Raw genomic sequence first — 72,089 nt, 5'->3', positions numbered from 1 at the left:
AGAGAAGAAAAATAAAAGACAAAATAAATTAAAATAAGACAACATTAGTTAACATAGAAAGGAGTAAGGTCCGATGGCCAGGGTGGACAGAAAAAAAAAAAAACTCCAGAAGGCTGAAGAAAAAAATAAAATCTGTAGGGGTTCCAGGCCACGAGACCGCCCAGTCCCCTCTGGGCATTCTACCTAACATAAATGAAATAGTCCTCTTTGTAGTTCGGGTTTTTCATGGAGTCACTTGATGCTGATGGTCATACAGACTTCTGGCTTTTAATCCATCCATCATTGTTGGGACATCATGGTGCTTTGGGTAGATGGTGGTGGCGCACGCCACCACCAACAGGACACCGGAAAAGGAAACAGAAGAGAGAGTAGGGGTTAGTACAGTTTTTGAATGAATAGTTATTATAATGAATTGGATATACAGAGTATCAGGATTAAATTACAGTGAAGTTATGAGAAGGCCATGTTAAAATAATGTGTTTTCAGTAGTTTTTTAAAGTGCTCCACTGTATTAGCCTGGCGAATTCCTACTGGCAGGCTATTCCAGATTTTAGGTGCATAACAGCAGAAGGCCGCCTCACCACTTCTTTTAAGTTTTGCTCTTGGAATTCTAAGGAGACACTCAGTTGAGGATCTGAGGTTACGATTTGGAATATAAGGTGTCAGACATTCCGATATATAAGCGGGGGCGAGATTATTTAAAGCTTTATAAACCATAAGCAGAATTTTAAAGTCAATTCTGAATGACACAGGTAACCAGTGTAGTGACATCAAAACTGGAGAAATGTGTTCGGATTTTCTTTTCCTGGTAAGGATTCTAGCAGCTGCATTCTGCACTAGTTGCAAACGATTGATGTCTTTTTTGGGTAGTCCTGAGAGGAGTGCGTTACAGTAATCTAGCCGACTGAAAACAAACGCATGAACTAATTTCTCTGCATCTTTCGATGATATAAGAGGTCTAACTTTTGCTATGTTTCTTAGGTGAAAAAATGCTGTCCTAGTGATCTGATTAATATGCGATTTAAAATTCAGATTACAATCAACGGTTACCCCTAAGCTTTTTACCTCCGATTTGACTTTTAATCCTAATGCATCCAGTTTATTTCTAATAGCCTCATTGTATCCATTATTGCCAATCACTAAGATTTCGGTTTTTTCTTTATTTAATTTGAGAAAGTTACTATTCATCCATTCTGAGATACAGCTTAGACATTGTGTTAGCGAATCAAGAGATTTAGGGTCATCAGGTGCTATTGATACATACAGCTGTGTGTCATCAGCATAGCTGTGGTAGCTCACGTTGTGCCCTGAGATAATCTGACCTAATGGAAGCATGTAGATTGAGAAAAGCAGTGGACCCAGGATAGAGCCTTGTGGAACACCATATAGAATATCATGTGTCTTTGAGTTATAATTACCACAACTAACAAAGAATTTTCTCCCTGCCAGGTAGGATTCAAACCAATTTAAGACACTGCCAGAGAGGCCCACCCATTGACTAAGGCGATTCTTAAGAATATTATGATCAATGGTGTCAAATGCGGCACTCAGATCTAAGAGGATGAGAACAGATAAATGGCCTCTGTCTGCATTTACCCGCAAGTCATTTACTACTTTAACGAGTGCAGTTTCTGTGCTGTGATTTGTTCTAAAACCTGACTGAAATTTATCAAGAATAGCATGTTTATTGAGGTGCTCATTTAACTGTATAATGACTGCCTTCTCTAGAATTTTACTTAAGAAAGGCAGGTTAGAGATGGGTTTATAATTTTCAAGAGCAGAGGGATCGAGATTATTTTTCTTAAGTAGGGGTTTAACTACCGCAGTCTTAAGACAGTCTGGGAAGACCCCCGTATCTAATGACGAATTTACTATGTCAAGAACATTATCACTAAGCACGCCCGATACTTCTTTGAAAAAATTTGTTGGTATTGGGTCAAGGGCACAGGTGGAGGGTTTCATTTGAGAAATTATTTTATGTAAATCAGGTAAATCTATCCTAGTGAAAGACTTTAATTTGTTTATTATGGGGTACTGGGGTTTAGGAGGATCCTTAGTGTTGGGGAGATATACTAAGTTATTTCGAATATCATTAATTTTTTGATTGAAAAATACAGCGATAGCCTCACAGGTTTTACTGGAAGTACTTAGGAGGCATTCCTTTGAGTTACCTGGGTTTAACAGACGATCAATTGTCGAAAATAAGACTCTGGGATTACTAGCATTGTTATTTATAATCTTAGAGAAATAGCAGCGCCTCTCAAGACGGACTGTGTTATTGTATTCTGTTATTTTAACTTTTAATATTTCATAGTCAATAGTTAGTTTAGTTTTCCTCCATTTACGCTCAGCTCTACGGCATGTTCTCTTTAAATCAGACACTCTTTGGGTCTTCCATGGTATAACAATGCTAGAAGATTTTTTAACTGTCTTTTCAGGTGCAACTAAGTCAACAGCAGCCCTCACTTTAGTATTAAATCTTTCCACCTTACTATTTACATTCTCCTCGCTATTATAGTTGGCACTATAAACGGACTGATTGGTTAGAATGTTTGAAAGTTTTAAAGCTGCTGATGAGTCAAAGAAGCGTTTTTTAACAATATGCTTCTCATGAGTGTTTTCTATCATTATTTCTATATTAAAGAGTAGAAGAAAATGGTCTGATAGACCAATATCAATGACCTGTTTTATATCAACTTTTAGTCCTTTAGTAATTACTAAGTCTAACGTATGACCTGCTTTATGTGTAGGCTGATTAACGAGCTGTCTCAAATCAAAAGAGTCCAGGAGGTTCATAAATTCTTTTACTTTTTGGTCACATTGATTATCTATATGAAAATTAAAGTCGCCGACTATTAAGAGTGTGTCATAGTTCGTAATTAAGATTGACATCAAGTCAGAGAATTCCTCAAAGAAAGACGCGTTGAATTTTGGAGGTCTATACACGGATAATACTAGAACGTGAGAATCTCCCTGAATAATAATGGCGAGATACTCAAAAGACTTGAATTTACCAAAACTGATATTTTTACATTTTAACCTGCTTGAGTAAATGTTTGCTAGTCCTCCACCTCTCTTTCCTTGGCGATCAGCATAAGTAAAACTGTAATCCGGAGGCGCAGATTCGATTAAAACAGCTGCGCCATCTGAGCTAAGCCACATTTCACTATTTTTATCTATTTATTTTATATTTATCTATTTTTTTTATCACTAATAAGATCGTTGATAAAAAACGTCTTGTTAGTTAAAGCTCTAATATTTAATAGTGCCATATTCAATGTTTCGGAGGAGCAGAGATGAATACTATGTGCGTTATTGATATATGGAACAGGAATTAAGTTATTTTTATTAGCGCCGCTCTGCGTGTATTTTTTGTTTAACCTATGATCTGTTTTTATAGTTTTAATACATTGTTCATCTAAAGTAGTAACTTTAATAAAATTATTGGTGTTTATGCCGTATTGCCTAGATTTTCTATGTGCATTAAGATTGGTTATTACAGTATTTATGTTGTGCACTTTTATGGAAGATTTTATTAAACAATTATCATGACCAAGCACAGGAGTGGCATTTCGGAAGGGGTTAAAAGCAGAGATAGATAGTCAAGATAAACGAATTACCTTGGATCACATCTCCACACAGTTTTCCTGCAGGTCGATGCTCTTCTTCTTCTATCATTACACTAACTCCTTCATGCAAATGGGAGAAGAAGTTTTTTAGCGGCTCCCAAATTGAAGTCTGTACTGGTTCCTTAATCTTACCATCTGAGATGAACCTGCAACCACACAGGGCCTCTTTAAGCCTCTTTAGTCACACGATGCTAGATCAGGGCTATAAGGGGAATGTGGAAGACATTGAAACCCAGCTGTTCCATTGCCTCCACCATTGCAGCAACTGCATGGAGATGTGCTTTGTCATGGAGCAGCAAGACTGTTTGTGACAGCATTCCTCTTCTTTTGCTATGAAATGCAGGTTTCAGTTTATCTCTCAGCCTGGCACAGTACATTGTACTGGTCACTGATTGCCCAAGTTCCTAAAACTGTGTGCCAAAATTGGACCCTTCATGTTCCAAAAAGAAAATCATCATGATCTTCTTGGCAAAGGGCTGTCGTTTGAAATTCTTCTTTACTGGAGAAGACGGGTGTTTCCACTGCATGCTTTGTCTCTTGCCTTACAGCTCACAGAGATGGACCCATGTGTCATCTCTGTCCACTCCAAGACACTCAGATCTTCTTCATAATGTTTCAGGAATTCCACACGCTATTTGTTTGTGGGGATTTGTAAGCTGTTTAGGTCGCCTTCTTGCACAAATTTTAGAGTACCAAAAGTCATCATTCACTATGGCACCTGCAGAGATCCATAGCTGATATCCAAATGTGCAACAACAGCAGATAGCATAATCCGTCAGTCTTCTCTGATGAAGACGTTCGTCATATCAATGTGGGCTTGTGTGTGCGATATTGATGCTCGACCATATCGAGCTTCATTGGTTACACTTGTTCTTCAAACTTTAAACCTTTCTACTCATTCATAAACTTTTCATTGAGTCCTGCTGTCTTCATTTCCATACTAAGATATCATCCTTCAGTCAATTTCAACTGATTTCACTTCTACTGCCCAAAGAAATCTCACCAGGGTGCGTTGTTCAACAGTGGTGCTCATTTGAGCTTGGCTTCAACTGTGGCTGTGCGTGTTCAAACTACCCATAAGCCATCGCAAATATGTGAATAGAAGCTGATGCAACAGAACACAATTGGCCATTTCTTTTTGAACACATGCTTTTACATTTGGTAATTAAGTACTTTTGAAAGCAGGTACTTTTTTTTTTACTGTTACTCAATTATTTTTTAACTTAAATACTTCTTATTTCAATGAAGGTAAAAATCTGTTGAAGTACTTTTGGGACGTTTATTCTGGTAACACTGCGTTGGGCTGGCGCCCTGCCCAGGGTTTGTTCCCTGCCTTGCACCCTGTGTTGGCTAGGATTGGCTCCAGCAGACCCCCGTGACCCTGTAGTTAGGATATAGTGGGTTGGATAATGGATGGATGGATGGATTCTGGTAACATTACTGAGTTCTTTTTATAACTCTGATCATGAGTATCTTCTGGTTTAGATACTGCAGTGCAGTCCTGTTCTTGTGTTATAGATAAGAAGTGAGGATTTGGCCACTACAAGATAACGCAGTGTGTTGGCAAGCCGCACTGCAGCTCCAACAGGACCAATGTGTATGCTTTGATGTCTGATAAATGGTTCGATGTGGTGAAGCAAATCATCAAATCTAAATGCTGAGACACTAGGGTGTTGTACCGTGTTAGCCATTATGAATGTAGTGAGAAGTCAAGCAAAATGACACCTTTTATTGGCTAACTAAAAAGATTACAATATGCAAGCTTTCGAGGCAACTCAGGCCCTTTCTTATATCTTGCCTGAGTTGCCTCGAAAGCTTGCATATTGTGATCTTTTTAGTTAGCCAATAAAAGGTGTTATTTTGCTTGACTTCTCACTACATGCTGAGATACGAAAGTGTTCATGGTGCTTTTCTTCATCCATTTCTCGCATAAGCAATACAAGCGTTGCATATTCCCCATCGTAATGATGCAATACATTTAAAGGTCTCCTATACCATATTCTGTACCGTTGTTGCCATCTTTTCTGGAAACTTTACAACAGCATCTCACACTGCCGCCTGGTGGAATCCTCCAGACTTACATAAACTACGCGTGTAAGTATAGTCAGTACACTGCTTGAAAAGCAGGGGTGTCCACAAACGTACACGTTGCATAGCATCAAATGTATGCCAACCCTAATACAACTAACACACAAGGGAAAAATACACAATAAATGACCAATTGGATTTTCACCATTAAGCATCATCACCCAACACTGCCGTGTGCCATCAGACCCATACTAGAAAGCCAATCTAAAATGAGAGGAGACATGCAAACCTCGTTTACAAGGTGACCCAGTTTAAATGTGAGCCTGACCCCAGCATGCTAATGGCTATGATGTGTTTTGACAATTACATAATCAAGATATATTCTTGTGAAAAAAAAACAACTTTTCAAGCTTGTCCAAAAATACCCTGATTATCATGCAGAACGGAGGGGAAATTTCCATCTTCCTGCTGTACTGTCTGTGGCCTCTCAACTAGTTGTAATAATAGACATAAAATCACACATGAGCTCCAGCAGCTTTGCTGACACCCACAACACAGAAATGACTCATCCAGCCACACATGCTGCCAGCAGGTGACCATCTGGTGATGTGGCAGTCAAAGCACCCCAAAACCTAATTCTGGGGACTAATCATGAGTTACTAAGACATTTTATTCACCCTGCATCATCTGATTAATATGAGGACACAACAATGAACATCAATAAAACCGTCATAAGACAAGGCAGCTTGAAACAAGAGATGCCTCTTAGACCAATCGTGATTAATGAATTCATCGATCTTTTTTTCTGAACTTACTGGGACACTGGACCTTTGATAACCAGGCAGAAGGCAAGAACCAACCCTGGACATGACCCCAATCTATTTCAAGGTACTTGCTCACATCCACGCCTGGACACTTCAGACTTGCCAATAAACTAAACCCAAATGTCATTGGGAAGTTGACGTGAAATGGAGCATCAGGACAAAAGCATCGCAGACCTGGTTAGAATGTGACAGGGCCATTAATCAAGCCTGTGTCCCTGAGGTGATGCACTATTTGTTAACTGTTGTGCCACTTTCAGGTACTTAAGCTCTATTGAATCCCAGCCTTCTTTATCCTGATTGCATAGGTACAGTAATAATAATAATAATACATTTTATTTATATAGCACCTTTCCCGTGCTCAAGGCACTTACAGAATATAAGAAAGAACGGCAGGGTATACAGTATACAGCATTGTACAAACCAGATAAATAAATTAAGAAGATTACGACAGTGAATTCAGAGAAAAAAAAAAAATTCTGGAATTCTGGTACAATTTCTGGAAATCATATGGATTTTATTTGTTTGATTTTTGTAGCACTTTTCTAAAATTTCTTATTTATATTAGCATATGAATTGTGTTACGGAGTTCAGATTCACATTTCATGTTGTCTTTGTTCGTTTTTGGTTCTTTTCTATGTTGTTACATGCGTGTGCAAAAGGGGCAGCATAAGGGCTCTGATGATTGTAATTCCCTGCCACTCCAGGGGTTGGCGCTGTGTTCTAATGACTTTTGTCTTCCTCCCTCACCAAAACCGGAAGATTGACAGCTTAAACATCACTGATGTCACTTCTGGTGTCCATCAATCTGGACCGTCTCTTTCTACCGGAAGGACATGTGATTGAAAGATTCAATAGAGTCTAGCTGTGGACCTCCAGAGCTCCACTCCATCAAAAAGGCTGACACATTATATTTTATCTAAGTGATAACACCTGGTTACACTATTTTTAGCAATTATCTGACTCAAGTCAAGTAAACCAAGTGACAAGAACCTGCAAACCAACCTGCTGTCCAGCAGAGCTACTGGATCATGGAGCTGCAGAGTTCTGCCGTTGGACCCATTTTGGAAGATTGGTCACCTTAAGGCATTTCAATTAAGAACTCGTACCTGGGGCACGGTGGCGCAGTGGGTAGCGCTGCTGCCTCGCAGTTGGGAGACCTGGGGACCTGGGTTCGCTTCCCGGGCCCTCCCTGCGTGGAGTTTGCATGTTCTCCCCGTGTCTGCATGGGTTTCCTCCGGGCACTCCGGTTTCCTCCCACAGTCCAAAGACATGCTGGTTAGGTGGATTGGCGATTCCAAATTGGCCCTAGTGTGTGCTTGGTGTGTGGGTGTGTTTGTGTGTGTCCTGTGGTGGGTTGGCACCCTGCCCGGGATTGGTTCCTGCCTTGTGCCCTGTGTTGGCTGGGATTGGCTCCAGCAGACCCCCGTGACCCTGTGTTCGGATTCAGCGGGTTGGAAAATGGATGGATGGATGGACTCGTACCTGGACAGACATCAATGCAAGTATGGCAGGTTTTCCTCATTTTTTTTTTTAAACTTTAATTATACAGGGTCACCACGGTGGTGCCCCAACTCTTTATTATGGTCTGTCTGATATCTTACAGTGTTTACTTGCCATTGCTTGTGTTTAAATGTTCACATGTTCCATGTGTTTTGTGGATGGTCCTCCAGGGAGCGAGGCCACCTGCCAGTCACTACAAGGAACTGCCCCCCGCCTCATAAACTGGAGGGTCTTTAATAGTTCTTGGTGGTTCGTTTCAAGCACACTAGGGAGTTTGTTTTTTTTTTTGTAGAGTTTTCCTTTGCTTATGCTCTAAGGAGCTTAACTGTGTGACAGATTATTTTTGTGAAGAATAAAACCTTTTTATTTTTACTTTTTCATATACGTAGCAGAAAAAATTTGACCTCGAGATTTTGATGAACCTCCACGTTTCATGTGCGCCTGAACACCTTTTGAGCATTTTTGCAATTATGTCTGTGTGTGTGTACAGAAACATGATAACCTGAGAATGCTTTGAGCTAGATAAATGAAATTTGGCATATAGGTGTTATATCAAAATGTTATATCAAAATGTTAGTTTTCTGTCAAATTTTGGGCAACATACATCAACCAGAAGTGGAACTTTACCTGAACACATTTCAAAATTTACTGGTACATAGATTAAATAAACAGTACATTGAAATTTTGTATAGTAGTTTTTCATGTGAAATTGCATTATAAGAAGAGAAAACTAATTGAATTTTCATATTGTTGTTAGTTAGGGTAAGAAACGCATAGATAGAGAATTTCACCTTAATCACATAACCAGAAATGATATTTTAACAGGTATCAGCACTATTACGTATGCATTCCTACCATTACATAAATAGAGATAAATAATTTCAATTTTGTATGATCATTGCTTACTGTTAGATATAAAATTTTACCTTGATCAGCTGACTGGAAGTGGCATATTACTGACCACAAAAAACAATCAGATTTGAAATTTCCGTTTGGTCGGATTACCAGAAGTAGTTCATTGCCATATATACCTGCATTATAAACAAAGAAAAGTGATTGAAATTTTGTAAGAAACACACAGATATGAAGTTTCATTATAATCAGACAACCAGAAGTGGTATCTACTTTACCTGAACAGGTATAAGGAAAGTTGAGTGGAGAACAATCCAGATTTTTTATGCTTTATGTGTGGAGCTTTACCAAAGATTGGCAAACCTTAACAAAATAACTAACTAGAGGTAGTATACCGGAGTATATTTCTCACCTTTGGTGTGGATCATTGTGACACATCTGGTATAATAAAAGCTTATTGCCTCGTAGGAATGGAGTTTTGATGGGCATCAAATTTGTGTCTCCCTTTTTACCCAGAACTGGGGATTTTCTAGAATTGACCCACCCCCCACTTTGACTGACTGACAACATCTCAATAAGCTTTCTTAACAGTTGATTCGGTGATATTGTTGAAGCAGGTTTATCTGTTAAACACATTATCACACAGTATTTCGACATTTAGGCACTTGTTACTGTCTTTCTTAAGGTTAGGGTTAGGGTTATATTATGTTCCACAATTGTTTTGAGTTTTGGTTTTTTGAAATTTACTTTTTGCTTTTTTTGGTTTTGTACTTAAAATACTGTACTTTTAGTGATTTAATAGTGTTTGTGAAATGTTCTTCATGTTCTGAATTTCCACATAATGTTATTAATTCACTGGTGAAATTACACAACTTAGTGTTAGTAAGTATTTGTGTTCAATACTTACCAAGTATGACTGGCTACATATGAACACTAACGGTTGGTGAGTTTGTTTTTCATTGTTACACGTAGATTTTTTCAATGAAAGAAATTTGTTTTATCGATAATTACGGTGGTTGTTTGAACTAATTTAATAAATTATATTATGATCAAGGAATTCATTGTTTTATAATTTTTCCAGTAAGATATCATTTTTAATTAAAGTATCCATCCATTTTCCAACCCGCTGAATCCAAACACAGGGTCACGGGGGTCTGCTGGAGCCAATCCCAGCCAACACAGGGCACAAGGCAGGAAACAATCCTGGGCAGGGTGCCAACCCACCGCAGGACACACACAAACACACCCACACACCAAGCACACACTAGGGCCAATTTAGAATCGCCAATCCACCTAACCGGCATGTCTTTGGACTGTGGGAGGAAACCGGAGCGCCCGGAGGAAACCCACGCAGACATGGGGAGAACATGCAAACTCCACGCAGGGAGGACCCGGGAAGCGAACCCAGGTCCCCAGGTCTCCCAACTGCGAGGCAGCAGCGCTACCCACTGCGCCACTGTGCCGCCCTAATTAAAGTATAGATATTTAAAATTTAAAATTTTTAAATTTACACACCATACCTTTCTGATTTGCACTGCGCATTTACTGCTTTGTCCTTACATTTAATTCCACAAATTGCATTTCATATACTGTATGTTTTGATTTTTCATCAGTTTTGTACTGTTTGTGAATTAATTGACATTTCTTCTCATTTTCCATATTTTTTGGATTGCCTGAACTTTTTTTATTACCTACATTCAATTTTTTATTTGAAAATGAGAGTTAAAAAGCAAACAGCATCACAAAGGCAGAAGAAAATGAATCAGTTGCATACATATCTCTGCTCTTATTTTTCATATAAACAGAATGAAAGAGTTAAAGACAGGCCTGGAATAATAAATAATTTTGGGAATATCTAATTATTTATCTTATTTAAGTTTACTAACTATGTTGCACATATTATTATTTTTTACCATTATTTATCTTAACAACAATGCAAAGAAATTACCTTGTACAAACACAAAATAACACCATAATTGGAAATTTATCTAATCAGGTAAAAGAACTATCAAGTAAACTTGAAATCTGAACGGGTACATGTTTTGATTCACAAGCTGACATATTTATATAATTATTATATACAGTTAAGTCCATAAATATTTGGACATAGACAACTTTTTTCTAATTTTGGTTCTGTACATTACCACAATGAATTTTAAATGAAACAACTCAGATGCAGTTGAAGTGCAGACTTTCAGCTTTAATTCAGTGGGGTGAACAAAACGATTGCATAAAAATGTGAGGCAACTAAAGCATTTTTTTAACACAATCCCTTCATTTCAGGGGCTCAAAAGTAATTGGACAAATTAAATAACTGGAAATAAAATGTTCATTTCTGATACTTGGTTGAAAACCCATTGCTGGCAATGACAGCCTGAAGTCTTGACCTCATGGACATCACCAGATGCTGGGTTTCCTCCTTTAATGCTCTGCCAGGCCTTTACTGCAGCGGATTTCAGTTGCTGTTTGTTTTTGGGCCTTTCTGTCTGAAGTTTAGTCTTCAACAAGTGCAATGCCTGCTCAATTGGGTTAAGATCAGGTGACTGACTTGGCCATTCAAGAATTTTCCACTTCTTTCCTTTAATAAACTCCTGGGTTGCTTTGGCTGTATGTTTTGGGTCATTGTCCATCTATATCATGAAACGCCGCCCAATCAATTTGACTGCATTTAGCTGGATTTGAGCAGACAGTATGTCTCTGAACACCTCAGAATTCATTCGGCTGCTTCGGTCCTGTGTCACATCATCAATAAACACTAGTGTCCCAGTGCCACTGGCAGCCATGCACGCCCAAGCCATCATACTGCCTCCACCGTGTTTTACAGATGATGTGCTATGCTTTGGATAATGAGCTGTTCCACGCCTTCTCCATACTTTTTTCTTGCCGTCATTCTGGTAGAGGTTGATCTTGGTTTCATCTGTCCAAAGAATGTTTTTCCAGAACTGTGCTGGCTTTTTTAAGATGTTCTTTAGCAAAGTCCAATCTAGCCTTTCTATTCTTGAGGCTTATGAGTGGCTTGCACCTTGCAGTGCACCCTCTGTATTTACTTTCGTGCAGTCTTCTCTTTATGGTAGACTTGGATATCGATACGCCTACCCCCTGGAGAGTGTTGTTCACTTGGTTGGCTGTTGTGAAGGGGTTTCTCTTCACCATGGAAATGATTCTGCGATCATCCACCACTGTTGTCTTCCGTGGATGTCCAGGTCTTTTTACGTTACTGAGTTCACCAGTGCTTGCTTTCTTTCTCAGGATGTACCAAACTGTAGATTTTGCCACTCGTAATATTGTAGCAATTTCTCGGATGGGTTTTTTCTGTTTTTGCAGCTTAAGGATGGCTTCTTTCACCTGCATGGAGAGCTCCTTTGACCGCATGTTGTCTGTTCACAGCAAAATCTTCCACATGCAAGCACCACACCTCAAATCATCTCCAGACCTTTTATCTGCTTAATTGATAATGACATAACGACAGAATTGCCCACACCTGCCCATGAAATAGCCTTTAAGTCAATTGTCCAATTACTTTTGAGCCCCTGAAATGAAGGGATTGTGTTCAAAAAAATGCTTTAGTTGCCTCACATTTTTATGCAATCGTTTTGTTCACCCCATTGAATTAAAGCTGAAAGTCTGCACTTCAACTGCATCTGAGTTGTTTCATTTAAAATTCATTGTGGTAATGTACAGAACCAAAATTAGAAAAAAGTTGTCTCTGTCCAAATATTTATGGACCTAACTGTAATTTCTACTTATACGAGAGTCGAGTGCAGAACATCTAGCCAGGAGTTGGCAGTATATTGCAGTATATTCCCCTCTAGTGGACATTATTGGAAGTGCTTTTACTACTTTTTGGAACTTCCATGTCTTGGGACTCTTAGTTCACAACACAATGACCAGTACTTTAGTCTGCTCACATTGTGGCAATCAAAGCTATAGACATGAATACACTTGACCATTTGTTGCATTTGTTCAATGACTGAACCCAACGTAAGCTCTTAAAAATGAAGGTGCCAGAGTGTTACTTCAGAGTGATGCCATATAGGAACCATTTTTGGTTCCTGAAAGACCCATCTGCATTAAGGGTCCAGAAAGAAACTTTATGTATTTAGATCTACAACAGGCACCAACCAGTAAATAACCATAAATAGATAGTAAAAGATTTGTGAAATACCAATAAGCCATGATTTGACAATGACTCTTGCTTACAGTAACACAGACAAGTCCAGCATTTCTTAATTTGTTAGTGTCCTGCTAGGTAGCCTACCATACATTAAAGATTTCAGTTATTTCCTACATACAATACAAGAAAGTTTTTCAAAGCCCAAGGAATGAACTTCATATCCAGAGAATCTTTCCCAGAAAGAACCCAGTAGTTTGTAGGGGAGTAAAAGACTAACTTGGCAGCAATGGATTCAATGCAGGAACTACACCACTGTATATTAGGACACAATCAATACCCACACCAACACCAACCATAGTGGTCAGTTTAGAGTCCCCAGTTAACCAATAATGCAGGTTTTTGTTAAGAGTCCATCTAACCTTCACATTAGATAGATAGATAGATAGATAGATAGATAGATAGATAGATAGATAGATAGATAGATAGATAGATAGATAGATAGATAGATAGATAGATAGATAGATAGATAGATAGATAGATAGATAGATAGATAGATAGATAGATAGATAGATAGATACTTTATTAATCCCCAAGGGGAAATTCACATACTCCAGCAGCAGCATACTGATAAAAAACAATATTAAATTAAAGAGTGATAAAAATGCAGGTATAACAGATAGTAACTTTGTATAATTTTAACATTTACCCCCCAGGTGGAATTGAAGAGTCACATAGTGTGGGGGAGGAACAATCTCCTCAGTCTGTCAGTGGAGCAGGACGGTGTCAGCAGTCTGTCGCTGAAGCTGCTCCTCTGTCTGGAGATGATACTGTTCAGTGGATGCAGTGGATTCTCCATGATTGGCAGGAGCCTGCTCAGCACCCGTCGCTCTGCCACAGATGTCAGACTGTCCAGCTCCGTGCCTACAATAGAGCCTGCCTTCCTCACCAGTTTGTCCAGGTGTGAGGTGTCCCTCTTCTTTATGCTGCCTCCCCAACACACCACCGCGTATAAGAGGGAACTCGCCACAACCGTCTTGATAGAACATCTGCAGCACCTTGGTATTGTATAGAAAAGTATAGTCGGCTCTGTCCTCTCTTGCACAGAGCATCAGTATTGGCAGTCCAGTCCAATTTATCATCCAGCTGCACTCCCAGGTATTTATAGGTCTGCACCTTCAAGCTGATGGTGGACCCGGAGAGACAGCCGACGTTCCCCCAGCATATTGTAGTTACTATTTTGAGGCCAAATATAGTCCTCACTTCAGAAGCCACCAAACAAATTGTTCTTTTGGGGGTGATGGTCCCATGGGAAGATCATATGGATGACGTTTTTGACAGAAACCTCAATTAGTACAAGGGACCGGTCAGTGAATGCAGACTAGGTGTCTCCATTCCCTGACTTGTGCTTTTCAATGCCCTCTTCATTCAGTTGCTCAGTATGTTCATTTGTCTTCATTGTGTACTGCATGTTAGACCGCCATACTTACTGACGCAAGTTGGCCCTTTGACATTCAGAAGAATTTTTATGACACTCAGTTGAAACCTCAGACAGGTGGACTCCATTGAATATTTCTGTGACTTCTAAACCAAATTAGCACCACCAGTGATGATTTAGGTGTGTCATATTAAAGGGAGTGAATACTTGTGAAAGCAACTATTTTGCATTTTATATTTGTAATTAATTTAGACCAGTTTGCAAAGATTTTTTTCACTTTGTCCATTATGTCTTTTTCTTTATTGAGTCTTCTTTTTTGATCAGCATCAAAATAGCCAATTTAATTCCTCTGTGATTCCATGTTGTACAGTTGTGGCCTAAACTATTGGCACTGCTGCAGTTTTTTCTAATAATGCATCGATTCTTACAGAAAGTGTATGACATTACAAAATGATTTATATTAACATCTGTATTTCATTTATTTGTACTGGAAGAACACAAAACTCTGGGGAAACAAAAGTAAAATCTCATCTTATTTCAAAGAAGACCCCAAAAATACTATTGACAAAATGATTGGTATTTTTTAAAAGTTGTAAGAAATATGTGGGTTTCTGGTAGGTAATCCTGCTGTAATTGTTATTTCAAATCACAAGTGACGGGTGCTGGCAATAATACAGTCAATCAGATTAAACGGTATAACCACCAGTTGGTGCCATGCCATGTCTTCCAGGAAGCAATTCCAGGCCATAGAGAAAGTAGAGAGGTTTTGCCCTCTATCAGTAGGTCAGGACCCGACAGGGCTGCATTTCTGGACTCCATACCCCAAACACCCTGGCAGATGTCCTGACTGGGTTCCCATGCAAGGACCACTGTCACCTGGCGTATGGAGAATGGAACTGCTCTTAATTCTTAGCTATTCCTAGTCTATCCAGTACTTGATACCAGTCAGACACAAAGTTATTTTCTTGTCCCACCAGCCAATCCATTTGTCCTTCTGCTCTGGCCTCCCGTTTGGGTATGAAATCATCCTCCTTCCAGGTTGGGATGCTTACTATCTTCCTATAATAGACAAACGGTGGTTTGATTTGTGTTTTGTGTGCCTGTGTGTGCTATGCTGTATGTTTATGAGACTTACCAGGAAAGTTTATTGGGTTCATCGAATCTCAGCCTTGACAATTAACACACATACACACATACACATAGCGATCCTATCCAGACAAAGGCTCGAGTGGTGCCAATTGCCAGTCTCTCCACAATATTCCACACAGGACACAGTTACACACACATACATATTGTCTGAGAGGCGGAGTTCAGTCAGCAGGAGGACGGACTTAGATGCTGCCTTCCAATGAGCGAAGTACTGTGGGTAGCAGGAAGAAAGAGAAAGCATGGTTGTTTTCACTGTTTGCTTAAGTATTTGCACTTCACAAAGTTAAAGAGTTCTTTAGAAATAGTGTGCGTCAAGCGAAGCAACATCACACACCCACACTATCGTATGTAGTTATATCTGCAAATTTAAGGTTTGGATTTGAAATCTACCTTCCAAGTGTTTTAATTGACACTCTACTGTGAATGCCAACTATTCCTGCACAACCAGAAGAAGTTGTTTAGTTGTTTCTCTATTTCACATATAGTAATCTTAACCATACAAAGTCTTGGGTGGTGGCAGTTGCCAGCCACCCCTCAATATTTGACATAAGATTTTGAATATAGGGATTCACTATCATTAGCTCTAACAAACATGCGGATGTCGTCACAACACACATAAAAGCACAAGTCTTTCGGTTAAATGCTGCTTACTAACCTGACTATGTCTTACTTTTACTGCAGTTGTTCTGTTTATTGAGGAGCAACAACAATAGCCTTGATAAGCCCTTGATAACACTTTAATAACACTTGGCACCCTTTTATTATTTCAACCTCTCTAGATATAAGGCAACATATAGAAAATATAAAAGCAACAAGGTATTTATTAACATATAATAATACCAAAAAGGAGAAAATATAATAAAAAATGAAATAGTCTGGATGTACAGTAAACAGTCTTAGGAAAACGTACTGAAATCAGACATGTCAAGGGGTGACATCCTAGGCGGCTTTTGATTTTTGAAAGGTTTACTTACCTTGGCAGTGACATTCATGTCTCTGGTGACTCTTCCTATGAAGTCAGTAGATGGATTGGGAGAGCATGGAGGGGTCATGAGGTCTCTGGAAAGGGGTGCGTGGCACTCCCGATATCTATGCAAAAGGACAAGTCTTTAGAGTCCTGGTGCTTCCTGTCTTGCTATATGGCTTCGAGACATGGATGCTATCCAGTGACCTGAAATGAAGACTGGACTCCTTCAGTACTGTGTCTCTTCTCTGTCTCTTGGGTATGGCTGGTTTGACTTTGTGTTGCTCATGGAGTCCCGAATGACGTACATTACCTGCATTGTGAGGGAGCGTCAGTTACAGCACTACTGCCATGTGGCGCGATTCCCTGAGGGAGAATCGGCTCGTAGGATCTTTATTGTTGGGGACCCGAGTGGCTGGACAAGGCCATGGGGTCACCCACATAACACCTGGCTGTGGCAGATAGAGGGTCATTTCTGGAGGGTGGGACTGGACCGTGTGTCTGCCTGGGGGGTTGCCAACTGGGATTCCAAGCTGTTTTGTCGTGTGGTGGGTGTGGTAATGAGCTGTACCAGTGCATGCTCCCCAACTTGACTTGACTTTTGAATTAGCGATCTATGTTATTCAAAGGTTACATTTTCTGACATCCGAATCAGATGGTCTCAAGTCTCTTGATCTCTGAATTTGCTTCCTATCTCACTCTTCTGTTGTTGTTTTCTTTTTCTCCATTTTGTTTATTCAGACAAGCCATATTTATGTTAAAATGTACATGTGGGGTTTCAGGACATGTGACATCACACACATTTAATTGGCTATCTTGTCCTGTTGATGAATGACTCTGAACATCTTTTAAGTTCCTCTGCACTCCTTCCTTTATCAAGTTTTAAAGTAATTTTGCATTTCTAAAACCTACAGGACAAAAATAAACTAAAATGGATTATGTGGGATCTGCGCTTATTTCTCATTCCCAGGTCATAAGCTAATTGGAAAAGGAACTGACTGGAACAAATGCATCAATTACTACAATGCAAAAGGATGCTTGCAATGCCGTAATTAAAGTCCTATAAATTCAGTTCATTCTGGTTCATTTGAGCAAATTAAATGAAAAAAATTATTTTAAACAGCAGTTCAAAACTGAAGATTTTCCACACCAGGAAACTCACTCAGTGTAAAAGCCAATCTTAGAAAGTTCATGCTTTAAGTTAAATTTATACTGTATGTTGTTTGCTTGATTCCTATGAACATTAGTTTCGTAATGCTACCTAGAATTATGGTATGGCCTTTTACCCCCTGTAAATTAGCATGAGATAGATTTTTTTACTGTATGTGTAATAGTGTGTTAATTACGTCAGTTTTGGAGTTGGCACAATTCTAGCATTGGACTGAAAGACCCATCTGCAGTTTGTAAATGAGCAAGCGTACAGTTTTCTGACTGTCTAGAAATGGTTCGACTGTATGAGCAAACTTAAAAGAATGAAACAAGATGTATATATACTGTATGTATATGTATATATAAACTTTAAGATGTATATATAATCTTTAAACAGAACTTATCTTAAATAAGAACTTTACTTTACTTTGTAATACCATTTTTCTCTATTTTTGTGTGAACTGTTTTACCTTGAATTTTCACTAGAGCTTTTAAAAACAAAGATATTTTGTCTGTGGAATCACATCAATACGTCAAGCTAATGCCAGAATCCCATGAAGCTTATCTAAAGCTGCAGATAAACACAGCTACACTCAGCATGAAGAAAATGTCTGAAGATGTAACAAGCAAAATTGTAGAAAAGCAAAAACAATTGCACAGCTACACGTTTGTCTCTGGAAAACCTTCATGTTTCTCAGTCCACTGTATGAAACATTATCTAGAGCAGGGGTCCCCAACTCCGGTCCTGGAGGGCCGCAGGGGCTGCTGGTTTTCATTCTAACCATTTTCTTAATCAGTGACCTGTTTTTGCTGCTAATTAACTTCTTTTGAATTCAATTTATTTGACTTGCTCTTGAAGACTCAGGCCCCTTAATTGTTTCTTTTCCTTAATTAGCAGCCAAACAATAATGAGATACAAAATGAGGTGAAAAATCTGGTGTCCATCATACAATATCTGAAAATAAAGAAAGGTGAAGATCTCAGGAATGTTGATCTGCTCAGGTCCACAAAACACTTAACAGAGCTCTTAGAAAAGAGAAAATCAACAATTTCGGAAATGTCTGCTATTGCACAATGAGAGCAGCAACAAGTCATGGAATTAAAGAACGGGTTTAATTAACAACAAGAATCAGAGCCTAATGAAGCAACTGGCTGGAGTCTGAGGCCCTGACTTAGTTGGACGTGTGTTCACTTCACTTTTCATTTCTGTTTGGGTGCCATTTAATAAAAGAAATGAAGCGATTCAGAGGAACAATGAAGAAATTCAGTGGAACAAATCTTAAAGAACAAGTCAATTAAAATGAATTCAAAAGCAAAAACAGGTCACTAATTAAGAAAAGGGTTAGAATGAAAACCTGCAGCCACTGGGGCCCTCCAGGACTGGGGTTGTGGACCCCCAATCTAGAAATTTAAGGTCCATGGCACTGTAGCCAGCCTCCCTGGATGTGGACGAATGTGAAACACTAATAAAAGATTGCAAGAATGATGGAGGAGGAACCTCGATCAACTGCCAACCAGATCCAGATTGACCTTCAAACACACGGTACACCATTTTCTATTTGCACTGTCCATTGCTGTCTCCATGAAAGGAGACTCTGTGGTAGGAGAATCCCACTTCTGACACAAGGGCATGAAAAAGCCAGACTGGAGTTTGCCAAAACACATTTGAAGAAGCCAAAACGTACTCTGGACAGGTGAAATAAAATTAGAGATTTAAAGCACATCATCTTTATGTTTACAGAAAAAAATGAAGCCTTCTAATTAATTAATTCTTTGCATATATATAGTGCTTTTCTCACTACTCAAAGCGCTCAGCAATTGCAGGTTAAGGCTCTTGCTCAAGGACCCAACAGAGCAGAGTCCCTATTGGCATTTACGGGATTTGAACTGGCAACCTTCCAATTGCCAGTGCAGATCCCTAGCCTCAGAGCCACCACCAGCCTTCAAAGAAAACAACAGTATCCTTGATGTTTTGGAGCTGCTTTGCTCCCTGAAATTTTGCATGGAATCATGAAATCCAAAGAAAGACATCCCCATATGGGATCTTTGTGAATAAGTGTGGGCATACATGCCAGTGTGTGCACTGGCAGCCTGTCCAGGGTTTGTTCCTGCATTATGCTTAATCCTGCCAAGATTGGCTCAGGCCTCCACTGAAACCCTAAATTAGAACAAGTGCTGTAAGTTAAAAATGCATCAATGTAGTTGCTCAGGTAACTATCATCCATTTTTCCATCATCCATCCTTATAATAAGGAGGAGGAGAGGAGGTTGGGAGCATGCACTGATACAGCACGTTGTTGCATCTACCGCACGACGAACGACATCAGGATCCCAAATTAGGACCGAGTGCAGTTGTGCAATCGGTGGCACCTCAGCACCGCACTAGTTTGGATGAGACATACGTAAAACTGAGGTCCTGACTCTCTGTGTTCATAAATGATCTCTGGACATCTTCTGGAAAGAGTAGGGTGTTCTTGATGCTCTGGCCAAACTGCCTACCATGTTCTGACATTCCCTGTCCCTTACAGTCCCTTACTTGACTATCTCTCTCACTCCTTCACCACCTAATAGCTAATGGCTAGCGAGTGTACTGATACAAGAATAGTTGCTAAGTCCAGGTGGATGCTGCACATTGGAGGTGGGTGAAATGGCTCCCCACTGTCTATGTAATGTGCGTTAAGTAGCTAGAAAAGTGCTATAAATGTAATTAGTTTATTAATACAAGTAGAAAATATTACATATTCCAGTATATGTCCTAGATTGGTGTTTGGTATATTATATATTTATAGTAAGAAAAACATCAATTCACCTCTTTTCAAACCCACTTAATCTAATTTTGGATCTCTTAGGGCTGTCAGCAGTTGGTACAAGGCAGCAACCTGACCCTGGACTGGTCACCAGCCCATAATTTCTGATAAGATGAAAGGAAATTAATAACTTATCTTATCCTCTTAGTAAGGGATAAAGGTGACTCTTTCCACAGTAACACAGTGCGAAATCAAATCAGCAGAAAAAACCGAGCACCTTTTGCATATTTCTAGGATGTGTTTATTTGCTGGTTGACATTAAACTGTTCCAGCAAAAACATTGTGAGTCAAGTCAGCAGTACTTCCTACCCAAACTTCTTAATTATTCATAGAAAACTAACCTTATGAGTCACGGGAGGAAATGGAGGCACAGTCTGTTCAGTTATGCATTACCCTCAAACCAAGGAAGACAAATGAAAACACCAGCAGCAAAATAAGAAAGAAAGAAAGAAAGAAAGAAAGAAAGAAAGAAAGAAAGAAAGAAAGAAAGAAAGAAAGAAAGAAAGAAAGAAAGAGTCTGCTGTAGTGTTTGTGCAGTTTGCCCTCTTGTGGCCTTGACAAATAAGTACAGGTCAGAGATGGTTAATGACAAACATCAGCATGAGTTATCAGGTCTCAGTGATTGCTGTGTTGCCAGCTTTCATTCTGATTAAGTTATTAATCAGATTACATATTTACTGGGTCATTATTGTCAAATTTACAGAATGCAATGAAATTCTTACTTGCGTGTGCTAACCAACGTACATGTTGCTACTCTCTTAGCATGACCATATTTGCAGAGCCTTTTTTCTTTTTCTTTTTTTTTAAATAAATATCTACTTCATAACCCAGCAACAACTAGTTTGATTAACTATTTTTTAAAACTTTACATAATGTTATTTTACATATACATTTTTTAAGTGTCAGAAATCCACAGCCTACGTTGTAACTCTTGACTCTTATTGTAAAAATCTCTGTTAACTACTGAGGTGTTTTACCATGTTAGCCATTATGGATGTCATGAAAAAAATGACAAAATGACACATTTTATTGGCTAACTAAAAAGATTACAATATGCAAGCTTTCAAGCCAACTCAGACCCCTTCTTCAGGCAAGATTTAATCGAATGTCAACTACTAAAAAAGCATAAATGGTGTAAGCAAAGGCACACATTTTTCCAATGTTTTCAAGGAGTTTCTCTAAGGTGCTCTGCTTTACTACCCACAATCCAACGACATGTACGTCAGGTTGGCTGGCAACTCTAAATTTTGTCAGTGTGAGTGTCTTTAATGAACTACTGTCTCATCCACCCATCCACAGTGCAAATCCCATCCTTGTCACCAAATGAACTGCCATGGACTCTCACCACAAAACATCCCATTTCAAAGATTTGCACTGTGGATGGGTGGAGTGTACAGTAGTGGTGACATTATGCAGAAAAGGTTGAGGCCGACAGACAGAGAGATCAGCTGATGTCATCAAGAAGTGCTCCGCTCACAGTGTTCAGAAATGGTCTCTGTTCTGTCAGTACAGTGCCTGATAAACTTTAGATCACAAAAGGAAGATGCAAATAAACAAATAAAAGGGTGGAGAACAAAATGAAACCGAAACTCAAAATGAGAACTTAGAACTGAAGTCAAAGGAAGAAAAGGGTGTGAAAAACAAAGGTAACCTGCGAGAAGAGTTTATTTAAACAAAGTTATTTTCTTTTTTCTTTTATACTGTAGTTTTAGAATCTGCTGTTGTTTTCCAAGGGAATAACTGCCTTGAAAGAGAGAGAATTTTGGGGGCACCAACCCGGTCATCCCCGTATACTTCTTAGTCCAAACAAAACAAACACATGATGACATAAAAGGAAACAAAACTATCACCATGAGAATAAAGTGGCTACAATCAATTAGGCTTTTATGTTTGACTTTGGAGAGTCACAGAGTTCCTTACCTCTGTTCGTTCTGGGGACATGTGAGGCCTCATTCTGGGCGGTCGTATTTTTATAGCCTAAAGGCAGAATCAGTTGCTCTCAATGGGCAGTTTCTTCATACTGTGGAGCAGCGTTTCTCAACCTTTAAGTATCTGCGACCCAAGTTTTCAAAAAAGTTTTAATTGCGCCCTAACGTTTTTTTGAAACCCTAATAAAATTTATTCCTATATTTTTTGCTGCCGATACACCGCTACAAGTTTAAAATTTCCCTACGAATAGTGAAATTACACCACATATGACAACATTTGCGTAAGGGGGGGCGCGCCCCACAGATTGAGAACCGCTGCTGTGGAGGATGAAAAAGATAAAAGTTAGGAGCAGCACCCCCTTTAGGCCTGGGGTGGTATTACATACACGTGAATTACTTGGAGGGTGTTCCTCTGAAAAGCCTGTGTGACACCACAGATTGGACAAGAAAATTAACTCAAAGTTATCCTTTCATCACAGGTCAAGATCTCAGAGGCCATGCACCTAAAACCACGGGAAGCGGACCCAACATGCCAAACAAAACAAAATTATAACAAATAACATAATCATGACAGTCTCTGAACAGTTGACTAAAGGAACTTTCTATTTAGCTCACAATACAATGAGTCTGATTCGAAGCCTGATGGTGTAGGTTCTCGGCTAAACATCAGCAGTTCCCCATTTCGAACTGAGATTCTTTGTGATGTGAATCCATAGCAATACACTTCATATGAAGATTTTTTTTTAATGTCGTACCACATGTCATTACTGCACTTTTGATACTTACCTGTAATTAGCACAGCCATGATGAGAACACTGGCTATTAGGTCCCAGTCAGTCAGGCTTTAATTCAAATTGTGCTACTGTTTCGCTATTGTACTTTATTTAGCAGGTGCCTTACAAAATCAACCTATAATACATACAATATTGTGTGATTAAACCATACAAAGGTCATAAACAACAGAGAACAAAATTAAAATTACTATACAGCACACAAGTAAGTCTCCAGAATATATATAAAACAAAAGAACTATCATATAAAAAAATCAGTATTTTGCAGTTGCTTACGTCAGCAGAGATGTGAAACGTCTAAGCAGTCCCAAGGTGGCTTGCATGTATGGTGCATTTTCAAGTGGCAAATATCCTCAGATTAGGAGCATTTTGGCCAGCTGTGGGAAGCGTAATCTGTAGTCTGGGAGTGACAACTAGAAAGCATCATTTAAGTTCTGCACATTGGGAGGAAGAAGGAAAGGTCAGGAGAAAGGCTGAAGCAGAACCTAGACATCTTCAAAGGGGACACAAGGAGAGACTGGAGTGGCACTTGGTGCCTTGGCCCACCTGCCAAGTTGTTTTGCCTGCCTAAGGTAAAGTTATCCTTGATGGAGGATCGCAGGAATCGTGGGAAAGAGGGGTCCTTTCATCGGATTAGCGCTATTTCAACTGTGGAATGGCCAAATGGGGGAGGCAGCTTGATGGCTGAGGTCTCCAGGACTCTAAACAAATCCAAAATCATATTATGTGATATCATCTACTGTTAAATTCTACTCCGTACTTCTAAAATTTTTGTTATACTGTATTGAGGATTTGTTCTGTTCTGTGAATTGTACTGCATTGTACTGACCCCCTTCTTTTTGACACCCACTGCACGCCCAACTTACCTGGACAGGGGTCTCTCTTTGAACTGCCTTTCCCAAGGTTTCTTCCATTTTTTTCCCTACAAGGGTTTGTTTTGGGAGTTTTTTCTTGTCTTCTTAGAGAGTCAAGGCTGGGGGCTGTCAAGAGGCAGGGCCTGTTAAAGCCCATTGCGGCACTTCTTGTGTGAGTTTGGGCTATGCAAAAAATAAATTGTATTGTATTGTACTGAAGTGCAGAGTCCTGCAGGAATCTGTAAGTCAAGAGTTTTGAATTGGACCCTTCTATTTTTTTTTTCCGTATGTCATTGCTAAATCATTGGACATTGCAATATATAAGAAACGTATCAATTGAATGTTTGAACGAGATTAGACAGGTACAAAAGTGAATGGACGTACTTACAGATGAATGTCTCGCTGAGGGTGTCATCAAAGTAAGTGGTATGCTTTCCTAATTGGCCACTTGTGTGTACAGCCATGTAGTGGTGTTTTCTCCGCTACGGGGGGCTACAGCACCCTCCACCTCTTGTTGCTAGCAGTAAATAAAAATCATAAATGGACTTGAATGTGAATACTTATTTTTTATTAAATAAATACATTTTGATTGTTTTAAATTATGTTTAATGGTGTGTTTGTTAGATTTTTAAAAAAAGAATCCAAATTTATACATTAAAGATGCAGTGAAAAATTGTAGAAGGTTATCGGTCTGTGCTACTCAGGCAGCTGCTAACAGCGTCCTGTGGGCAGCCATTTTGTGTCACATGATTTAAAAAAAATCCATTTTGCTTGAGCCAATCAGCAGCACAGAAAATGATTAGGTTAGGGAGGAGGTGATGTGGCCAGAGTGTTGTATTAGTAGCTTGAGGCAGTGGGAAAGTGGGCAAGCCAGCCCACCACAATAACCAGGATTACCTGAATTGGTATAGCTAGGCCAAGGGCAGTAGCCAGGGTCTGTTTTCTGTTTGCTTTGTTATGTTTTTAAGTTCCTGATCACTCTCACACATGCGTTTTCATTTAATAAACCACTTATTTAATTAAGACTTGGACTTTGCCACTCTGTGCTTCACACAGAAGAAACAAGTCACATCATATATCATTATTCACTTTTTTTTTTTGAGATTTTGTTGTACCTTTATTTTAGTTCTTTATAAAAGCGTACAGCCTTCTGCACTCAGAGTGTGCTTATCAGTCCCTCACCCAATTCCAGTGCTGTATAGAAGGTGGATTTTTCCAGAGTATAATGAGCCACATTACAGAATCATTCAGAGGTGCAATTACAAATTAGTTGTTTCTTTTTCCTTAATAAGCAGCCAAATAAAAATGAGGCACAAAACAAGCCACCACGTGACTAGCTAACCTGAACATAAAGAAAGGTGAAGGTCTCGGTTATGCTAATCTGCTCAGGTCACCAAAACATCTTGACGGTGGTCTTGGAATAAACAGAAAATCAACAGTCTGCTGTGGCAGAATGAGAGCAGCATCAAGTCATGATCTTTATATATAATACGCTACCGTGGCTGTTTGTTTGTATGTCCAGGATTTTAAATCAGCTGTAGCTTGCAAGCCGTTTGAACTATTGACCTGAAATTTGGTACACATATACTATGTGATGTCTACTATCCGCGGTGGGGTGATGATTGACCTCCAAGGTTATTCCACTTTTTATTTTTGTTTTATTGTAGAATCAACTCTCGGCAGCGGCCAGCAGAGTGGCTCTGTTCTCATCCCTACACCTTTGCGGTCTCTTCTCCTACCTCTTCATATCTCTTCTTATCTTCAGTCTTTCTCAAGAATGATTTAAGACTTAAGTGCCACCTTAAGTGAAAAATTACAGAAAATGTACTAAGTAATTGCAACACAAACACTGACTTAATCAGTTTTAATGCAAAAAGATGCCGACGGAAGAAGAGAAGAAGCAGGCTGCTAGGGTGGAGAAAAGAAGAGCTGCTCAGGAAGCAGCAAGTGCATCAACGTCTGAGCAAACGAATGATAAATGTACAGAGAAAGAGGATGAAAACGATGAATGCTCAAGTCAAGTGTCTTCACTGCATGTTATCGAGCAGTGTGCCGTTACTGGTATTCAATAATGACTTTAATTAACAGTAAGAATTGGCTTCTCACTAAGAAACTGGTTGGAGTGAAATTGGCTGGAGTTTGATGTTCCAATTTAGCTGGTCATCTGTTGGCTTGTTTCACATCTCATTTCTGTTTGGCTGCCATTTAATGAAGAAACAAATAAATTCAGAGGACTGAATCCTTAAAACAGGGCTATTAAAATGAAGGGAAAATAAGTTAATTAGCAGTGAAATCTGCTCACTGATTAGGAAAAGGGTTAGCATGAAAACCTGCAGCCACTGCAGAGGTGGACACCCCTGCTTTACAAAAACTGCTCAATGTTGTGTGATAATAACTGTGGCCACTAGGGTGCAGCAGTGCCTAAATTTGTAAGGATCAGCGGTGTATGAAACCGGCAGCCTTCTACTGCCTGTTACACACAGTAATGGCTAAAATGTTCTGTGGGGGTGTGCTACGAAGGGACAGCCTTCCATAAAGGGCTGGGCTGTTCTGCAGAAACCTGGACAAAAGTTAACCAATGCTTTGAAATGAATGTCTGTGATACAGGCGTCACAGGAGCACCTATTGTCCAGCACAGCCCTCACAATGTATTATGGCAAGCCACCTGTATCTCTCCAATGTTGTCACACAGACTGTCCTCTCAAGAATCTCTATTCTCAATGATCACTAGCTGCTGATACCAGTAAGACCACCTTATGAAATGCAGTTCATTCATCACAGAATGGCCTCTCAATGCTGACTAAAGAGTTAGCACTCGAGGTCACTCGAGGAAAGAGTTAATACTTGCAGCTATGGAGTGTGTTAACCACATGAGCAGAGGTACAAGGTTTTCTAGTCATCTACTGCCCTAACAGCTTGATGCACTTGGTCTTCTTCTGCAAGTCAAATTTTTCTGCTTTCTGGACCGAATTGGTACATTTACAGTCACTCCATCCCACTTACTCACAAGCGTCAGAGTCATTACAGCAATGGGCACAATGCAGTTCACATTTATAGGGAACACACACTCAAAAACATGGGGCTAACAGAGATGTCTTTGAAATCTGAGAGGAAACTCAACATATATACAGAGAAAACAAAGAAACTCCACACAAGCACTGGATTTAAAGCCAGGACCCTAATACAGCAGTGCTGATTGCTGTATCACCATGTGCTACCTTCTAGAAAGCCAAAAGGGATAAAACAAAGAGATAAAAGAGCATGTTGGTGTTTCACGCAGGTATAACTGACAGATAATTCACCCTCCGTGTGAAGGTGGAAGTTTAAAAGTGTAAATCACAAGGTTTGCCAGTTCAGCCGCACCAGTGACTTGTGTGTCCAAATGAAATTTGCTTAAGTTGCTGGTATGTCAATTGCAGAAATATTGGGACAACAGTAGCACTATAATCTGAAAGTCACTCCATACCAAAGTGTCAGCAAAATAAATAAATGTGAAAAAAATTGTAATTAAATAGCAGAATATAAGAGGCCCATGCAGAGTAAAGCACGTAAAATGGTAAAACAAGTCTTTGATCCTGCACATTAACCACTGAGATGAACATTTGGTGGAAGCAAAGCCAAATACGCACAAAAGATTAGGCCACCAAAAGGCGCCTGAGCTGACTTCATCTCGATGTCTCACTCGGACTTCTGAGGACGCCGTCACTGGCACAAGACATCCATCTAGCTTCCGGTTACTCTTGACTCACATTGGATGCTGCTCCTCCTTTTGGTGCATTGAGAGGAAATTCTTCATAGAGATCTGCTGTCTTCTGTTAAAATTTCAGAACATAATTGCGTCAGAGCATCACAAAAGTTAGTGTGATCAAAGATAAAGAAGTGGGGACTGTGAAGAAAGGCATTAATGTTGTGAGATAACACAATGTATCCCCAAAGCAACTCCATAGTAAATGACTTTAAAATACAAGGCAGACTGCAGGCCCTACAGACAGGACTATTTTCAAAATTTGTTTAATCCTTTATTTGCCAAATGTAATTTCTTGTAATAGGAAGTGGTCATATTTCACACACCCAAACTTACTCTCCAAAGACACACCCAGAGTTTTCAGGTTAGAGTGCATGGTCAGCTATTTGTACGATGCCCCTGGAGCAATTGCAGGTTAAGGGTCTTACTCAAAGGCCCAGCAGAGTGGCATTTCTTCTGTCACTGCCAGGATTTGAACTGGCAGCCTCTGAGTTACCAGCCCAGATCCTTTAGCTGTATTAGGGTGAGAGTCAGAACTATGACCCTGAAATGCACTTCCGAATAGCAGTTTTACAGAGTCGATGGCAGGGTAAGGGTCTGTCCTATGGGCTGCAATACAGGACTACAGTACCTTCGGAAAGGATTCCGACTCCTTCACTTTTGTCACATTTTATTATGTTGAAGGCTTGTGCTAAAATTACTTAAATTCATTTTCCCTCGTCAAACAACACTCAGTACTCCAGAATGACAAAGCGAAAGCACAATTTTAGGAATTCATGCAAGTTTATTAAAAACATCCATCCATCCATTATCCAACCCACTATATCCTAACTACAGGGTCACGGGGGGGTCTGCTGGAGCCAAAACACAGGGCGCAAGGCAGGAAACAAACCCCGGGCAGGGTGCCAGCCCACCACAGGGTACGCACACACACCCGGGACAATTTTAGAATTGCCAATGCACCTAACCTGCATGTCCTTGGACAGTGGGAAGAAACCGGATCACCCAGAGGAAACCCACGCAGACACAGTGAGAACATGCAAACTCCACACCGGGAGGACCCGGGAAGTGAACCCCAGGTCTCCTAACTGTGAGGCAGCAGCGCTATCCACTGCGCCAAGGATATCACGTATTAGTTGAGGTATAGCTGCGATTCTTGAGAGACAATCTACCAGAAATTATTGCAGGGATCAGGGTTCGAATCCCGCTCATGGCACATTGCTGAGTGAAAGAATATATCTCTAAGATATATATTTTTTTAAACTTTCTCTTCGACGAACGGTGCTTTGAATTCTACTTTGCAGATTTAGTTGTTTATTTTTATTTTTTGATTAAACAAAAACTGTTTAATGAATGATTGATTTGTTAAGTAACATATGGACAACAAGCATAGTTAAAATCACAATTAAACAAACTGCCTGCAAATTCTATTGAACTCATGTCCATGAGTTCAGGACTTCAGGCTGTCATTGCCAGCAAAGGGTTTTCAACCAAGTATTAGAAATGAACATTTTATTTCCAGTTACTTAATTTGTCCAATTACTTTTGAGCCCCTGAAATGAAGGGATTGTGTTCAAAAAATGCTTTAGTTGCCTCACATTTTTATGCAATCGTTTTGTTCACCCCACTGAATTAAAGCTGGAAGTCTGCACTTCAACTGCATCTGAGTTGTTTAAATTATAATGCATTGTGGTAATGTACAGAACCAAAATTAGAAAAAAGTTGTCTCTGTCCAAATATGTATGGACCTAACAAATAATAACGCATTTCACTTACTTATATAGTACCTTTACCATGGTCTCAGATGGCCGCACAGATAATCAAGAGGGGTACAATAAAAATGAAAGCACAATAAGAATTACTAAATAATAGTTCACAGCCTTGTGTTTGTATGTATTTATAAAATTTGGGAAGTAATATATGAATATTATAATATTATATATATATATAATTGATATGAACGATTTGTGAAATTAGTGTTAAGTATAAAAAATGAAACTATGATTATACAATTCAATGTTTATTATATTTATACATTATTATATCTGTCTTTACATGTTTTGCACACATATTTAATAAATGTAATAAACTGCACCAAGAATGGTTAAAAAATCATTCAAAAAATGTGTAAGTGAATGTAAATATATCTGCACAAACTGACACTCGTGAGTAACATTTTTAAAAAGTTCAAAATGAAACACAAATCGCAAAGCGTCTGTGTGCAGACTCGAACAAGCTTTTGCAGAATACATTAACTGACATGAGGCTGGCCCATCCTTTCAGAGTTTTGGTAGCCAACACGAGCCGTGATTCGCCAATTCTTGGTAGTCGACTGAGCCATCATTGGCCAATTCTTGGTAGCCGAACCAGGTTGTGAATGGTCAATTCTTGGTAGCCGATACGGAGACAGACACACAGACATAATTCCAAAAATGGTATTTTCAAACTCAGGAGAGGTCTAAAATGTCGACATTCATCAAAATCTCGAAATTGAATTTTTGGAGTATTCCAGTACTTTCCCTATACTTCATAAGTGAGAAAGTAAACAGAATACAATAATTTATGAATCAGGCAAATCCTACATTTAATTGAAAGTAGTACAAAGGCAACAGATCAAATGCTGAAAGTGAGAAATGTTATTGTTTTTTTGAAAAATATCTTTATTTTGAATTTGATGCCAGCAGCATGTTTCAAAAAAGTTGGGACAGGGGCCTGCATACCATTGTGTTGCATTACCTTTTCCTTTAACGACATTCTGTAAATGTCTGACTACTGAGGAGACCAGTTGCTATAGTTTTGTGAAATATTGTCCCATTTGTGCCTGATACAGGAATTCAGCTGTTTAAAAGTTCAGGGTCTCTTTTGTCAGATTTTTCGTTTCATAATTTGCCAAATGTTTTCAATGGGTAATAAGTCTGGACTACAGACAGGCCATCTTAGCACCTGGACTCTTTTATTTCAGAGCCATGCTCTTGTTAATATGTGCTTCCCTGAAAAAGACATCGTCTGGATGGCAGCATATATTTCCCCAAAACCTGTGTACAGTACTTGTATATCGCTCTGCATTAATGGTGCTTTCCCAGGTGTGAAAGCTACCCTTGCCATGTGCACTAATGCACCCCCATACCATTATGAATTCTAGCTTTTGAACTGTGTGCTAATAACAAGTCAAGTGGTCCTCGTCCTCTTTAGCCCAGAGGACACAGCATCCATGATTTCCACAAGACAGTTTTCACTTTGCCTCAGTCCATCTTAAATGAGCTAGGCCCAGGGAAGGCAGCAGTGTTTCTGAATCTTGTTTATATATGGCTTCTTCTTTCCATGGTAGTGTTTTAACTTGCATTCATGGATGCAGCAACAAACTGTGTTCATGGACAATGGAAGTGTTCTTAATTTCCACTACTGAATCATCTCTGTTATTAATGCAGTGCCAACCGAGGGCCTGAAGATCATGACTATTCAATATTAGTCTTCAGTCTGTACCCTTGTGTTTCTCCAGATTCTCTCAATCTTTTAATAATATTATGTACCATAGATGATGAAATCCTCAAATTCTTTCCAATTTTACATCAAGGTACATTATTCATACATTTTTTGCACTACGGTATTTGTCCATGCAGCTTTTCACAGAGTGGTGGACCCATCCCCATCTTTACATCTGAAAGACTCTGCATGAAGGTGCGCTCTCGCCTGGACGACCGCACACTGGACACGTTGTGCTTTCTACACTCTTATTACCGCAACTAACTAGATACGTGTACTTATATGACAGCAAGAACTGCTTGTAGATAAGGTTAGTCTTTTATTTGTGTCAACATATTGCAGTAGTTTTATTAAAAATAAGTGTCAGTTGTTCTAAAACCGTTCACATGTGAGATGTGAGCCTGGGATTCCCGGGAATGAAATGCGGGATTCCCAAATTCCCGGAAATGGATAAACCCGTCTGGGAATGGATTCCCTAGTTTCGTTCCAATATTTTTTAAATATGTTGTTGGTGTCAAATTCAAAATTAGCATATATTTTTCAAAAAAAACAATACAATTTCTCAATTTGACATGTTGACTTCTTCTATTTTAAATTAAATATGGGGTTAAATGATTTCCAAATCATCACATTCTGTTTTTGTTAACATTTTATGCAGCATCTTAACAGTTTTGGATGTAAGTTGTAAGATGAAATCGGGCATCACAGCTCCTCCCATACTGCACGTGAAACGACAGTCGATGAAATTCGAGCCAGCTCGGAAAAAACAGTCGACGACTTCATATAAGGAGCATAGGGGCCCATGATATTTCTGACGTCTGTGTACATTTCTGTTTTGCTATTAAAACAGGGGCCCCAGCACACTACTTTTCCCAGGGGGTCTATGATGCTGGTAAAAGTTTTAGGGCCTAAATACTTTCTGAATCCACTGTACATAAACTGCAAATCAGGCTGCGCTTGTATCTTCAATGCCCACATACAGTGGTGTGAAAAACTATTTGCCCCCTTCCTGATTTCTTATTCTTTTGCATGTTTGTCACACAAAATGTTTCTGATCATCAAACACATTTAACCATTAGTCAAATATAACACAAGTAAACACAAAATGCAGTTTTTAAATGATGGTTTTTATTATTTAGGGAGAAAAAAAATCCAAACCTACATGGCCCTGTGTGAAAAAGTAATTGCCCCCTTGTTAAAAAATAACCTAACTGTGGTGTATCACACCTGAGTTCAATTTCCGTAGCCACCCCCAGGCCTGATTACTGCCACACCTGTTTCAATCAAGAAATCACTTAAATAGGAGCTGCCTGACACAGAGAAGTAGACCAAAAGCACCTCAAAAGCTAGACATCATGCCAAGATCCAAAGAAATTCAGGAACAAATGAGAACAGAAGTAATTGAGATCTATCAGTCTGGTAAAGGTTATAAAGCCATTTCTAAAGCTTTGGGACTCCAGCGAACCACAGTGAGAGCCATTATCCACAAATGGCAAAAACATGGAACAGTGGTGAACTTTCCCAGGAGTGGCCGGCCGACCAAACTTACCCCAGGAGCGCAGAGACGACTCATCCGAGAGGTCACAAAAGACACCAGGACAACGTCTAAAGAACTGCAGGCCTCACTTGCCTCAATTAAGGTCAGTGTTCACGACTCCACCATAAGAAAGAGACTGGGCAAAAACGGCCTGCATGGCAGATTTCCAAGACGCAAACCACTGTTAAGCAAAAAGAACATTAGGGCTCGTCTCAATTTTGCTAAGAAACATCTCAATGATTGCCAAGACTTTTGGGAAAATACCTTGTGGACTGATGAGTCAAAAGTTGAACTTTTTGGAAGGCAAATGTCCCGTTACATCTGGCGTAAAAGGAACACAGCATTTCAGAAAAAGAACATCATACCAACAGTAAAATATGGTGGTGGTAGTGTGATGGTCTGGGGTTGTTTTGCTGCTTCAGGACCTGGAAGGCTTGCTGTGATAGATGGAACCATGAATTCTACTGTCTACCAAAAAATCCTGAAGGAGAATGTCCGGCCATCTGTTCGTCAACTCAAGCTGAAGCGATCTTGGGTGCTGCAACAGGACAATGACCCAAAACACACCAGCAAATCCACCTCTGAATGGCCGAAGAAAAACAAAATGAAGACTTTGGAGTGGCCTAGTCAAAGTCCTGACCTGAATCCAATTGAGATGCTATAGCATGACCTTAAAAAGGCGGTTCATGCTAGAAAACCCTCAAATAAAGCTGAATTACAACAATTTTGCAAAGATGAGTGGGCCAAAATTCCTCCAGAGCGCTGTAAGAGACTCATTGCAAGTTATCGCAAACGCTTGATTGCAGTTATTGCTGCTAAGGGTGGCCCAACCAGTTATTAGGTTCAGGGGGCAATTACTTTTTCACACAGGGCCATGTAGGTTTGGATTTTTTTTTTCTCCCTAAATAATAAAAACCACCATTTACAAACTGCATTTTGTGTTTACTTGTGTTATATTTGACTAATGGTTAAATGTGTTTGATGATCAGAAACATTTTGTGTGACAAACATGCAAAAGAATAAGAAATCAGGAAGGGGGCAAATAGTTTTTCACACCACTGTACATGCTTAGTAAATGTGATTAAATGGGTCTGAATGACAGATTTTAATTTTTAATAAAAAAAAAATTAAAACCTTTTTGAAAATATGTTTTCACTTTGTTATTATAGGTTATTGAGTGTAGACTGATGGGCATCACAGGTCCTCCCATACTGCACGTGAAATAATGGTTGATGAACCTGAAATTCGATCCAGCTCAGAAAACCAGTCAACAACTTCATTTCAGGCACTGTGTATACTTTAGTGACTTTAGTTAATCTATTTCAGCCTCCAGTTAGCTCAGATGCACTTTACACAGCAAGCATTTCAAGAGAACCATAATGGACTCGTGGACACTTTCCAGTTGGCACAAACAATTATTTCCCCTGGAAAATCATCTTGGAGGGTCAACAACAGCTGCAATTTGCTCTGCAATAAGTATGTTGTTTTTTTATCAAACACAGCTCTTGAACAGAAGAAAGCCCATTATCTAATAACTAGAAGAATACATAAAGTTGTGCACTGCTGCAATAGAAACAATGCATTTCATCAAGGCGACTCTTCAGAAGATGGCAAGCTCCAGTGAGAGTATCCAGTGGTGCACTTCAGTTTCGTTTAGACGGTAGATGTATCAGGTGAATTTCATTTCACTTTACGATGGAGAATATATTTACTCTTGAAGAGTGTAACTAGCTTATCTCGAAACACATGTCTAGGCTTTTACGTATTTCCTAATAATTTTGGAATATTTTCTTAAAATTTTCATGTTGCATTTACAAAGTAAATAGTCAAAGTTAAAGTAAGCCCAATGTCTGCATCGTGACCGAAAAGTAACCACATTGAAAGAATGCCCCTTCTGCGCATGTCACTTTCGTGGTGATATTTACTGGCACAACTCAGGGGACTGCTTCTCATTTCCTACCACCTCTGTATGTTGGTTGATGAATTTAAATCTCTTTTAAATGTGGTTAACTGCTGTCTGATCATAAAAGAAAGAGAGACCCTGAGTCCTGAATCAGGGGTAGATGCTCTATTTGCTTTAGCACTTGTATGAGCTGCTTTATGCCAATTTATTACATATGTATGCACTGTACAACCGCAATTTCAAAAAAGTTGGAACGATGTACAAAATGCTATTAAAAAGAAAAAGTGATTTGTAAATTTAAATTGAACTGCATTCAAACAGAAATAGTACAACGACAAGGAATTTCATGTTTAACTTAATAAACAGAATAGAGTTTTCAAGATATTCTTTTATTCTTAAACTGAAACCAGCAACACGTTCCAAAAAGTTGGCGTGGGGTAGTTTAGGACTAATAACGAGGTGACAAGTTAAAATAACAAGGTGGGGTTAAACAAGTGAGGCGATCATGTTCTAGTACATGAAGTGCCTGCCAAACAGGCTTAGTCCTTCAAGAACAAAGATGGGTCGAAATTTGCCAATTGACCAACAGATATGTAAGCATTTTGAGAACAACTTTGCCCAAAGACAAATCAGTAGGATTTTGAGCATTTCATACTCTACAGAGCACAATATAATTAAAAGATTCAAGAAGTCCAGTCCAATCCTGGTGCATAAGTGGTAAGGCTGAAAACCACTTGTGAATGAAGGTGACCTCTGATCCATTAGATGTCACTGTCTTGAATCCTGTCATGCATCTATAGTGCATATCATGACATGGGCTCGAGAATACTTCAGTAACCCTTTGTCAGTCAATCAGGAGGTCTATGATGCTGTTAAGATGACACAGGATTAGTCAGACCTCCATCTTCTCGGAGATATTCTGTTTTGGCATCCCTGCTATGGTAGGGTCTGAACAGTCAGCTCTCTGTCCTCTGAGTCATGTTCTGTACTGGGTTCTCTGGAACAATAGGATATGAGCTGAGACCACCCTCTTAGGGTGTACTCACACTAGCCACACTAGGTGACTAGGACTGTCACCTCTCACTACTCTCCCACTGGCCTGCACTTTCATTGTGCTTGATGTTCTTGGCCCGAGTAAGTTTTCATCATGACCATGTGACTTAGTGTAAAGTCTGTTATTATATATGTGTACTGTGTTATTATTGAATTACAGGATTCCATTACGCAGCCATGTGCTGTAGGTCTGCTTTTTGTGACATGAGCTTGATTGCTCTGGTCTGAGAAGTCCAACCCGCCATATCCTAACACAGGGTCACGGGGGGTCTGCTGGAGCCAGCACAGGGCAGGAACAAACCCTGGGCAGGGAGCCAGCCCACCGTAGGGCACACACACACACACCAAGCACACACTACGGGCAATTTAGGATCGCCAATGCACCTAACCAGCATGTCTTTGGACTGTGGGAGGAAACTGGAGCACCCGGAGGAAACCCACGCAGACACGGAGAGAACATGCAAACTCCACGCAGGGAGGACCCAGGAAGCAAACCCGGGTCTCCTAACTGCGAGGCAGCAGTGCTACCACTGCGCCATCGTGATCTGAGAAGTATTAAAAAAAACAATAAAAAAGGGTTTTTTGGGTGTTGCACTTACCAGCTGACAGCGTCTCTCTTTTAGATATAAAATTTGGCGACGAGAATGGCCAAGTTTTCTCTTTCACCACCGCCTCCCTTCCTACCTTTACCCGGTAAGCCTCTGATTCCGTGGACTCTTTGGCTACAATCTTTTGAAGTCTATCTCACTGCCTTGGGGCTTGGGGATGTTTCGGCCCCACGCAAAGGGGCGCTACTAGTTCATTGCTTGGAAGCGAGAGGGCAATGAGTGCTTGGAACTTTGGGACCAGCTGACACATACAATACTGCAGTTACACTTTTGAATGCCCACTTTTCTGCCCCACAAAGTGCTCTACTACAGAGATTTACTTTCAGACAGCGCCATCAGCTTCCAGGTGAGACTGTGCAACAGTATGTCACAAACTTAAGAGGACTAGCTAGCTCATGCAAGTTCGGGGTATTACAAGAGAAGATAATCCGCGACCAGCTAATCGAATGCACTAGCAATGATAAAGTTTGCGAAAGGCTTTTGCTTGAAAAGGTTGATTTGACCAAATGCAGTCACAATGGCATTCAGTGTGGAATCTGCGGCTGTTCGTACGGCGGAGATTTCGAAACGCTTTGCTTCTGTCTCGGCATCAGACAGTTACGCGCAGCACTCTCAGATAGATAGATAGATGGACAATTCCGCGTCATCCGAAGACAGAGAACAGACAGGGCAGTTTGTGCAGTGCAGGCGTTTAGGACAACTTCAGCAGCGCTGTGGAAACTATGGATCACGATCACACACGGCCAGAGCTCAAAGCTGCCCTGCACACGGTCAGACCTGTCACAGCTATGGTAAACTGAACCGCTTTGCTAAGGTATGTCATTCTTTTCCAATTAGTACACACGGACAGACTGCAAGTATAGTACACAATGTGATTTCAGGACCAGCAGCTTTCAAGTCATGCATAGTCAGTTTAAATGTTGTGAACATTTCCCCCTTGTTGCACACTGGTGCTACTATGTACCCCTTAAATATACGCACATATAAACAGTTTTTCAGTTCTATGGTCTTGTCTCCACCTACCACTACTGCCAGTTGTTATGGGGACTCTCAGATCTCCCTGATGGGTTCAGTCTACCTCACTGTTCAATATGGCAAAGATGTTCTGCCTAATGTTTGCTTTGATGTTACAAAATAAAATGGTGAATCTGATGGCATTAGATCTGTTTCTTGCCCTGGGATTTTCTGTCTTAGATCAACCTTAACCTACAGCACATGGCTGCATAATCGAACCCTGTAATTCAATAATAACACAGTGCACATATATATAACAAAGCCAAAACTAGATCCAAACACGGAGTGTCAGCATGCATGTCAAAGTGATTTTACTTAGTTTGTGGGTGTTTCGGAGTCATGTAGTGCAGGATAACGCTTTACCCTCTTATAGATTTATTGAGTGTGCCACTCAGTGTTTTGCTGTTAATCATGCTGCACATATGAGAAGATTTTTACAGAGACAAATGATGTTATGGGAGGAATTTGCAGCTTTTCTTGACAACTACAATTCACATTCATATGTAAGGTGAGAATGAAAACCTGTTTTTAACTCAAAACATATTGAATGAAATGAGAATTGCACTTGTCGCATTATTAACGTCACGTCGTTTTTCTGTGCTCCGGCACATTTAGCAATCACACTTAACCCGAATGCTACTGAACCGTGCTCGAGCCCACCTCTTCCAAGAGGGGCAAGGCGTGATACAGTTGGTCCAGCATGGGGCAATCACACTAGTCAAATGAATTACACTGCATGCAGACAAACAAGCTCAGGCACGGAATGAATTACCAGTGTGACTACACCCTTATTCTATATACGGATCTCAGGTACACAAGTGTGGTGACAGCAATTGCCCAGTGCTGTTTCAGCTGTGGAATGGTCAAATGGGGGAGGCAGGTTGATGGATGAGGTCTCCAAATTATATTATGTGATATCATCCATCCATCCATCCATTTTCCAACCCGCTGAATCTGAACACAAGGTCAAGGGGGTCTGCTGGAGCCAATCCCAGCCAACACAGGGCACAAGGCAGGAACCAATCCTGGGCAGGGTGTCAAACCACCACAGGACACATACAAACACACCCACACACCAAGCACACACTAGGACTGATTTAGAATCGCCAATCCACCTAATTTGCATGTCTTTGGACTGTGGGAGAAAACCAGAGCGCCCGGAGGAAACTCACGCAGACACGGGGAGAACATGCAAACTCCACGCAGGGAGGACTCGGGAAGTGAACCCAGGTCTTCAGGTCTCCCAACTGCGAGGCAGCAGCGCTACCTACTGCGCCACTGTGCCGCCTATGTGATATCATCTACTGTTAAATCCTGCTCCGTACTTGTAAAATTTTTTAAATTTTATACTGTATTGACGATTTGTTCTGTTCTGTGTGTTCTTTTTGACACCCACTGTACGCCCAGCCTACCTGGAAAGGGGTCTCTCTTTGAACTGCCTTTCCCAAGGTTTCTTCCATTTTTTCCCTACATGGGTTTTTTTGGGAGTTTTTCCTTGTCTTCTTAGAGAGTCAAGGCTGGGGGGGGGGGGGCTGTCAAAAGGCAGGGCCTGTTAAAGCCCATTGCGGCACTTCTTGTGTGATTTTAGGCTATATAAAAATAAATTGTATTGTACTGTAATTTGACACCGCTGTGCAGTATATTCTAGCTTCTCTAAGTGATTCAACCACCATATTATGAGATAAACCTCAATTACTCTTCAGAAGTGATTGCAGGTCCACTGCCAAGTCTACTGTACACAATATTGCTGAAGACAAGATGGCTCCACTTACCTCCTCTACTCTGTTGATTCCTGCAATAAAGAAAGCAAATTGAATTTACAATCAAATTAGAATTTCCAAATGACATGCTACTTATGGCTAGCACTCAACTGTCAAAGTGTGGAGCTTCCTGACCACAAGGACATACAGTCTGACACACTACGTGTCTGTTGCACATATATCTGTACTGCTCACTGGTAACATCAACTTTTTGACCTTACATAGCCAACACTTTTATAGCATCATCTGGACATACAAATTTGTCATTCTTGTGACTTTCATGCTGCCTTTTACCTGGACAGCTTAATCCTACTGAGAGGAGTTTACATCTGACCAGTTTCTTTTCCTCACCATGGACAGCAAATGTCTATGCCAGCAGATGAGGTTTATTTGTGCACATTTTGTACACATAAAATAGGTCAACATGATACTCACTGCTTGTCCAGATTGTGACAGCGATTGTGACAACCAGCATAACAGGCATGAGGATCCAGCGCAGAATATCCCAGATGTTTCCTGTAAAAAGACAATAAAACAGCCTAGTCACTATTTGAAGAAAAGAAATTCAGGAGTCATCTACAACAGAAAGCCAAAGATCTGGTGTCTGTAGTGGGCTTTACTTCACTAAGTGTATCTGCCATTCATTGGTCGTCTTACTTATTATACAGCCTGCCCCACTGGAGTCTCCATTCATTTATTTGAATTGATCGCACAGGTTCTCATCACCACCAAAGACTTGTTTGTGACAGCTCTGAATGGTTTGTCCTTCCTCATATATCTAAGGTACAGAATTTACAGCCTTCATGCTGGGCCTCAGCTCAGCTTCTGCATTTGCTGTCTTTTGCTTGCCTCTGCTGTTTTTGGTAGTTATTTTAAGAAAATTAGCTGTAAGTGGTTTAAGCTATCAAACAGAATATTGTATGTGTTGGAGGGGGTTTTAATGTGGAAGACGTCCAGAAGATCAGATGAAAAGATTAAAGTTTATGTAGAGATTCAAGGGGAGGATAGAGAATTTCCATCAAGACGTATAAATTAGTATGCCTAGGAACTGCACTGTAGCTGAAAAAGTCACACATGCAAAAAAATAAATAAAAACAAGTGCTAAGCAACATGAAATATCTGCATTGGCAGAAAGGTTGGTGACGTAGGTTGGGTGACAAAATTGTGCTTTTCACAGTTTGTAAATCAAAATGACACCTTTTATTGGCTAACTAAAAAGATTATAATATGCAAGCTTTCGAGGCAACTCAGGCCTCTTCTACATCTTGCCAGTTCCAGTTGGCAACCCCTCAGGTAGACACGCAGTCCAGTACCACCATTCAGAAATAACCTTCTATCTGCCGCAGCAACGTGTTATGTGGTCGACCCCTTGGCCTGGTCCAGCCACTCGGGTCCCCAACAATGAGGATCTAATGAGCCGGATCACCCTCGGGGAAACGTGCCACATGACCATAGTGCCGTAACTGACGGTCCCTTACAATGCAGGTAATGTACCTCATTTGGGACTCCGTGAGCAACCATTCATTTGACACAATGTCAAACCAGCGGTACCCAAGGATTCTCCGAAAAGCATAGTACCAAAGGAGTCCAGTCTTCGTCTCAGTTCACTGGATAGCGTCCATGTCTCACAACCATATAGCAAAACAGGAAGCACCAGGACTCTAAAGACTTGGACCTTTGTCCTTTTGCATAGATATCAGGAGCACCACACACCCCTTTCCAGCGACCTCATGACCCCCCATGCTCTCTCAATCCATCTACTGACTTCATAGAAAGTGTCACCATAGACATGAATGTCATTGCCGTACATAAGTAAACCTCTCAACAAGGTCGACACTCTCTCCGCAGACAGACACACTGCTGATGGATGTGCCCAAGAGCTCATTATAGGCCTGGATCTTGGTTTTTATCCAGGACACTCGCAAGCCCAGACACTCAGACTCCTCACTCAGTCTCTCGAGAACCCTGATCAGAGCCTCCATTGACTTCGCGAAGATCAATGCATGCAAATAAATTCCAGAATATTGCAAAACATACAATTTTAAAAGTAAATACTAATATAATATAAAAACTAATAGAATGTGTAAGATTTAAGCTCAGATAAACTAACCAGAGTGTACACACTTGTAAGAAGATATGAAATAGGCACTTGGGACCTTGCCGTCATGAAGTTATCACATTTAGCTAAAAATAGTTTCACTGACAAGTTTCAAGACCATTGGAAATGATCATTTATCTAATTTCAGCAACTATTTCAGCAACTATTGCCAATTTTTCATGATCAGCTACTAAGGAACTTTATAAAAGAAGAGGTTTTGAGAGTACAATAGACATAGTGTTTTGGTATGAGACAGAGGGCCTAGAAGATATGTGACAGAGACAGTTTGAAATCATGCTTTCAGAGGATTAAAGTATCAGTACAACCTAAAAAAAAATGAAAATGCACCCCAATGAAGACAAATGTCAAGAGAAAAAGGGGTATGCAATGGCAGGCACTTTAAAAGAGTACTTTAACTTGATTAATAAGAAAGAAATCTCAATTTACGCAGACATCTCTATTGGTTTTACTGATGGGACACTGATTTAAATCGATCAGGTTGTATGTTTTAATTCTGTTTTAACTTCTAGTGTTTGATATGCCCAGTTTCTCTGGAAATAAACATTAGCTTAGATTGAAATAAAGTTTGGGTATCATCTCACTGAAACTGCTTTGTTGTTTGCTGACACTACCAGTCACCAGAGGCTCTTAGATTCTAAAGAATGAGGGATTGAGATATCTATTCATAGGCTTTGTAGGATCATAACCCAGGCTATAAGTGTTAAAAGGTTCAGTGTTCATTCAGGTCAAATCCTTTTAGAGGTAGTAAACTCGGAGCAGATGGTGGTCTGTGATTTCAGTTAAGTGGAGGAAACTGAGAGTAATTTTGGTCTCAGCCATTGTTAAGGTATTCAGGTTCTCTCCTTTCAGAGGTAGAGAGCTGGGAACATCATCCCGGCATCTTGCAGCCTGCTTGTGTTAAGGTGTTCAGAGGTTTAGTGTGAAACCATTCCAGAGGCGCAAAACTGAGAACAGATCTCAGCAGCATGCAGCCTACCACTGTTATGGATTCCAGAGATAACTGATGCAGAAGATTCATGCAAAACAAGGTTAGTAAGCTCAGAAACATTACTTAGGCCTTTTCAGGATTAACTTATACAGCAATAAAAAAAGAACCTTAAAATGCTAAAGTGCCTTCCGTGGATACTTTCATGATAAAACAGTTTCAGAGTCCTGAGTTTGCATTCTGGCTTGGTTGGTCACTGTCTGTGTGCAGTTCCTACAATCTCCCCATTTCTTTTTGGGTTCACATTGCAGATTTAGACTGACTTGTGACTTTAAACCAAGTTAGTATGAAGGTCTGGATTTGATTCCTGCCTTACATCTTATGCTAGTCTCCAGAGCTCCGTAACCCAGTAGTGATAACATTGTATTTTAGCAGCTCGGTGGTGCCAAGCCAGCGCTATTGACTGGCATTAAAAAGCCCAGAGGGAGGACCTTCTCTTCATTCTATGTTCTCACTTTAGGGAGGATTGATGACTCTGAGGCAGAGGATCTGTGCTGGTATCTAAAAGGTTGCCAGATCAAATCCCATTACAGCCAGAAGAGATCCTACTCTGCTGGGCCCTTGAGAAAGGCCCTTAACCTGAAAATTGCTCCGGGGTGCTGTACAATGGCTGATTCTGCACTATCACCTCCAAAAGTCATGCAAAAAAGACTACTTACCTTTGGGATTGACACAGTGTTCTGAATAAAAGCAAAAAGTCCATTAAGGGTCTGTGTTAAATTTACGTCAGACTACTACGGCCTGAGTAAGTAAGCAAAGCAGACTGGTTCATACTTAATCCTTCCAGTTTACATGTGTGATCAAGTTTCATTTCACATCTGAAAACATATAGCACATAAAATTCTCAAACACGCTTAGTCCAATTCAGGATCGTGGAGACCAATGTCTGTTCTGAAAGCAGTAAGTGCAATTCAGGAAACAACCCGGATGGGGTGCTGCTTTATTACAGAGCCCATTCTTGCCAGTTATGATCTCCAGCATGTCTTTGAAGATGTGACAGGAAAAGTGAAGTATTTGGAGGAAAAACCCACAGATGTGGAGGGAACGAGCAAATTCCAAACTGCCAAAAAGTGGATTTTTTTGTTCAAACCCAGGACGCTGGATCAGATAGATGCTACTGCTAAACACATCACCATCCACTTAAAAAAAATTCTAGTCCTCAACAAATTTTAAAATGCTACCTACTAGCTTCCAACATTTTGTCCATCCACTTGTTATGTTACTTGATTATCAATACTTACTACATTAGACTATAGAAGGATCTTCGACACAATAATGAGCTTAGGAGCTTTACTGACATTGATGCTCACCAATATTTGGTCTGAGAAAAAAGTCTCTATGTGTAAACTATGATAAGAAGTGATTTGCATACAGTTCCACAAAACAGATGCTAAAATTAATTGTGAAGATTTAAGAGTTTTTTGGGAAGTGGCCACACTTTTCATGTTATTACTGCAGCCATGCAATGTATGTAATTTGTTACATAGCAGTAAAATCAATTCGATTTATGCCTCTTGTTTACATCATCATGGAGGAGTATAGTGCATTGATAGATAGATAGATAGATAGATAGATAGATAGATAGATAGATAGATAGATAGATAGATAGATAGATAGATAGATAGATAGATAGATAGATAGATAGATAGATAGATAGATAGATAGATAGATAACAGAGGCACTATATGATAGATAGATAGATAGATAGATAGATAGATAGATAGATAGATAGATAGATAGATAGATAGATAGATAGATAGATAGATAGATAGATAGATAGATAGATAGATAGATAGATAACAGAGGCACTATATGATAGATAGATAGATAGATAGATAGATAGATAGATAGATAGATTAGATAGATAGATAGATAGATAGATAGATAGATAGATAGATAGATAGATAGATAGATAGATAGATAACAATACAATTTATTTTTGCATAGCCCAAAATCAGACAAGGAGTGCCACAATGGGCTTTAACAGGCCCTGTTTTTTGACCACCCTCGGCCTTGACTCTCTATAAGACAAGAAAAAACTTGCAAAAAAACCTTTGTAGGGAAAAACTAGAAGCAATCTCGGGATAGGTAATTGAGAGAGAGATCCATTTCCAGGTAGGTTGGGCGTGCAGTGGGTATCAAAAAATGGGATAAATACAATATAATACACAGAACAAAACACAAGTAATCATCTATACAATACAATAGTACAAAAGTAATAGTACAGGTACAGAGCAAAATGCAAGAGTAGATTATATCACATAACAGGATTCAGATTTGTTCAGAGTCCTGGAGACCTCAGCCAACAAGTCGCTTCCCCCTATTGGCCATTCCAGGGCTGAGTCAGTGTTGGGCAGGCCAATCTGTTGAAAGGACCCAGAAGATTCCAGTGCTCCTCTAGCTGAGATGATTTTTTGTTAGTCAAGCTAACAACTTGGCATTAGAGCAGTGACACCAAATGCCAAATTTGAGTATCAAGAAGAGAAACAGAATAGGTGAGGGTTAGTAATAAACTATAAATATGCGTATATGCTATTACTTATGTTTTAGTACTAATGACTAACAACAGAAATGCAGTCTGCATAGTTAATCAGCAGCTCTAGTCTGGGTATACTAAACTCAAGTAGTGAGTCTTCAGCTAGGATTTAAAAGCTGAGACTGAAAGGGGCACCTCTTAAAGTTCCACAGTATATTCCACAATTTAGGGGCCCTGTAACTAAAAGCTCGACCTCCCACTGTTTTCTCATCACAAAACGTAGTGGTCAAACACCAGAATAAGACAAGAAAATCAAGTTATCAAAACTGAAGTGGAAAGCAAGAACATCCACAAAAAAACAGATAAAAAGCCAAAAACACAAACACTAGTTGATTTAGGGAAGACCCAACAGTAACACACGAGAACCAATGTGGTGCCATCTTTCGTAGGTGGAGCAGCATGGTCATGGCCATAGTCATGAAAAATGGTCACAAAATCATGGCAACAATCCAAATGGATGATTAAAATGGTATCAGGGTCATTACAGTAATGAAAAATATATATAAATAATGAGAAACATATCATTTAAAAAATGAAAACAAAAAATCCAGGGAAGCTACATTATAACACAAATTCATGACTGAGTGTAGAATCCATGCCGCTACCTTTAATTTAGTAGAATGCATTTTGTAACACTTAATTTGTTCATTTTCTGGACTGATCATGTTTAATGTAATGGGGGATGATTACCAAAATTCTATGAATAGAGCAGTTATCCTTGGAGTTGCATAAAAGGTTGAGGTCAAGTAGGAATAAGGACTGAGTCTCTACATTGTCAGTATCCAGAGTGTGAACTATGGTAACAAGTGACTTGCATACAGTCCAAAGTCTGAAGAAATCTTGGGGTGCCAGCCAGGTTGTCCTGTTTAATACTCTCATAACTAAGTAACAAAACAGGCGCACAATGGTGCAGAACAATAAAACAAAACGCAAGAACAGCCACCCAGGCTCTGTGGGAATAGTTCGGTCTGGCTTGGTGGAGCTCTGTCTTGCAGTTATTTCACAACCTCCTTCTGCAGACGCCCGGACTTTATAAGGTGCTGACCAGAAGGGGCTGGGTTAGTTGCCCTTACTGGGCATTTTCTCAGTGTTGTGGAGGAGGAGGATGGAGGTGATACCATTAGTGACAGTGCCCCCTCTCATCCCGGAGTGGTATTACATACCTCTGAATAGCCTCCTACGAGTTTTAGACAAGGATGAATGTCACAGTTTGATTTTAGCTTAAAGATACAATAAACATTGACCAGCAGTGGCCAAGTAACACATTTCTTCTGCTGGAACTGTTTCTGAGACCAATGTATTTTTTGGACAATGCACTTAAATCATTCATGATGGCAGATTTCCACAAACTAGCCTAGATTTTAAACTGGGAAATTACTGAGCTAATTTTCTCTGAATATTAAAAACAGGTTTTATTCACACATGCCCACAATCTAACAGTTTAGAGTTAAATTCCAGTGACAAACACCAGTGGTGTTTCTTCATTTGGGCCAGTTAGTCATGCCTCAACCTGATGTTGTGCAAAATAAGTAATATGTGTCCCTCACTAATTAAAATGTTTATAACAACCCTCTGCTTTGTCTTGTTAAGAATGTTTATCTAATCTTCTCTTCTATGCTCAATGCTGTTTCTTATTGTTCCTTGTAATATCTGAAGATGACTTCTTCCTGGGTGCTACAAACCTGTTTCCAGCTGTAGGGCTAAACCAATTGGCCCTGCAGTGTCCTCTATACCCTTGAGTGTGTGACTTGAAAGTCTTCATCTGAATTAAAATGTCTGTTTTTTTGCTTAATTTATCATTTGATAATTTATCAGTCGAGACCACACCAGTGAAGAGTTACAGAAAGTCCAGTACCATTTCCTCCCTTAAAGGTAGCCATAATTTGAAAAAAAGAAAGGAGATCAACATCAGGAATGCATTGTTCATAAGAAGTTCATAGATATTTTCATCCACCGCTGAGGAGGACTGTGATAAACTTGAAAAGGCCATTTTTTGTGATAAAATGTGGTAGCAGTGTGAATGCTCCTTTTTATAGAAGCACAGAATCCTGGTGTAGATAGAGTTAGGTGTTTAGGTTGAAAACCATTTTGTCAGTTGTTTGCTGGCCTTGTGCTGACCAGCAAATATCTGACTGCAAAATATTTAGTACTGCTACCTGATGTGCAGTGTGTATAGGTCCTTTCCATGTAATTGTGGTTTGTCTTTTTCACCTCAAAGCCTTTGGATTCTAAACTTGAGGTATTTTCTAGTTAAGTTTAGGAAGTTCATAGCCAAAAGATTTCTGTGAGCAGCAGGTGGTTGCAAAGCTCTTACATTACTTAGTGCTTAAATTTTTATGGCTATTGTGTGGAATTTTCTTCAAATAAACAAAAAATGATGTCACCCTGGAATGGGTTCAGTATATATATATATATATATATATATATATATATATATATATATATATATATATATATATATATATATTATATATAATTATACAGTATACATTATATTAATATATATAGCATCTATTATATTAAACCACATATCAAAATCATCTCATTATTAATACAGCAGATTCAGAAAGAAACTTCAATTTTCATTTTTAATAAATTGGCAAAAACGTTCTGAAAACAGGTTTTCACTTTGTCATTATATGTTACTGAGCGTAGACTAATGGGCAAAACTGGCAAATGTATCCATTTCAAATTAAACCTACAACACTATAAAATTTGTAGAAAGTGAAAGGGCCTGAGTCCTTTCTGAATCCATTGTCATTTATATTTGTTTTTTATATTAATCCATTCAATGTAAAAACCTGCTTATTTAGCACATTAAATTAAAATGTGTCCTTTTGGAAGCATTTTCATACATATTTATTCTTTTTATAATTTTCATCACTAATGTTACCATTCTTGTATTCCTCAATTCAGGGTTGCGAGCTATGGGTGGAAGCACAGGGTACAAGGCAGGAGTCATTATTGGAGTAGGTGCCAGTCCGCATCTCCATACTTACTTGTGTGAGGATAACCTAGAGTTGCATATCCAAGAATTCCCATTGACTCATTATCTGGTGCCAGGTATGTCATTTAACCCGCCCATTTTCCAACTGACCATTGCTGACACAACTGTAATAGGTACAGTGGGGGGAAAGAAGTATGTAACACATCAACATTTTTCTCATTATACATATTTCCAAAGCAGCTATGCACATGACATTTTGATCAGACGTTGGTATTAACTCAGACAAATAACACAGCCAAAGAAATCGCAACCTTGCAATCCATAAAAAGTGATATGCAATAAAGTAGAATGTCACAGTAAAAAAAGAATCGAACACAGTAAGGAAAAGGCACCAAACCAGCTGATTCCACTAATTAGTTGTCTTGCTTGTGCTAATAAGAATCCGCTGGATTAGTGTATGTCGGTCGATTAACACTTTACCTCTATGAAAAGGATCGCTCACCTCTGGATGCAAGTTAACAAATCATTTTTGACCAAGCTATCACACAAGAAACATGATGGGTAAAGGCAAAGATCTCTCCCAAGACTTTCACAACAAGATTGTTTAGCAACATAGCAATGACACGTGTTACCGACGGATTTCTCAACTCCTAAATGTTACTAATGGAACATCTCTCAACCATCATCAGATAAACACAAAGAAACTCCTCATAAGATTTCCCACCGGGCAGTCAGACATTTAGTCAGAAGCATATCACAAGAGCCAAAGACTACTTGAGAAGAGCTCCAGAAAGAACTACAAGCATCAGGGACAGTCATCACACAGAAAATAATGGGTAACGTTCTTTACCACAATTGTCTCCCTGCACCATCACCCCAGAAGACTCCATCATTGAAAAAACAATATGTTTAAAGCAGCTTTTGAAGTTTGCTACATAGCATTAGGCAAAACCTGTACATTAATGCAGCATGGTCGGTTGAGACAAAAAAATCTAACTTTTCAGCAGCAATACAAAATGCTATGTTTGGAGGAGAAATGACTCTGTCTATAACCCTAAAAAAACAAAACTACAGTGAAGTTCAGAAGTGAAAGCATCATGGTATGGGGGCTGTTTCTCTTTTCATGGTACCAATGAATTCCAAGTTATCAAAAGGAAGATGAATGGAGCCATGTACCGGGGAATTCTTGAGAAGAATCAATTGCCATCCACCAGGACAATGAGGATTGTCAATTATTGAACAAATTTCTGTTAGTGTGTAAATTCTTATTTCCTGTGTCATTGTTCTTTATATCACATAACTTTTTACTTTCTTGTATACAAAGTATTGGGAAAGTATTGTAATCACAAATTCGATGTCAAGTTTTGATGAATCTCGATGTTTTAGACCTCCCTGACTTTCTAGTATGCAAAGTATTGGAAAAGTATTCCATTTTGACATTTTGATGAATCTCAATGTTTTAGACCTCCCTGAGTCCGAAAATACCATTTTTGGAATTACGTCTGTGTGTTTGTCTGTGTGTATGTAGACATGATAACCTGAGTAAGTTTTCATTTTGGTCAACCAAATTTTGCATACAAGTGTTAGGTACAAACCGTAGATTTCGATCAACTTTTGGGCTATTTCCGCTAAACAGAAATAGTACGTTACCTTTTATTCATGTAGCTGCAGAGTCTGATTTATTCAACTTTACTTTTATAATAATTGTTCAATATATTATTAATTTGATTTGATTTGTTGTTGATTCTTTATTGTACATAATATTAAATGTCTTGCGGCTTACTCCTCAAATATCCATCCCCATATCTGAGTGTAGAAGAAAGTCTAAGGGAGACCACTTCCAATTTTTCATGAATTGGAATGCTACGATTTCTTTGGCCATATCATTTTATTGAGTCAGTACTAATATCTAGTCTAAATTTCATGTGCATAGCTGCATTAAAAGTAAGCTTAATGAGAAAAATGCTGACATTTTGAATATTTATTTCCCCCACTGTGATCTGTAAGCCCATTTATATTCTCTAAGAGCTAATCACATATGAATGTTATAGCATTACATTAGATAAAATCTTCTGAAAATGTTAAATTAAAAACTCACTCGGTGGTTTTGTACTGATTGTAAATTCAGACAACTTCTGTATGACTCGGTCGTTTTCTAGTACTCCACACCAGTAGATGCCTTCATCCTCCGTGGCCATCGTTTTCACTGTCACGGTGAACTTTTTCAAGTCTTTCTGATCACGCAGGATCCACTGGCCCCTATTCAGCTCAGTCACACTTATGTTTCCAACAGTATAGCCATCACAGCAGTCTTTGTCGTTAGCATCCTGCTTGCACCACACTTTTTCTTTGTTATTATGCTCCTCTTTATAATTACACTCGAAGACTTGGGGGAAGATGGCATACAGCCCTGGAGAGATAAATAATAAAATATTTTAAACTATGCATAAAAGAAAAACTTTAAGGAATTGGGAGGTAAGTCAATGTGAGAATAAGGTCAGCAAAGACATGGGCAGTAAGCTTAAGATCTCATAGCTGTTTCTGATTTTGATAAGCATCAGAACACACACATGCAGCACAGTTACTATGACCGCAAACTTCCCAGCAGTATTTCAGTTTTTTAGTTACTGATAAGCCACAACGTGTTGTCCTTTAGATGTTTTATAAAGCTTAAAATAACAGTTGATCCTTGACAGCAGAGTTCTCTATGATTCAATGTTGATTTCTCTGCTGTGCTCAAGAGTGCTAGATTTTCATCTAAGTGCATGATTAACCCATGTGTGTCATGCATAGGTTTTTTCACGTGACATTCAGCAACTTGTTTGTCTATGAGTTTGTGTTCAAATAAAGATCTCAAACGGAAAAAAAGGGGCAAAACACTGTATTTCATCTTATGTATTTTGATGATGTGTATCATGAGGTTCCAGTACTCTGGCAAACATTGTTGACTGCAGTCCTGAAGAAGCAATAATGACAAGAGGCAATACTACATACCTCCATTAGCAAAGAATGTGCACATACGTTTCACCACATACAGGCAAAGTAAAAAGTATGTGAACCCCTAGGAATTATCTATATTTATGTCTAATTCCCACATAAAACATGGTAGTATCTTCATGTCAGTCACAACAATGAACAAACACAGTCTCCTATAACTAAAGATACACAGATTTTCACAGAATTTTTGACCATATTGAACAAATCAGGGCGGCACGGTGGCGCAGTGGGTAGCGCTGCTGCCTCGCAGTTGGGGGACCTGGGTTCACTTCCTGGGTCCTCCCCGCGTGGAGTTTGCATGTTCTCCCCGTGTCTGCGTGGGTTTCCTCCGGGGCACTCCCGGTTTCCTCCCACAGTCCAAAACATGCTGGTTAGATGGATTGGCGATTCTAAATTGGCCCTAGTGTATGCTTGGTGTGTGGGTGGGAGTGTTTGTGTGTGTCCTGCGGTGGGTTGGCACCCTGCCCGGGATTGGTTCCTGCCTTGTGCCCTGTGTTGGCTGGGATTGGCTCCAGCAGACCCCCGTGACCCTGTGTTCAGATTCAGCGGGTTGGAAAATGGATGGATGGATGTATGAACAAATCATTCAAACTGTGAAACTGAAGGTTGGAAAAAGTAAGTTTCCTGAGCTAATGACTTTTTGAAAAGCTCATTGCAGTCAGAATTTAGCACACCTGGAGTCCATTTAATGAAACGAGTTCAGAGGTGTGGCCTAGAATTACTTTGATCAAAAACACTGTAAAGTTTGAGTTTGAGCTTTTGGCAGAAGCGTATCCAGATGGGAATCATGCCTCACGCAAAAGAGCTGTCTGAAGAGCTACGATCGAGAATTATTAATCTACATAAGGCTGAAAAGGGTTACAAAGTCATCTCAAAGATTTTAGATATTCATCAGTCTACTGTTAGGCAAGTTGTCTATAAATGGAGGCAATTTGGTATTGTGGCTACTCTGCCTAGAAGTGACCCCAAGAGCACAACTCAAAGTCAGCAATGAAGGTAAAAAAGAACCATAGAGTGACAGCAAAGGACTTGAAGAAGTCATTAGAACTGGCTAACATCTCTGTTCAGGACACCAAGAAGGAAGCCACTGCTATCAAAAAAGAACATTGCTGAATGACTGATGTTTGTGAAAGAGCACTTGGACACTCCACAATGGTACTGGGAAATTGTTTTGTGGAGTGATGAAACCAAAATTGAACTATTTGGGAGGAACAGGCAGAACTTCATTTGGAGTAAAAAGGTCACTTCATATCAACATCAAAACATCATCCCTACTGTAAAGTATGGGGGAGTGAACATCATGATTTGGGCCTGCTTTGCTGCATTACGGCCTGGACAGCTTGCCATCATTGAGAGGAAAATGAATTCACAACTTTATCAACAAATTCTCCAGGATAATGTGAGGGTGTCTGTCTGTCAACATAAGCTCAGAAGAGGCTTGGTCATGCAACAGGACAATGACCCCAAACATCGCAGCAAATCCACAGCACAATGGCTTCAGAAGAACAAACTCCACCTTTTGGAGTAGCCCAGGCAGAGCCCAGATCTCAGTCTTATTGAGATGCTGTGGAATGACTTGAAGAGAGCCATACACAGAAGACAACCAAAGAATATCGAAGATTTAAGGCAGTTCTGCAAGGAAGAATGGGCTCAAATTCCCCCCGCACGATGTGCAGGTCTGATCTGCAGTTACAGGAAGCGCCTGGTTGAGGTCATTGCTCCCAAAGGAGAGTCAACCAGTTATTAAATCCCAAGGTTCACTTACTTTTTCCACTACCACTGTGAACGCTGAATGCGTTTGTAAAATAAAGACATGAAAGAGTAGAATTTTTTTGTGTGTCATTGGCTTAAGCTCATTGTGTATATCAGTACCTGTGACTTAGATGAAGATCAGATCACTTTTTATAACCAATTCATGCAGTAAACCACATAATTCCAAAGGGTTCACATACTTTTTATTTTGACTGTATAAGAACATAACAAATTTGACAAAGGAGAGGAGAGCATTCAGTCCATCAAGCTTGTTTGTTTAGCTAATAGTTAAGCTGTCTCAATATCACGTCCAGATCCTTCTTTAAGGTTGTCAAGGATTCTGTTCCAACTGCATTTCTCTGTAGTTTATTCCAGACCCACATAACTCTTTACGTAAAGAATTTCTTCCTGGCTTCAAACCTAAATGCGCCTCCTCTTAATTTCCACTGATGTACTAAAGTATGTGATTCATGCTAAAGCTGAAAGAATTTTTCTGGATCTGGTTTATCAATGCCTTTGAGGATTTTGAAGACCTAGATGAGGTCCCCACGCAATCGCCTCTGCTCAAGACTAAACTGGTTTAACTCTCTGAGTGCATCATAGTAGGATATGTCCTTAAGTTCTGGGATGCACCTAGCTGCTCTCCTCTCTGCACAGCTTTGAGTGCAGCTAAGTTTTTTTTGCACTGTGGTGGCCAGAACTGCACACAATACTCCAGATGCGGTCTCACTAGTCCATTATGTAGTCTAAGCATACCATCCCTTCAATTATATTTAACAGTTTGTGTGATAAAACCTAACATTTTATTTGACTTTTCAAATGTTTCTGTACATTGATTACATGATTGAAAATGATGTGCCAATGTAAACCCATAAAATCCTTTCTGGAGGTTGACTCTTTTAAGACAGAGTCTCCAATCTTGTAATTAAAATTGATGGCCCAGCACACCAAATCATAGAAAAATCACACTGGCCATCATAGAGTTATATAACATATAAAGGATGTCACTACCCAATTAAAGGATTGCAGTCACCTAAGACAAATCAGCCTGCTCTGGCCTTTTTTATATGGTTTCTCTCTGTTACAAGACCAGTCCAGCCTGTCATTGTTGTGTGCAACAGGGCACCACCTCCACATCCACTTCCTGAATAATTGTTCTGTTCAGATTTCATTTTCAGTGCAAGGTTGGGCAGCTGCAGTCACAGAGTGCTAACATGATTGCTGATTTTCATTCTAACCATTTCTTTAATTAGTGACCAATTTATGCTTTTACTTGACTTCTTTTCCCATTATGTTAATTATCTTGCTTTTTAAGACTCAGTCTACTGATTTGCTTCTTTCTTCCTTAAATGGCAGCCAAACAGAAATGAGATGTGAAGTGGACCAAAAGATGAGCAGCTAATTTGTGGCCTCAAACTCCCACCAATTTCACTCCAACCAGTTTCTTCATTAAAAGCCAACTCTTGTTGTTAATTAAACCTGTTATTTCATTCCATAGCTTGTTGGTGCTCTTATTCTGCTACAGCACACATTTCTAAAACTGTTGGGTTTTTTTTTCTAAGACCACCATCAAAATGTTTTGTGGACCTGAGCAGATTAAACATTACTGAGGCCTTCAGCTTTCTTTATTTTCAGATATTGTATGATTGGCTAGCTGGTCATGTGTTGGCTTATTTTTTATCTCCATATTGTTTAGCTGCTAATTAAGGAAGAAAGAAACAATTAAGGGGTTTGAGTCTTAAGTAGTAAGTCAATTATGATTAAAGCAAAAGGAGTTAATTAGCAATAAAAATGGGTCACTAGTTAAGAAAAGGGTAAAATGAAGATCTGCAAACACTGTGGTCCACCAGGATCAGAGTATGAATAAAGATGGAGTAATGCTTGGCTGACTATGTGTACCTTTGCTTGTGACAAATGAACCTACACCGAGATACACTCTCAGCCACTGAGACCACTCATTCACAACTCAACTGCCAAGCTAATCTCACAGTTGAGTAATCATCCAACAGAAGATATCATAACCATGATTAAATCCATCCATCCATCCATTTTCCAACCCGCTGAATCCGAACACAGGGTCATAGGGGTCTGCTGGAGCCAATCCCAGCCAACACAGGGCAGGAACCAATCCCGGGCAGGGTGCCAACCCACCACAGGACACACACAAACACACCCACACACCAAGCACACACTAGGGCCAATTTAGAATCGCCAATCCACCTAACCTGCATGTCTTTGGACTGTGGGAGGAAACCGGAGCGCCCGGAGGAAACCCACGCAGACACAGGGAGAACATGCAAACTCCACGCAGGAAGGACCCGGGAAGCGAACCCAGGTCCCCAGATCTCCCAACTGCGAGGCAGCAGCACTACCCACTGCGCCACCGTGCTGCCCCATGATTAAATCACACTACAAAAGTGTAGAAGATTCAGAGAAGATTATACAATTAAAGTAAGAGGGACAAATTCATACCGAGAAAAATGTCTGATGGCAAACATGTGCTGGAAATATGTGCACAATGACAAATGTACTCAATAATGTTTCAATATTTAAGTTAGGGTGAACCCCCATTCACAATAAAAAAATGAAGGCTTCTCTACTCTATATATAGCACACATATTAACCAAATTTCAGTTCTGATATGTAAGCTTCTCCTGAACTGTAATGTTATCACTCAAAAGAATGTACTACAAAAATATTTTATATAAAAGTAATAAAAGAAAATGTGACAAAATAAAACAATACAAGGAAAAACATTACAGACAAATGGAAAGAAAACACAAAAATATGTAAATGAAACAGCAAATGTACTTTGCAGGTTTTAGAACTCCATTATGTGCAACATCTTGCATAAAGTCTAAATACAGGACTCGTTCATATGTCAGTATAAATTGTTGCAGACTGGAGTTAATCTGGGTATATCTTGATTTGGACACCTCTAGCTCTGGAGAGAAAGTATCTACAAGCTCCTCAAAAGCAAAAAGCACACAATGACTTGATATAAAACTTACTTTAAATTAAGACAAGCCTTTTCATGAAATTTAATGAAATTCTGGAACTTTTCTCCACAATGACTGTCAGTGAGGGAAAAAGCAACTCGCAAGACAGTTTTGCAGGCATTCTGGTGAATATGAATTGTGAATACCTGGTAGAAAAAGATGAGGTGGTACTTTATGTTGTGATTAATTTCTTTCATTTTTCAAGTACTTTCCTGTAATGTTTGGTTCGATTTTTAAACAATTTAAAGGTTTTTAATGCAAGAAGGATTTAGTTTTGACATTTATTTTATGACCCGTTTCTTCTTGAGAATGTAACTTATTTTTACTGTTATGCAGCAACGGCATTTTGTTTTTCTTGTTGGTATCACCATATTCTGGCAACAACATGGATGGTTGCCTGGGTGAAGGGTCACAGAATTCTCTGGAACTATACCACATGTGACATCATCAATGAATTCGATAAATTATTGGGTGTCCTTTATGATTTATGAGATTGGAAAAACTGATGAAAAATATCTGTGGTCATTTTGTTAGTGCTTATCTGGTGTAAGACATTTTTTTTTAACCCTTAACTACGATTCTTGTTTCACCCTTGTTCTGATGATAGATTTGTTTGATTCCTGCTTTTAATTCCTTGTGCATCTCTGGTTTTATGGCTTTCTTCTGGTCATTTACCAAAAAAAATCCCATACACATTGTACATGAACACATTTGTCACCATACATTTTTGACGTACCCTCAGAACAACCTTGGATGAATGACACACTGGAAGAAGAATTCATTATGCAAAGCTATCCAGCTCTACTACTAAAATCCAAAAATCACCATAAGCAAACAATGGTTCAAGTCACAAAGACAGAGTATATGGCTCAGGCAGAGCAGAGCTTTTTGGGGAGGGCACGGAGTCAGCCCGCTTTGCAGACAGCAGCAAGTCGGATAGTGTCAGTAGTGCCATTTAGTCTCTCCGTTCTTGCTCTCCTCAAAGGACACTACGATACCGACTCCATCCAATTTTATGGACTTTGGGAGCCCAGAAGCCTATCCCAGCAGCACTGGGCACAGAACATAAAACAGCCCTGGGACATCCATCATAAAGCCACGATATAAGTAAAATGTATCATTATTAAATTTAACTTTGCACTGAACTGGTCGCTAACAAACAAATTAACAAGTGGAAGTGTTATACTAACAAGAACTAGGAGGAAGGAAGAAAATAACCAGAAGATGAGAGGTAGTCAAGAAACAAAGAGACCATTAAAAGGAATCAAAATATAAAAACCAAAAAGTTAAGCAAAAATTGATGTTGAAAGAATGAAGCAAAAGTTTTAATACTCGGGAGATATTTTTAGAAAGCAATTTGTTTACAAAGCTTTGTGTAATCTGCAATCTCAAGATTAATCCATTGCTTCGAAACATCAATGCCACAAGCCGAGGGCACGGCCCTCAGAAACCGAGAGTTGTGTCCTTACAACGAGTGCTTAAAAAGGCACCGCATAATACCAAAACAAAATGATTTTAGGAACAATATAAAATCAAATAACAAAACACTAAATACTTGAATTCAAAGCTAACTAACACAATAAATGAAAAACTGAACCTTGAAAACCCTAATTGTGTACAATAAATCTTTAAAAATTAAACAAACAACCCCACAAAATATCACCTTAATTGAAGGATAAGTGTCTGTGTATCTGTGTGTTCGTCTAGTTGCTATGTCTCTGCCATTCCAACAGATGGCACATAACAAACAAAATTACCCCAAGAGCGCAGAGACGACTCATCCGAGAGGTCACAAAAGACCCCAGGACAATGTCTAAAGAACTGCAGGCCTCACTTGCCTCAATTAAGGTCAGTGTTCACGACTCCACCATAAGAAAGAGACTGGGCAAAAACGGCCTGCATGGCAGATTTTCAAGACGCAAACCACTGTTAAGCAAAAAGAACATTAGGGCTCGTCTCAATTTTGCTAAGAAACATCTCAATGATTGCCAAGACTTTTGGGAAAATACCTTGTGGACTGATGAGACAAAAGTTGAACTTTTTGGAAGGCAAATGTCCCGTTACATCTGGCGTAAAAGGAACACAGCATTTCAGAAAAAGAACATCATACCAACAGTAAAATATGGTGGTGGTAGTGTGATGGTCTGGGGTTGTTTTGCTGCTTCAGGACCTGGAAGGCTTGCTGTGATAGATGGAACCATGAATTCTACTGTCTACCAAAAAATCCTGAAGGAGAATGTCCGGCCATCTGTTCGTCAACTCAAGCTGAAGCGATCTTGGGTGCTGAAACAGGACAATGACCCAAAACACACCAGCAAATCCACCTCTGAATGGCTGAAGAAAAACAAAATGAAGACTTTGGAGTGGCCTAGTCAAAGTCCTGACCTGAATCCAATTGAGATGCTATGGCATGACCTTAAAAAGGCGGTTCATGCTAGAAAACCCTCAAATAAAGCTGAATTACAACAATTTTGCAAAGATGAGTGGGCCAAAATTCCTCCAGAGCACTGTATAAGACTCATTGCAAGTTATCGCAAACGCTTGATTGCAGTTATTGCTGCTAAGGGTGGCCCAACCAGTTATTAGGTTCAGGGGGCAATTACTTTTTCACACAGGGCCATGTAGGTTTGGATTTTTTTTTCTCCCTAAATAATAAAACCACCATTTACAAACTGCATTTTGTGTTTACTTGTGTTATATTTGACTAATGGTTAAATGTGTTTGATGATCAGAAACATTTTGTGTGACAAACATGCAAAAGAATAAGAAATCAGGAAGGGGGCAAATAGTTTTTCACACCACTGTATATATACTAGCATTATGGATATATATACTTGAGGTATATATGATAGCACAGTCACCATGAAACTACATATAGGAAAAGAAAAAAACAGTGATATTTTTAGATTTGCAACTATATAAATGAGCAGAGGTAAGTCAAATATATGAAGTAATTAAACCAGAAACCACAACGCCCCTGACTTGCAGTCATGCTAACTGTGTGATTCTGCAGACTCTCATAGCCTGGTGCTTTCTTACTAAAACAGATGAAACATCCTCACAGTTTTCTCAGACTTTTTCATGATTAAATTAACTTTTCACTAAAGCTGGATTTTCATGTGCATCAGGGCCATGAGATTAATGCATTAGTGATTTGATTTTTTTCTTTTTCTTGTCCGTTAGTCAGACGGTCAGGTGCATGCCTATATACTGAATATTCTCTATCTGTAAAGGAAAAAAATTGCAGGGAGGTTAAAAATTGGTTTCAGCAGTGCATCAATCACTAGCCTAAGGCGATACTACCAAACTGTTTTGTCTCTGATCAAATGTTTTAATTATTATTTCTGTGTCAAAATAACCTTCACCTTTTATTAGGTGTATTCTCAGATACAGGTAGTCCCCAGGTTACGGACACCCGACCTACGACTTATGAATAAGGCCGCAGCTGCGACGCATGCGCCTCAGTAACTGCCGCTCTGTGATCTTCGGCCTGGGGATGCTGCAAGCAGTGGCTGGAGGGGGGCGATTTCGCTGCTCGCGTAGTGTAGTGTCCCTTGGGCGGCTCCCGGCGGCAAGTGGTGACCCGTGGTCCATAGTCACCGGGGCCACAGCTATCGCTTGTGGTTCGCTGCCCGCCCACTACACCACCGCAGCTGCTGCTCCTGACTGGACGCAGGCTGGATGGAGCGGAGGGGTGCGTTTCACTGCCCGCCCAGCACACACGGCTGGTAATGCTGGAAGTGGTGACCCGGTTGTGGCTGAACGGGGCGGCGGGGGTAGCATCGTAGTGTGCCTCGGATGGCTGCCTGTTGAATTGGGGTTGGGCAATTCACTACTCACCTTTGGCCGCACCGTCTTCATTGTGGCGGTGACTGTGAGGTGGGCTGGTGATGAACCACCCCTCGCCGCCCCCATTCATTCTCAATAGCAAGCCTGCTTGTACTATTAAGCATATAGCAGGAAATTGTCTCTTGTCAGTACATCAGACGTGTTGATGACTGGTGCCTTCCTGCTGTGATAATGTGTACAGTGCTGTGCAGAAGAGCTCATCTTAACCTTTTGTCTTCACACTTCAACAATGTCTCTGAAACACAAATCTGATGCAAGTGCTGGTGATACAGTAAAGAAGAGAAAAACCATCACCATTGAAATTAAAGTAGAAATAATAAAAAGGACAGAGAGAGGTAAAACTCCATCATTCATTGGCAGAGCACTTGGTTACAGTCGGTCAAAAATAGCATTTATTAAAATAATGTACCTGTTCCGACTTACATACAAATTCAACTTAAGTACAAACCTACAGTCCCTATCTCGTACGTAACCCGGGGACTACATTTACTACAATTGACATGTCTGTCTGTCCTCCTCAAACAACTTGGCTCCCACTGGACCGATATCTTTCAAATTTGGCTCACCTCTTGCCAGGAGAGTTCTGAGAAATCTCAAATCAGGAAAGCCAGCACCATCACAGGACGAACCCTGGACACGCTGGAAGCTGTTGTAGAAAAGAGGATGGGGCAAAATTGGGTGCCATGAACAAAAAACCTCTCCATCCCCTCCAGGAGGCGCTCTCTTGGAGCACACTTAGCCACAGGTTCATTCCACCATGGTGTGCTAAGAAGTGCCACTGGGGGTCTTTTCTGCACAATGCTCTCAAGCATTTCAATGCTTCATCAGGGATACTTGTTAAGTTTTTTTTTTAAATATTTTAAATATCTGAACAATAAACATTTATTTATATTTATTTTGTGACACCACCAGGGGGCATACCGCCACCCTAACCTGGACACAGATAGGCAGGACACAGGTTCAACACACAACACCCAGTTTATTTAAGTGCACAAACCATCAACAACGCAATACACAGTCCATTCCCTTCCTTGCCCCCAGTCCATCTTCCTCCACTCTTCCTCAGGCTTTGTCCACTCCTTCCTTCTGACTTTGGGCCATTGGATGCTGGCGACTGGCCCCGAGTGTGCCAGACGTGTGGCCAAATAAGGTCCTGGAAAGGTCTATGCGCCCCCTGGCAGTGGCCACAGGTTCCAACAGGGTGGCCCTGCTGGAAACCAGGGGTGCTGCCCTCTGTCGGCCGGGGGGAAAAACTGTCCCAAAATACTCTCTCCCCTGGTCCTTCCACACTCTGGGCATTCCGGCCAGGCAAGAGTTCTGGCTGCCCTCCACAATTTATTTACTGTTATTTACTTATCGATTGATTGATTGTTTTTTTTAAATGTCCTGCGAGTTTGTATCCTTGTTTTTATGTTTCAGCTGCTGTATGCATGTGAATATCCCCTTGGGATTAATGAAGTTTATCTAATCTAATCTAAATACAGTATGCTGGACAAATATCTGACTTTTCCACAGGCACCCCTCCCATTCCACCCCAATCTGCAAATTGTCTATCCTAAAACAAAGAAACATTCTGTATGACTGTAATATTTCTTGGGGGGGGCTGTGACACTAAATTTAACTAGCTGCCTCGGATGGCACAGACACCACCTGGCCTAATCTTGGATTGCCCAAATCCATGTAAGGTCCACAGTAATATGAACTCTGAGGCACCTGAAGCTTCTCACCCTTTTCACTGCAGTCCTATTGATATGGTTTGGTGTGAAGGACCACTGATGCTTTCTGCTCAAATCCACAACCAGCTCCTTAGTTTTGCTGACATTCAATTATGGGTTAGTCTACTGTTTCAAATTTAGTGAGGTCATTTTGACTTGTACATTTCATCTGTTAGCCGCTCTTATGACAAAACTGATTCCCAATACAAGTTAATCAAAAAAAGTCTCTTGTCTAGAAATAAAAATATAGCAGAAATTAATTATGTAAGTATTGCTCTGTAAGCACAGACTGTATGTTAGGCCACGGGTTCTTAAACTCAGTCCTGGGGACCCCCTGTGGCTGGCTGCAGGCTTTTGTTGAATCCACATTCAGAATCAGTGATAATAACTGATCTCATTTAATTAGCTGATCTATTTTCTCTTCTCTTATCCTACATTCAGAAAAGCACAATAGTATGATTTTTACATTTATAAAATATTTAGAAGTATTTCAATTGCTTTGTGCCCTCCCCCACCATAACCTACCGTCAATGGTTGAGAAGAGAAAGCTTTAGATTTAGCAAAAATTTTGATCTCCGGTTTCTAATGGATCTAGACATTTTAGGGTCCCCTGGTACCGAAAACATCAATATATCAATGATGTGTGTGTATATCTGTCTGTGTGTCACAGTTTCTTGAGGATGGTCTAGAGCTAAAACGGCTGGATGGAAAAATACCAAACTCGAAACTTAAGCCTTTTATGAGATGTCAATGTGCTCATTAGTTTTTGAGCCAAATTGTGCAAGAGAAAGAGGCACAATAGGGTAACCCTCAAATACCAGAATGCTGCAATTAATTATGAATTCTTCTCGTCAATTGCTATCGTAATGAGCTATTTTATAATGAGATTGATCAGCATCAGAATGGTAAATAATTACTGGAATGTTATAGAACAGTTTGGGTAACTTTGTTCCTAGGGTGCAAGGCCTACTGATGCTCACATCCAAATTTTTTTTTTCAATATCTTCAAATGCTTATCTTGGTTTTTTTTTTCTATTATTTTGACCTTTTCTGTGTAGTTTGCTTCTTTTGTTGTATCCTAATAATGACAATTAAAAAGAAGCCCAGCAGACACCTGGGAAGACAACACTGAATGATGAAAGGCTGCAACTACTTTAGCATCAAAGTCATTAATTAGTAAATAATGGATTACATAACCAGAAAACCTGGAAAGGAACAATCGGGATAAAAATATTGTTAAAAAAGTAAAAACTACATTTCCCATATAACTAGTTAGCACATTTTAATAAAAATGTACCTAACTTAGTTTTGTTATTTTTACATTTACTCCAAAACACATAAACTGGGTAATAACAGATCACTTCATTAGGCTAGCAGTCCAATTAAAGACAAAAGTTGGTTGGAACAAAAACCTGCAGCCATAGTGGGTCCTCAGGACCAAGATTGAAAATTACTGTGTTAGGCGATACCTAACCTCATGGCTGCCTATCAGCACATCATCATAATTCAACATTACTTTGACAGCAAAATTTATCTGTAGTAGTAAAGTGATGTGCCAAGTTAGCCATTTCTTAATGCAATGAGAAGTGCAGCAAAAGGACACATTTTACTAGGTAAATGAATAGATTACAGTATACAGGCTTTCTAGGCAGCTCAGGCCCCTTCATCAAGGAGTAATTCAAAGGCTGGCATATTGTCACCTACTCAGTTAGCCAATAAAAGGTAGCATGATTTAGTGGCAAAGATCCAACCCTGCTATCATGCTGCAAAACATCCAACAGTAAATTGAGACAAATATTAACTCTCCATTGGATTCTTCTTTAAAAAATTTTACATTTAAGAAATATGAACTACAATTAGCCACAGACCCTCCACAGATAACAACAGCACCTCGGTCAATGCCATTTTCACATCATTTGAAGTGGACTCTGGTGTCTCGAACACTATTGAGCTACCACTACCTGTTCTCTGCGTATGTTTTACCAAATCTACATTTATATGTGGACCAGTAAATATTTAGTAAATAGTATAGTCTATACCTGTATTTTAACAGAGAATTGTTCACAGCTCTCTGTTTCTGCACTCAGTGAAGAGTGCTAAACAAAAAATAAGACGTACGGTTTAAGTCAGATGTTTACATACATTTAGGGTGAATTCTTTAAAACTCAATTTATAATTGTGCCATACATTTTATACTAATGAACAATAGATAGATAGATAGATAGATAGATAGATAGATAGATAGATAGATAGATAGATAGATAGATAGATAGATAGATAGATAGATAGATAGATAGATAGATAGATAGATAGATAGATAGATAGATAGATAGATAGATAGATAGATAGATAGATAGATAGATAGAGTGCTTTTCTAGATAATCATAGCGCTCTACATAGACAACAGGGAGCCACTACAACCACCACCAATGCACAGCATCTGCTTGGATGATATGATGGCAGCCATTTGTGCGCCAGTACAGTCACTACACATTAGCTATTAGTTAGTGAAAGGGTGAGAGAGATAGTTAGCCAATTAGAGTTGAGATGATTAAGTTGCCAGAAATGGGATCTTCTATAACCACATAGAGCCACTCAAGAGGGGGCTGAAGGTTGCTACTATTGAGCTTGACAACAGGGTTATAAAATCTCACAGCAGTAGGAACAAATGATCTAAAATGTTCATACTGACAGATAAGAAGAGGACACTGGCAACTACTCTCCGACAGAAAACAAACAAGATTTTGCTACACAAATTGAGTAATCTGAGTCTTCTGAGGAAAAAAATTGGCATATCGTTTAAGACATCTACTTTGTGTGAGTATTTTCACTTTATGTATGTTATGGCCTATCATCAAACTCACTGCTTCTTTGGTTGATATAATGGGAAAAATCAAAAGAAATCAGCCAAGACCTCAGAAAAAAAATCATGGACCTCCACAAATGTGGTTCATCCTTGGGAACAATTTCCAAACACCTGCTTGTTCCACGTTCATCTGTACAAACACTAATACGCAAACATAAACACCATGGGACCACAGAGCAATCACGCCAATCAGGAATGAGATGCATTTGGTCTTCTAGCGAACGTACTTTAACACAAAAAGTGCAGATCAACAACAAAGGACCTTGTGAAGACAGGTATCTAAATCCATAGTACAAGTCCTGTATCGACAGAACATACAGCTGCTCAGCAAGGAAGAAACCACTGCCCCAATGCTGCCATAAAAAAAGCCACACTGCAGTGTGCAATGGCACATAGGGACAAAGATCTTACCTTCTCTCAGTTGCAAATAGGTCTTCCAAATGGACTGTGACCCCAATCATACATCCAAAGTTGTGGCAAAATGGACAACAAGTTCAAGGTATTAGAGTGGCCATCACAGAGCCCTGACTTCAAAGTGATTGAAAGCATGTGGGTAGAACTGAAAAAGCATGTGCCATCAAGGAGGCCTAGGAACCTGTCCCAGTTACACCAGTTCTGTCTGGAGGAACAGGCCAAAATTCCAGCAACTTATTGCAAGAAGTTTGTTGAAGGTGACCCTAAGTTAAACAATTTAAAGGCAATGTGACCAAATATTAACAAATGCATGTAAACTTGCGATCCACTGGAAGTGTGATATAGTCATTAAAAAGTTAAATACACTGAGGTCTGTTAACATTGTTGGAAACAAATGACTTTTGCCTTGCACAAACCGGATGTCTTAAATGATATGTCAGATTTATAGTTTGTCAGTATAAAATTCTGTGGAAGGGTTATAAAGGGAGTTTTAAAGAATTCACCCTACACATATGGAAACTTGACTTCAACTATATTGTGTATTGTATTATCTAACCCAGGGGTGGGCAAATTCATTCCTGGAGGGCCGCAGTGGCTGCAGGTTTTTGTTCCAACCCAATTGCTTAATAAGAAGCACTTATTGCTCTAGAAACACTTCTGCTTCATTTTAGTTATCTCCCTCGTTAAATAAGCAATAAGGGTTCATAATCTTAAGTCTTAAACAGCTGCATTCTTGGTTTTTAATTGCTCCTTATTAGCAATAAGATGCAAATGACAAAAGAAAGCAGCAGTTATCCATTTTGCTTGTTACCCTTTACACCTGTGTGTATTTATCGTGCACTATTTGATTTAATTAAATACTTAGAAGGAAAGAGAAGAGAAAAAAGTGAAAGATTGAGAATTACCCATCCATTTTACACTTCAAAGTATTTGGATGATATCCTTAGAATGGAAAAAAAATCTAGAATATGAGAATGGCTTGACATAGCAGAGTTAAAGCACTAATAAGCCATGAAATGTAATTATTGGCAAGGATTGTTTTCTAATTAAGCAACTGGGTTGGAACAAAAACCCGCAGCCACTGCGGCCCTCCAGGAATGAATTTGCCCACCCCTGATCTAACCCAACCTCCATTTTGGAGCTGATCCCAAATCTGGATAAACTGAAAGGGCTGGCATCTGGAAAGGCATCCGACTATAAAAACCATCCTGAAACCTCTATTGGAGAAAGCAAGTCATAAAAATATAGCGAGCCCCATGTAAAAATGGGAACAGCAACGAAAGAAGAAGAAAATGAAGATTGTACTGTACTGTGTATTTGGGCTAGGTTTTTAATTATATGGCACTTGTACTTTTAATTACGTATCACAGTTACAAAAATATTTAATAAAATAAAATATACTCACTCTTTGATGAAGTACTGTAACTAAAATATTGTGAAACCTCAAAGTTTCAAATCATTTAACTGAGTCCTCAAACGCACCAGAATGTTACATCACTTGCACATTTTCTAAATGTGTTTTTTATTGCAGATGTAGACAGACGTACCCTTCACCAGCTATATAGAGTGTGGCGGACGACTGTGGTTCTGGACCAGTCAGGACGCCTGGAGGAGGGAAGGTCCGGGTGAGAGACGATACCTTCCCCAGAACACAAGAGGACAGCCTCCCTGGTTTACATCGGGGCCACGTGACTGGAGCTTAGACCCTACTGGGGGTCGTAGCCACTGCCAGGAAAATCATGGTGCATTATAAAAGGGGCTGCCTAACTCCATTCAAGGAGTCAAAGTCGGGAAGCAGAGGACAGAGCTTGCGAGGAGAAGAGTGGAGGTGGCAGAAGAATAAGGAGAACTGAAAGAAAGAAAGACAGGACTGAGCCTAATTGGGGTGATCTGTGCACTATACTGTGTGTGCTAAAGAAAAGAAAATTAAAAGTGTGTGTTCTGGACATCGTGGGTCTGTGTCTCTGTCCGTAGCTGGGCTGATCTTTCCACAACAGATATAGGAGTCTGTGCATACACACGCATAACTATACACTTCACATGTATATTAGTGCATGGCTGCCTCACAGCTGTATGGATTAAATCTCACTAACTGTTATTGTAGAACCTACACGTGACAGCATATACAGTATTTTTCTCTTGGTACACTAATATATAAATGTGTATTTTACATTAGTAAATGACCCTAAATTTACCTTAAAAACTAAGACTGTATTGATCCATAAAGGACTGATGCTCCATCCAGGACTTCATCCTAAAATGTATAGATTTATGTTTGAAAGGCCTTTGGCTTCTGAACTTGAATCCAAACTCTGAGTTGCTTTCTATGTAAAGAATCACACTTTTTCTGTGCTCTTATGGGTTTCATTGATAATTCCATTTTAGCTTAAGCTGCTCATTGTGCTGTTGCCATTCAGAGCTGATTTTATTATTATTATGACAGACTGGCAGTCGGTTATTACTTTTACTGTTTAATAATGCAGCAGCCTGGTGAGGACACATATGGAGTGCATATCATACCATATGAAATACACATTGGCTGTCAATAATACTGCATTTTTTGCTATAACATAATATGCATAAGACCACATAATTTGATGGACACTTGGATGGGTCTAAAGCCCATCAACAAGAATCGACCCTGGACAGGTCACCAGACCCCTTTAGGCAGAGTCACCCCTTCCTTTATGAACATCAGTCAGTGCACGAGGGGCCCGTGAAAAGGACTGATTAGGGAGCCACCATCCACCGCAGCTCCGTGAGTGTGCATGGAGCTCCCACTGGGCAGCCAATCAGATTGCATGTTTTTGTCACTTGATTTACTTGACTTAAGGTCACTCACACATCTCTATAATCTTATAACCATAGTGTAACCGGGCAGGCGTATCATGTAGCTTCGCTGAAGTGTCATGTCAAGTGACAGGCACCTCAACGGAGCAGAGTGGAGTGCTGGAGGTATGCAGCTTGACTCTATTGGGGTCTTTAGTGTATCATGAACTGTCAAACTAACGTCATTGGCAGTCACCTGTAGTGATAATTTTCAATTCACAAGCAGAGAGTTGGCTTCAATTCAGCACCAGTTAGGGGTGCAGAAAAGAAATTAATGAACGAGCGAAAGACATGAACAAGCAGATTGTGCTGCACTTGCAATTGTATTTAGAAATGTAAATTTATCCAACTTCCAGTAAGCCGGACTAATGTTACATTAGTTGTCACACCAAAGCTAGCAAGCTAGCGGTTTACTGGACTAATGAAGTAGCGTTACGTATAATAGTTTGGTATCTAAGGTTTAACAGATACTATATTATCTGAGGGCGGCACAGTGGGTAGCGCTGCTGCCTCGCAGTTAGGAGACACGGGTTCACTTCCCAGGTCCTCCCTGCGTGGAGTTTGCATTTTCTCCCCGTGTCTGCTTGGGTGTCCTCCGGGTGCTCTGGTTTCCTCCCACAGTCCAAAGATATGCAGGTTAGGTGCATTGGCAATTCTAAATTGTCCCTAGTGTGTGTGTGTGTGTGTGTGTGTGTGTGTGCATGTAGTGCAGTGGGCTGGTGCCCTGCCCGGGGTTTGTTTCCTGCCTTGCACCTTGTGTTGGCTGGGATTGGCTCCAGCAGACCCCCTTGACCCTGTAGTTATGATATAGCGGGTTGGATAATGGATGGATGGATTATCTGATGGCACAGTGCCTAGCTGACACATGGCTGTGGATTATTTATTACCGTCATGTTGACCTCTGGACCTCCACATGTTCTTAAATTCTGCAGATGTTAGTCAACATATTAAGTGTTGCGGCACTGAAGACAAGTTTGGAAATTTCACCAACACACACTTATTTGGTTAGTTATTGGCTGAGTCCTGGAAACACACAAAGTGCAATCACCTCAGATAAACCTCTACTTTTGGTTCATTTCATTGGTAGCTACATTATCGATTTAGCTGATGCCTTATTGCTATCTGCAGTCTTTGGCAGGACAAAGTGAAGTTTAGATAAATTCATAAATGTAGGTGAAATATTCAAATGTTCATTTTCAGTTTCATTTAAAACTGCATTTCCTGTATTAAGTACTGCAAGTTATTTAAACACGTTCAGTAGCAATATTAGTAGTTTTTATTTTATTATTAGTAGTAATAGTAGCACTTTATATACATTATTATTAGTAGTAATAGTAGTAGTTATTATTATAATTATTATTATTATTAATAGTAGTAGTTGTAGTTTTAAAATTGTTGTTTTTGTTGTTGTATCACATGTCACAAGTCACACTGTTGGCTACATCAAGTAAAAAAATAGTAATAGCACATTAACACCCTGGAAATTTATTATTATTATTATTATTATTATTAATAGTAGTTTCTATTATTATTAGTAGTAGTAGTAGTAACGGTAGTAATAGTAGTTATTATTATTAGTAGTAGTAGTAGTTTTAAAATTGTTGTTTTTGTTGTTGTATCACATGTCACAAGTCACACTGTTGGTTACATCAAGTAAAAAAAATAGTACTAGCACATTAACACTCTGGACCATTATTATTATTATTATTATTATTATTATTATTATTATTATTATTGTTGTTGTTGTTGTTGTTGTTATTATCACCACCTAATTTGGCTTTTATTTTAAAGGAAACAAACCAATTGGTATATCATTTGCATTAAATACAAAATCTATGGTTTACCCTCCAGATTGCAGCATTCCTCCCAGTTACAGTTGTCTATGCTGAGTGAAGCTTTTCAAAACTTACCATCATTATACCCGAGGTCATCCGTGGCACAAGAACTTATGGACAGCTTGGCTATCATCAGCATCAACTCAGACCTGCTACAGAAGCTGTCCTGTGATGACCTCATAGATGCCTTCAGAAAATGCAGACATCAACTGTTGTGATATGCAACTAAGAGACTGAAGAAACCCTTAAACGTTCACTTTCAGGTTTTGATTGTTTAAAAAAAATAAGTTTTTTTTTGTTTTTTTTTACTATATGTTATAGTCAAGTGATGTGTGCTTCTTTATTTATTATTTATATATGAATTGTTCGAGTTAACGCTATTATAAGATATACTAATGTAGTAGATTCAGGGATGGATGGGTTGGAGAGTTTGGGGAGCCCAAGAAGAAGATTCCACTTAGGTCCGTAGTTTGGCTGGGACCAGCACTGCCTATCTAAATCAATCAATCACACACAAATTGGACCAGTTTAGAATTTCCTGCAAAATAAACACATATAGGAGTAACACCAGCGAATTTGGAGGAAAACTCAACGCTCTGTTGCATTTCAAGTGCAAACTGTACTCTGAACACGCTGGATCTGTGAAGCTAAACACTGCACATTATTCTGCCCCTTTTTCCAGATGACAAAGTCCAGTACTGATAAATCCTAGAACTGTCGGACAATAAACTCGTGAAAGCTCAAACGTATTACATTGTTAAAACAATATGCTTCTAAAATGGCACTTTACTGGGTTTTGTGGTTCCTCGCAGAACCAATTTCTTTAAAAAGAACCGCTTAAGCGTTCCCTGCATATGAAATTGGTTCTTTGGGCTTTGAAAAAGACTCCTAATATATTAACAAAGCAGGTCATTTTTGATGTATAGTTGGCTGTCTGACAAAATACTGACAGATCATGAAATTCTGAACGTAGTCTGTGTAAGTAGCAAGAGTCCTTTTAAGACGATGAATCGACAGGTACTTCACGGATCTGTTATTATCCATTCATGGTTATTTTCCGAACGTGTTACGCATCAAATAAAAGGTTCTGTCTGACATTTGTGTGAATGGTTCATCTGGGGTGCAAAAAAGGTTCCCCTACCTAAGGCATCTTTCTGAAGAACCACTTTAGCAATGTCATTTTTAACAGCGGAATCTATGCGTGCGATTTTCTAGTTGGCTAAAGTTACATTGGAGACGCGGTGACCAACTCAGATGCGAACGGCAGTTTTTGTCGCCGCCCTAAACCCCCAAATGCTACCCATAAGTAGGAATATTAATTTTCAAATTTGAAAATAATTACGGATTGCGGTATCTCAATAATGATCCATTCATTCTTTTTTTAATGCTTCTTCCCTCGCTTTTTTTCTAAAACAAAACCGCTCTCTTTTGTTCGCCTCATCATCAGAATAATAAAGTATTAATAATCGACAGAGAGAGTCTTCGGTCGGAGTTAAGTCTGAGAACTGGTCAAGATTCGCACCTGTGAATTGAAACTTTCCAACATATGCATGTGTAACAGTTTTGAAACATTAAAAATGGTGTAATTTTGACATATATAACACACAAATTGTCAAAACAGTCTAAAAAGTCTAATACTAAAGTTTATTAAAAAGTGCCGCCCCCAAGAAAGTGTTGCCCGGGATGGACCGCCCCCTCCACTCCTCATCTAAGCCAAAGGCGACCGGACGAGCTAAACCCGAGCTAAATCTTACTCGCAAACATTCAAACCAGCCTTCGTCTATTGCTGACCCGCCCTAAGTCGCCGGCAGCCAGGGTCTTACCGAGTGGAAGCGCGACAGTCAGCAGGACTCCGAGGACCGCCATGCCACCTCGTCTGGCCGAATTCACTGAAAGCTTCGCAAGGATGAGTAGTAGCAAGAGCTGCAAGCGGTGGGCGGTTCTATTAGCGCAACCAGAAATGATTTCCTTTTTTTAAAGTTTTTTTTTCTTTTTTTAAAGCGGTTACAACCGCACGCGCAAGCTATTGACTTTATATATTCAGAAAATCATTGTATTTGCCTGTTTGGCACCCCATAATATATATATATATACAGGAAGGGTTTAACAGGTGGAGGCCACTGACATTTTCTCATCTCCTCATCTGTTTTTTTCTGTAGTTTTGTATTTGCCTACGGTCAGTGTCACTACTGGTAGCATCTGCTGATACCTGAACCCTACGGAGTTTGCACAGGTAGTCCAACCTCTCCAGGATTGCACATCAATATGTGCCATTGCCAGAAGGTTTGCTGTGTCTCCCAGCACAGTCTCAAGGGCATGGAGGAGATTCCAGGAGACAGGCAGTTACTCTAGGGGAGCTGGGCAGGGACGTAGAAGGTCCTTAAGCCATCCACAGAACCAGTATCTGCTCCTTTGGGCAAGGAGGAACAGGATTAGCACTGCCAGTGCCCTACAAAATGACCTCCAGCAGGCCTCTGGTGAGAATGTCTCTGACCAAACAATTAGAAACAGACTTCATGAGGGTGTCCTGAGTGTTCGACGTCCTCTAGTGAGCCCTGTGCTCACTGCCCGGCACCGTGGAGCTCAATTGGCATTTGCCATAGAATACCAGAATTGGCAGGTCCACCACTGGCACCCTGCGCTTTTCACAGATGAGAGAAGGTTCACCCTGAGCACATGTGACAGACGTGAAAGGGTCTGGAGAAGCCATGGAGAACGTTATGCTGCCTGTAACATCGTTCAGCATGACCGGTTTGGTGGTGGGTCAGTGATGGTCTGGGAGGAACACAGACCACTACAGGCTAGACAATGGCACCTTGACTGCCATTAGGTATCAGGATGAAATCCTTGGATTCATTGTCAGACCTTATGCTGGTGCAGTGGCTCCTGGGTTCCTCCTGGTGCACAACAATGCCCGGCCTCATGTGGCGAGAGTATGCAGGCAGCTCCTGGAGGATGAAGGAATTATTACCATTGCCTGGCCCCCACGCTCACTTGCCTGACCTCAATCCAGTAGAACACCTCTGAGATATTATGTGTCAGTCCATCCGACACCACCAGTTTGCACCTCAGATTGTCCAGGAGCTCAGTGATGCCCTAGTCCAGACCTGGGAGGAGATC

The 72,089-nt window shown here is 39.8% G+C and overlaps 1 protein-coding gene across 1 annotated transcript; it reads right to left on the bottom strand.

The window, feature by feature from the left end:
* Positions 1 to 23,238: 23,238 nt before the first annotated feature.
* si:ch211-102c2.4 (uncharacterized protein LOC568178 homolog) lies at positions 23,239 to 70,920 on the bottom strand. Its single transcript, XM_051924522.1, has 6 exons — positions 70,793 to 70,920; positions 49,812 to 50,123; positions 39,562 to 39,642; positions 39,139 to 39,158; positions 24,239 to 27,835; positions 23,239 to 23,686 (listed from the first exon to the last, which is right to left on the bottom strand). The coding sequence occupies exons 1-5, from the start codon at positions 70,833 to 70,835 to the stop codon at positions 27,758 to 27,760; spliced, it is 534 nt and encodes a 177-aa protein (XP_051780482.1). The 5' UTR covers positions 70,836 to 70,920; the 3' UTR covers positions 23,239 to 23,686; positions 24,239 to 27,757.
* Positions 70,921 to 72,089: the final 1,169 nt, after the last annotated feature.

This window comes from Erpetoichthys calabaricus, chromosome 3, assembly GCF_900747795.2.
Source record: "Erpetoichthys calabaricus chromosome 3, fErpCal1.3, whole genome shotgun sequence".
Lineage (NCBI taxonomy): Eukaryota > Metazoa > Chordata > Cladistia > Polypteriformes > Polypteridae > Erpetoichthys > Erpetoichthys calabaricus.
This window is presented reverse-complemented; position numbering and strand designations above follow the sequence as displayed.

Excerpts from the sequence above, each read along its gene's own strand:
- si:ch211-102c2.4 (XM_051924522.1), bottom strand. The coding sequence starts at position 70,835 with ATGGCGGTCCTCGGAGTCCTGCTGACTGTCGCGCTTCCACTCG. Across the intron at positions 50,124-70,792 it reads GACTGTCGCGCTTCCACTCG|GGCTGTATGCCATCTTCCCC; the intron begins GTAAGACCCTGG and ends TTATCTCTCCAG. Across the intron at positions 27,836-39,138 it reads GAATCAACAGAGTAGAGGAG|AAGACAGCAGATCTCTATGA; the intron begins GTAAGTGGAGCC and ends AAATTTTAACAG.